The sequence below is a fragment of the Lepidochelys kempii genome, chromosome 6 (genome assembly GCF_965140265.1).
Source record: "Lepidochelys kempii isolate rLepKem1 chromosome 6, rLepKem1.hap2, whole genome shotgun sequence".
Classification (NCBI taxonomy): Eukaryota; Metazoa; Chordata; order Testudines; family Cheloniidae; genus Lepidochelys; species Lepidochelys kempii.
Window position 1 is genome coordinate 105,571,953 of NC_133261.1, and position 71,686 is coordinate 105,643,638.

Consider the following 71,686-nt stretch of genomic DNA (forward strand, 5'->3'; position numbering starts at 1 on the left):
TGTAACAAGTTTTCTTTAAGGGACACGTCTAATGAATAAATAAGGGGAAAAAGTTTGAGTTAGTTGGACTCTCCTTCCGGATACATCTTGCAGTCCCCACCAGCAGATGGAAGATTTGGCCACCCGAAGCCTGCCGCTGTGTCACTTGAGAGCCACCCTCAGCTTTGGTAATTATCAAGGGTTGGGGTGTTTTACTAACCTTTTGCAGATGTGTGTAAGTGCTTGAGACTAAGTAAGGTTTAGCTTTAAGTGAAAGCACTCCTGTGTTGTCCTGTTTGTGCCAGTCATCTATCGGTCGGATGGCCGTGTCTCCCCTGATTTATTTCCTGACACCACCTCTCACAGAGTGAAAGTTACCAAGGTCTTTGGGTTGAAAGAACCACAGGTAACAAGGCCATCTTCTGCTTCACTACTTCACAGTGCTACTCCCACAGTGGCTGACAGGGGAACCTGGGCCCACCCTCTACTCCAGGTTCCTGCTCAGGGATCCTCTACACAGTAGTCCGTTCTCTGCACCTTGCTGCCTTTCTCTGAGCTGCTTCCATACCTCCTGAACCTGCCCCACTCTTCTGGGTTTGCCATTCTCTTCACTCCCTCCTCCAAGAGGGTAACTTTAAGCAACTCATCTCTGTGGCTCCTCAAACACACCTCCCGTCTTCCAGGAAGTGACTGCAGCCTTTCTTCCCTGCAGTCCCCTCTGCTTTCAATTTCCTGTCTTTTGTAGACCCTGTCCAGTCCCTCACAGGTGATCTTCTCTCTGATTCGCTGCCTCCAGCCTAAAGCTGCCCCATTTGCAGTCTAATTAGCTGATTGGACCCACCTGGTCCATTTCAGTTCTTGTAGGGTCAGTGTGGAGAGCACACCCCATCAGAAGTGGTAACAGCTAATTTAGATCCCATCATTTTGTAAGTAGAATTGGGATTATGTTTTCCAGTGTGCATTATTTTGCACTTACCAATACTGAACTTCATCTGCCGTTTTGTTGTTCAGTCATCCAATTTTGTGAGATCCTTTTGTAACCCTTCGCAGTCTGCTTTGGACTTAACTACCTTTAGTAATTTTGTATCTCCTGTAAACTTTGCCATTTCACTGTTTACCCCTCTGTCTAGTTAATTTATGACTATGTTGAAGATCACAGGTCCTGGTACAGATCTTTTGGGGGACTCTGCTATTTACCTCACACTATTCTGAAAACTGACCATTTATTCCTACCCTTTGTTTCCTGCCTTTTAACCAGTTACCAGTCCATGAGAGGAGCTTCCCTCTTATTCACGATTGCTTACTTTGCTTAGAGCCTTTGGTGTGGGACCTGGTAAAAGGCTTTCTGAAAGTCCAAGTACACTATATCCACTGGATCACCCTTTTCCACATGTTTGTTGTCCCACTCAAAGAATTCTAAGAGGTTCGTGAGGCATGAGTTCCCTTTAGAAAAGCTCTGTTGACTCTTCCCCAACAAATTGGGTTAATCTATGTCCATACTGAGCTGTTCAAAGTTTAAAGAAAATTATCAGTGAGGATGTTTGATCCTTGTTTGCTGTACAAAATTTCTGGACTCACCTTACCAGCAGACTCTACAGTTCATTAATAGTAGTATTAATTTATTGCTTTAGAATAATAAGAACCTCAAAGAGGCTTTGACACTGAAAATTTTAATGTTGCCAATATCTTAAAATGGCATTAATTGATTAAAAGTTACTGAAAAATGATACAACACAAAAGCAAAAAAATTAGACTCAGGCAGGTTCCACACTCAAAATTTCAGGTCCTAATGTTTCTTTAGTCAGTAACAGTCGCAATAATGCTACATACCACCGTTAATAGAGCTACAATTTCATATTTGAGTTTCTTCAGAACTCTTGTGTGAACACCATCTGGTCCTGGTGACTGACTATTTGTATGTCTTTTCCATCGGAGAAGTAATACATCAGTATGTCTGAAGTTCTGAAGGATGGCTGGCTATCTATGGTATTCATGGGGATATTTTCATTGGCATCTGTGGGCTTTGGATCAAGCCCATAACGTCAAAGACTAGGCATCTGTCACTCATTGCTGGAACCCCCTGAGTTTTATTGCAAAACCATGAAGGACATAAATCCACACCATTTAGAGGTCAAGCACAGGAGTTTATTACGTATAGCGCTGACGGAGTGTCACCTTGCTTACTAGGCTCAGAGACACTGTCAATCAATTGATTACAATGGAATATATGGATTTTCCATGGGCAGGGGAAAGTGATGGGGTAGGCAGTCCCACACCCCCGGATAGGTTTAGCTGCAAAACATGATAGCACAATAGCCAATGGTCAAAGATTACATAATGTCTCCACCCATGGTCTCAAGTTAACAAATTAACATTTAACATTTAATTAGTACTTTAATAAATGTATTAGTATAAAATATATATGTTGAATTCAATTTGGGGTCCATAGGAAGGAAGTAGCTCCTTTGATTGTCCAACAGATACATATCTAGGGGTAAAAGCAAAGAAACAGTGAAAGTATATGGCAATAGAGATTGTCTTTCAAGTTGTTCATTTGTGTTTTAAGGCAGGCATTGGTCACTGGGAAAGGGAGGTGGGAGAAGGCCATATCTTATACTGACATGCTTGAACCTTTCATAAACTCAAGGTTGGATGTGTGGGAAGAACATCTCCCTGCAGAAGAAACTATCAGAACAGAAACAGGGCTTCTTTGTTCTATTTGCAACTTTGAATAAGACACAGTTATTGCTCCCAATATCTGGAGTTGTGCTGACCAGGCATATCTTAGCAAAAGCAAGGTTATCTTTGGTAATTCTGCTTTCTCTTACCTAATCCCTATTTGCTAGGCCTCTGACCTCTTGACCTGGACTTTGGGCTGTACACAAATACACATACCAGGTTATTACATCAGCAATGGATTTTAACGCTTCAAACCATAATATGTGATTATCTCACCTTTAGGAAACTGACAATGCGAGCAAAGGCATTTCCTTTGAATTTGTGCATGAATTTCCTGTAAAACAGTGTGGCTGGAGGTAAAAATAAATAAATAAATAAATAAATAAATCAAGGGATAATTCTAAATTAGAAAAATTGAAGGCCTGATTCTCTAGGAGAGCACTGAGAAACTGACAGCCTTTCTTCCCTCCTCTCCCCCCTTCACATTTCATTATCCTTTCCAATATTTAACTAATTACTCCCAAGGCCATTTAACAATAGTCTAGAACATTATTGTTCTGATAATGCCCTGTGGAGTGCAAGGACTACCTCCTACAGTATCTCTGAGATGAAATGTCAAACAGGTGTTCGGGTGGGCTTTGTTGTTCTCTCTAATGTTGGGCTTTGTCTAATCTGCGGAGAGCTCTATCTATCCTTGTGTCGCAAGCAGAAATGTATTCATGGTTGCATAAGTGGTTTGGAAATTACTCAGTGAAGCAAGTTATTAGCAGAGCCAATATAACGATATCAAGTGTCTATTATAACCGGTCAGTTATTCTACAAACCTAAAGTATCAAATATTTTTCTGGGCTTCACTCTCTCCCTAACATCAGGTATAGTGGACCTGGTAAGTCACAGCTGTGAGGCTGATGCTGCCTCTCGCTTAGTCAGCAAGGTTGCAACTATGGTTGAGTCTGCCAAAAGTTTTTCCCATTGTGCTGCACCTGGAACTTTGCCAGGCACAGGAATGGAACTTTTAATTCAGCTCAAATGGGAGGAAAAATGTAATGAGAGCTCTGCAACTGACCTCAGTGGACATAGGATCTGGCCCCATCTGAATTTCTATCCCCTGCTATGTTGATTTGTGAATGGAATGTTTTAGTTGATTTTCTGTGTTAAAATATGTGAAAAATTGACAAAAATAGAAGAAAATGTATCTTCTTTCCTGGCTGCTGAGAGTTCTGCTGTCTTTCAAGCTTTCTTTCCCACTGATTTGTTAAAATGGCATCAGACTGACAGAACATAATTGAGAAATAAGGGGACTTTACTCTAGCCCCAGTGACTTTAATGAGAATAGCTGTGTAAGGTGAGGACTCAAAGGGTTGAGATTTTCCAAAATGATCAGAGTCGGCCAAACTCTGCTCCCAGTGGAGTCAACAACAAAACGCTGATTGTACAACATGAGCCTCTGTCAGCAGCTGCCTCTCTGTTCCCAGAGCAATGAGTGGCTTACTTCCTGCTGTGACCATTTGGCCCTCCTCTCCCAGTGGTATGGCTTGAGCCTTCCCTCTCCCAGGCCAAGTGCTTTTTAGCCCCTGCTGTACTGTAATTTAGAGGGGAAAGAGGAAAATTGAAACGAAAAACAAAAAGAAAAATTGAAAATTGAAAAAAGGAGCAGGTTGACCCAGAGTCAGATGTAAGTACTGGCTTTTTTATTGCGATACTTGTTCCCCTGGACCCAATTGTCCAGTAAGCCCTGAATTAGCTACAGCACATTCTTTTTGTTTGTTAGTATGTACACGCCTACATCCATTACAACACCCCCAAGCCCCTTATTAAGTGATAAAAACACCCATTTTGTTAGTAAACCCACCCCATTTATTGTGCACAGCATTACACATATTACACAGGCATTTTACCTTGAAAATATATTTCTTTTCAACAATTGGTTGCCACAAATCTCCCTGGTCATCAATTCTCAGGGGAGGGAGGAAGGGGCCATAAGTCAGGGCTTGTTTATGTAGCTGGGAAAGGAAGGGAGGAGGAGATAACACTGCTTTACCCAAAAGGTATCCTTTAGATCCCCACATTTCTTACGCAGCTGCAACACATATCAATTCTTACAAGCAACAGGGAAGGGCAAAATATGGCAACTTATTTCTTAAATAAAGAACTACAGCCTTCTTACGCCTTTGTCCCCTAATGCCATGTCAGCTCATTAGGAGCTTCCCAGGTCTTTATTTAACCAATATATATCCCAACACCTCTGATATGTCATTTTGGATAAGTTGTCTCTGCCTTTTGTTTTGTTTGCTCCTGGCTGCACTTTCAGGGTTTATAGCCAACACATGCTCAGCCTTATTTAGTCTTTCTTGGAGGTAAAAAGAAAAGGAGTACTTGTGGCACCTTAGAGACTAACCAATTTATTTGAGAATGAGCTTTCGTGTAGCTCTAAGGTGCCACAAGTACTCCTTTTCTTTTTGCGAAGACAGACTAACACGGCTGTTACTCTGAAACCTTTCTTGGAGGTGTAGCTGGAATAGGCCTGACCCTCAGCTGGCATGAATCAGTACAGCCCAACTGACTTCTATAGCGGGACAACAGATTTATGCCAACTGAGAACCTGTCCCAGTATTTTTTTGAATGCCTAGCTGTAATTTAAAACCAACCCAACCCAACCCCCTCCACCTTGCCCATTCAGAGAATCTCCTCTATTAAACAAACAGTAATGGAAATACCTGTCATCTCTAAGCAGTTGTTGGATAAAAGCCCCAATCTTTTGTTCAATTAATTCTGAAAATGTTTCTTTAGATTCACTTCAAAGACCTTATTACAGGTGGCTCTGTGGTTGGATTTCATTCACTCCCCTGTATCTGGCTTAGGGACAAAAAGCTCTTCAAAGGATTACTTTGTGTTGTTCCTGGAAGAGAATGAAGCAGCAGGTAAATTCACCTCCTTCTCCAGATTCAAATAGCCTCTTTGATTCTTGACAATACTCCTTTGCATAGAAGAAGAGAGGGCTTGGAAAATACCCAAAATATATGCTAATTTATACTTGGTACATTTCTCTTTTTTTGTTATCTGGGTAGGTTAATAAGTCTTCCTGTGTCACAAAGGTGTACGTTGTCTTATTTGTTCCTGTGTGTGATTGGTCTCAGTTATTGCCTTCTGTGAACTGTAAGATGGCAGGGAGTGTTCAGTGATTCTGTTGCTGCTTCAGTCTTGAACGAGGTGCTTTAAACATATTCTTGGGGTTATATTTTTATTTTGATCTCCACTGGTTCTTTCACTAGTCTGGTTGAAGGAAAGCCATGTTGTTCTGGGGGTTTTAAATTTCTCTGTTCCCCCTTTGCTTCCCCTCCCCCAACAAAGGAGCTGTATTATCAACAAGAGACATGCAAGGGGAGTGCAAACTCTGACACCCTTACCATTCCCAAATAAAACATTGTCCTCTTTCAACTTCCTCCTGCAAGCTCACCTCTGCCATGGGGCTCGGAAGTTCCATCTAGTGGAATTCACAACTAGTGGAACTAGTGCCCTTCCATCGAGTCAAAAGAAAAGGAGTACTAGTGGCATCTTAGAGACTAACAAATTTATTTGAGCATAAGCTTTCATGAGCTACAGCCAATGAAGTGAGCTGTAGCTCATGAAAGCTCATGCTCAAATAAATTTGTTAGTCCCTAAGGTGCCACAAGTCCTCCTTTTCTTTTTGCGAATACAGACTAACACGGCTGCTACTCTGAAACCTTCCTTCTAGTGGAATTCAGAACCCTGAATTAGGCAACCAGGCTACCTCTGCAATGCCTGGGGAGAGTTAGGTACCTCAAAGAAAGGGGTCACAAAAATCAGCAAGCCAGTCAGAAATGCTGAGGTGACGGTGTAGCCTAAGACCCCCACCTCACGGGGAGTTAGGAGCCTAAATCCAAGCTGGAGGGAGGCACCTGTCTGATGGGGCTATAGAATTTAAACTTGGGTTTCCCATCTCCTAGGTAAATGCCCTAGCTGCTAGGCTATGTGGTATGCTGGTATGAAGCTTTCTCAGTCTCTCTTGTTGAAGCTGTGTATAAATAAATAGCCATTAAAGCAGGAAGACAGCTCATGATAGAACGACTCTGCAGGTCAGTGACTTGGATATTCTCTTGGGATGGGAGAGATTCAACTTCCACACCTTCCACACGAATCAGCTTCCACACCCCTGTGCTAATGGCTGTTTAATTTCTTTGCTGCCTTTTTTGTTTGTTTGTTTGTTTTCTTGGGAGGAAGGTGGTGTGGCCTTTTAAGGAAGTAAACTGGTGTTCTGGGGGCCTTACCTTAGCTTCAGTGTCCCTTACTTTCCTGTCCTCACTCCTTGTTGCAGCCTGGACTCACCCTAGCAGTTCTCTGTGGCCGTATCAGTTCCCATGATGCCAGACCATGTTTTTCCTTTGTTTGCAAACTGCCTTTCCCACTTCTTTAGTGCATGGTCCAGTATCACCACAGATGGTTGGGTACTGAGCATGATAGAAGTGGAATATGCCCTTTAGTTTATTTTTACTCCTCCTTCTCACCCTCCCTCCCCGTCCATCTTCAGGGATCTCTTTCACAAAGAACTTCTGGTCTGGGAGGTTCAATCTCTCCTTCTGGTGGAAGCCATGGAAGAGGTTCCACAGAATTTAAGAGGGAAGGGATTCTCTTTCCGTTATTTCCTAATCCCAAAAGTCAAAGGACGTCACAGACTGATTTTAGACCTATGTCAGCTCAAAAACTATCTCAAGAAAATAAAGTTCTGCATCCATTATTCCCTCCTTGGATCTTAGTGATTGGTATGCTGCCCTCGATTTAAGAGATGCCTATTTTCATATATCGATATACCAAGGTCACAGAAGGTTCCTCAGATTTGTAATAAACCATCTATACTACCAACTCACGATCCATCCCTTCGTCCTGTCTGCAGCTCCGTGGGTGTTCACAACATGTATGGCAGTAGTGGCAGCTTTCCTGAGGAGGTTAGGGGTGCAGGTCTACCCTTATTTAGATGACTGGCTAGTCAAGGTCCAGTCCAGGTTTTAAGTAGTGTCCAATGTTTGACTCATCCAGTTGAAGTTCAAGGCCCTAGGCCTTCTGATAAATGCAGAAAAGTCTACCATTGATCCAATGCAGACAATAGAGTTCATTGGGGCAGTGTTTGACTCAGGCCAGGGCCTACTTCCCAGAGGTACATTTCCAATCAATCAGATCCCTGACAACACACCTCAAAGGTCATCCAATCACAACAGCCCAAAATTGTGAGACTTTTAGGTCACATGACCTCATGCACATATGTGGTACAACACCCAAGGCTGCACTTCAGACCCCTCCAGATGTGGCTGGCCTCAGTGTACTCACCAAACCACCACCATCTAGACACTCAGGGTACCTCCACTGATTCTTGTCTCCCTCAATTGGTGGTTGGATCCTCTCATGGTTTGTGAGGGCATTCCCCTTTATATGCCCTCAACCATATGACACTGGTCTCAGATGTGTCAGCACTAGGGTGGGGAGCTCATCTGAGGCCCCTCAGAACTCAGGGTCTTTGATCTGTGGCAGAACTTTCACTCCACATCAACATCAGGGAACTCAGAGCAGTTTGCCTGGCCCGTCAGGCCTTCCTGTCCCACATTACAGGCAGAAACTTGTTTGCTCTCATGGACACTTCAGACATGTTTTACGTCAACAGGAAAGGAGAAGCTGTCTCTTCCCTCCTTTGTCAAGAAGCAATGCAGCTATGGGAGTTTTGCATAGCCCACTCCATCATCAAGGTCTCTTATCTTCTGGCAGCTGGCAGGTGACCTCAGCACGTCTTTCACCAGTCACCACAAGTAGTCCCTTTGCCCAGATGTGGCAAGAGATGTTTTCCAGCAGTTGGAAACTCCCCCAATAGACCTACTTGCAAAGAGGTACAACAGACAGTATCACCAGTTCTGCTCCCTAGGAGGCCACAATCTGGATTCTATCATGGACGCTTTTCTACTTCCCTTGGATGGGACATTTTTATTATGCCTTTGCCGCCTTCACAGTTGAGCACAGAGTGCTGCTAAAGATCATGCCAGACCAGGGCCAGATTATTCTGATAGCCCCAGTAAGAGAACCTGTTCCCGCCAGGACCTGAACTTGGTCTTTTCGAAGCATATGAGACCTCTGTATGAACCTTTGGCAGCTTGCTCCTTATTATACGTCTCCTGGAAAGTGGTTTTCTTAGTGGCCATCACTTCGGCCAGATGGGTCTCAGAACTGCATGCCCGCACATCAGAGCTGCTGTAGACAGTCTTCTTTAAAGATAAAGTGTATTTATGTCCTCGCCCAAGTTTTCTCCCGAAAGTGGTTTAGCAGTTTCATAACAATCAGGCAATCTACCTACCTCTCTTTTATCTGAAGCCGTGTGCAACTAGGAGTGAACAATGCCTTCACTCACTGGATGTTAGACAAGCCCTAGCTTTCTACATAGAAAGAACTAAACCTTTCCATAGGTCCACCCTACTGTTCGTAGCTGGGGCTGACAGGATGAAAGGTCTCCTAATCTCTTCACACAGTTTCCTCCTGGATCACATCATGTATTCACACTTGTTACAATCAGGCAGGTGTTTTGCTACCAGCTAATCTGACTGCTTATTCCACATAAGCATCCTCAGCAGCATTCTTAGCGCAGATCCCTATTCAGGACATTTGTAAAGCAGTGACCTGATCATATGTTCTTCTCCCAGTACACCATCACTCAGCATTCCAGAGATGATGTCAAATTTGGTCGCGCTGTTCTGCAGTCTGTGTGTCCATGAACTCTGATCCCTCTACCTTTTCAACTGCTTGGGAGTCACCTAGAGTGGAATGCATTCACTCCAAGAATAAAAATGGTTACTAACCTTCCGTAACTGTTGTTCTTTGAGATGTGTTGCATGTGTCCATTCCAGGACCCACCCTCCTGCTCCTCTACCTCGGAATTTTCCAGAAAAAAGGAACTGAGGGGTGCGGGATTGGCTGGATGCTTTATACCAGCGCTATTGGCAGGTGTCAGCAAAGGGTGTTTGAGCTGTGGGTACTACTGAGGGAAAAATTTCCGGCGACTGCTTGGGGCACGTACGCAGTGAGAGTGGAATGGACATGTGCAACACATCTCGAAGAACAGTTATGGAAGGCTAGTAACCATTTTATGCCTTGCACTGTTAATACAATAAGCTGGTGCTAGGCTTTTAATGCATAACAGAGACAAATTTTGAAAATATTACCTTTTTATGTGTGCATGAGCTCTGTGTATTATCATTGGGGTACAGATATGATAGAGTTTTTAAAAACAGAGCTTGCTTTTACTAAATTTTAACTTGATTGCCAAGAAGGCTAATGGCATTTTGGGATGTATAAGTAGGGGCATTGCCAGCAGATCGAGGGACGTGATCGTTCCCCTCTATTCAACATTGGTGAGGCCTCATCTGGAGTACTGTGTCCAGTTTTGGGCCCCACACTACAAGAAGGATGTGGAAAAATTGGAAAGAGTCCAGCGGAGGGCAACAAAAATGATTAGGGGACTGGAACACATGACTTATGAGGAGAGGCTGAGGGAACTGGAGATGTTTAGTTTTCAGAAGAGAAGAATGAGGGGGGATTTGATAGCTGCTTTCAACTACCTGAAAGGGGATTCCAAAGAGGATGGCTCTAGACTGTTCTCAGTGGTAGCACATGACAGAACAAGGAGTAATGGTCTCAAGTTGCAGTGGGGGAGATTTAGGTTGGATATTAGGAAAAACTTTTTCACTAGGAGGGTGGTGAAACACTGGAATGCGTTACCTAGGGTGGTGGTGGAATCCCCTTCCTTAGACGTTTTTAAGGTCAGGCTTGACAAAGCCCTGGCTGGGATGATTCAGTTGGGGTTTGGTCCTGCTCTGGGCAGGGGGTTGGACTAGATGACCTCCAGAGGTCCCTTCCAACTCTGATATTCTATGATTTCTTCTGATTATTGATTAACCAGGTGTGGGTTTTTCCAGAGTTTGCAGCCTTGAGGCCCCAATAGACATTCCTGGGGCACATCCTGTTCTTCTAAAATGCAGCCACTTCAACGCAATTCTTATCAGGAAGGATGTGGGGTTGGATATTAGGAAAAACTTTTTCACTAGGAGGGTGGTGAAACACTGGAATGTGTTACCTAGGGAGGTGGTGGAATCTCCTTCCCTAGAAGTTTTTAAGGTTAGGCTTGACAAAGCCCTGGCTGGGATGATTTAGTCGGGGATCGGTCCTGCTTTGAGCAGGGGGTTGGACTAGATGACCTCCTGAGGTCCCTTCCAACCCTGATATTCTATGATTCTATGATTTTCATTTCAAAATAGGGATTGCATATATGAATTCTATCACACACAAGAGAGGGGCCACTCCCATAGAAACCAATGTGAGTTCAACCATTGACTTCAATGGAAGAGGGTCTGGCCTCTTACATGTCAAAACTGTATGCACAAACTTATGCATGTACTAGTGGCAATTGTGGAAAAGCAGGTTTGAAAACTTGGCCCTTAATGAAAAGGAGTACTTGTGGCACCTTAGAGACTAACCAATTTATTTGAGCATGAGCTTTCGTGAGCTACAGCTCACTTCATTGGATGCATACTGTGGAAACTGCAGAAGACATTATATACACAGAGACAATGAAACAATACCTCCTCCCACCCCACTCTCCTGCTGGTAATAGCTTATCTAAAGTGATCATCAAGTTGGGCCATTTCCAGCACAAATCCAGGTTTTCTCACCCTCCGCCCCCTCCCCCCCTCACACACACACAAACACACTCTCCTGCTGGTAATAGCCCATCCAAAGTGACCACTCTCTTTAAAATGTGTATGATAATCAAGGTGGGCCATTTCCAGCAAAAATCCAGGTTTTCTCACCCCACCCCCACCCCTCTACAAAAACCACACACACAAATTCACTCTCCTGCTGGTAATAGCTTATCCAAAGTGACCACTTTCCTCACAATGTGTATGAAAATCAAGGTGGGCCATTTCCAGCACAAATCCAGGTTTTCTCACCCCCCCCCCACCCAAACTCACACACAAACTCACTCTCCTGCTGGCAATAGCTCATCCAAACTGACCACTCTCCCTACAATGTGCATGATAATCAAGGTGGGCCATTTCCAGCATAAATCCAAGTTTAACCAGAATGTCGGGGGGGAGGGGGTAGAAAAAAACAAGGGGAAATAGGCAACCTTGCATAATGATTTAGCCACTCCCAGTCTCTATTTAAGCCTAAATTAATAGTATCCAATTTGCAAATGAATTCCAATTCAGCAGTTTCTCGCTGGAGTCTGGATTTGAAGTTTTTTTGTTGTAAGATAGCGACCTTCATGTCTGTGATTGCGTGACCAGAGAGATTGAAGTGTTCTCTGACTGGTTTATGAATGTTATAATTCTTGACATCTGATTTGTGTCCATTTATTCTTTTACGTAGAGACTGTCCAGTTTGACCAATGTACATGGCAGAGGGGCATTGCTGGCACATGATGGCATATATCACATTGGTGGATGTGCAGATGAACGAGCCTCTGATAGTGTGGCTGATGTTATTAGACCCTTTGATGGTGTCCCCTGAATAGATATGTGGGCACAGTTGGCAACAGGCTTTGTTGCAAGGATAGGTTCCTGGGTTAGTGGTTCTGTTGTGTGGTATGTGGTTGCTGGTGAGTATTTGCTTCAGGTTGGGGGGCTGTCTGTAGGCAAGGACTGGCCTGTCTCCCAAGATTTGTGAGAGTGTTGGGTCATCCTTCAGGATAGGTTGTAGATCCTTAATAATGCGTTGGAGGGGTTTTAGTTGGGGGCTGAAGGTGACAGCTAGTGGCGTTCTGTTATTTTCTTTGTTAGGCCTGTCCTGTAGTAGGTGACTTCTGGGAACTCTTCTGGCTCTATCAATCTGTTTCTTCACTTCCGCAGGCGGGTATTGTAGTTGTAAGAATGCTTGATAGAGATCTTGTAGGTGTTTGTCTCTGTCTGAGGGGTTGGAGCAAATGCGGTTGTATCGCAGAGCTTGGCTGTAGACGATGGATCGTGTGGTGTGGTCAGGGTGAAAGCTGGAGGCATGTAGGTAGGAATAGCGGTCAGTAGGTTTCCGGTATAGGGTGGTGTTTATGTGACCATCGTTTATTAGCACTGTAGTGTCCAGGAAGTGGATCTGTTGTGTGGACTGGACCAGGCTGAGGTTGATGGTGGGATGGAAATTGTTGAAATCATGGTGGAATTCCTCAAGGGCTTCTTTTCCATGGGTCCAGATAATGAAGATGTCATCAATATAGCGCAAGTAGAGTAGGGGCGTTAGGGGACGAGAGCTGAGGAAGCATTGTTCTAAGTCAGCCATAAAAATGTTGGCATACTGTGGGGCCATTCGGGTACCCATAGCAGTGCCGCTGATCTGAAGGTATACATTGTCCCCAAATGTAAAATAGTTATGGGTAAGGACAAAGTCACAAAGTTCAGCCACCAGGTTAGCCGTGACATTATCGGGGATAGTGTTCTTGACGGCTTGTAGTCCATCTTTGTGTGGAATGTTGGTGTAGAGGGCTTCTACATCCATAGTGGCCAAGATGGTGTTATCAGGAAGATCACCGATGGATTGTAGTTTCCTCAGGAAGTCAGTGGTGTCTCGAAGGTAGCTGGAAGTGCTGGTAGCGTAGGGCCTGAAGAGGGAGTCTACATAGCCAGACAATCCTGCTGTCAGGGTGCCAATGCCTGAGATGATGGGGCACCCAGGATTTCCTGGTTTATGGATCTTGGGTAGTAGATAGAATATCCCAGGTCGGGGTTCCAGGGGTGTGTCTGTGCGGATTTGATCTTGTGCTTTTTCAGGAAGTTTCTTAAGCAAATGCTGTAGTTGCTTTTGATAACTCTCAGTGGGATCATAGGGTAATGGCTTGTAGAAAGTGGTGTTGGAGAGCTGCCGAGCAGCCTCTTGTTCATATTCCGACCTATTCATGATGACAACAGCTCCTCCTTTTGTCAGCCTTTTTGATTATGATGCCAGAGTTGTTTCTGAGGCTGTGGATGGCATTGTGTTCTGCATGGCTGAGGTCATGGGGGCAAGTGATGCCGCTTTTCCACAATTTCAGCCCGTGCACGTCGGCGGAAGCAGTCTATGTAGAAGTCCAGTCTGCTGTTTCGACCTTCAGGAGGAGTCCACCTAGAATCCTTCTTTTTGTAATGTTGGTAGGGAGGCCTCTGTGGATTAGTATGTTGTTCAGAGGTATTTTGGAAATATTCCTTGAGTCGGAGATGTCGAAAATAGGATTCTAGGTCACCACAGAACTGTATCATGTTCGTGGGGGTGGAGGGGCAGAAGGAGAGGCCCCGAGATAGGACAGCTGCTTCTGCTGGGCTGAGAGTATAGTTGGATAGGTTAACAATATTGCTGGGTGGGTTGAGGGAACCATTGCTGTGGCCCCTTGTAGCATGTAGTAGTTTAGAAAGTTTAGTGTCCTTTTTCTTTCGTAGAGAAGCAAAGTGTGCTTTGTAAATGGCTTGTCTAGTTTTAGTAAAATCCAGCCACGAGGAAGTTTGTGTGGAAGGTTGTTTTTTTATGAGAGTATCCATTTTTGAGAGCTCATTCTTAATCTTTCCCTGTTTGCTGTAGAGGATGTTGATCAGGTGATTCTGCAGTTTCTTTGAGAGCGTGTGGCACAAGCTGTCAGCATCGTCTGTGTTGTATGTAGATTGTAATGGATTTTTTACCTTCAGTCCTTTTGGTACAATGTCCATCTGTTTGCATTTGGAAAGGAAGATGATGTCTGTCTGTATCTGTACAAGTTTTTTCATGCAGTTGATAGATTTCCACTCCATACGGCTAAATGCAGTGCCTTGCATAATGACAGGTTTCAGAGTAACAGCCGTGTTAGTCTGTATTCGCAAAAAGAAAAGGAGTACTTGTGGCACCTTAGAGACTAACCAATTTATTTGAGCATGAGCTTTCGTGAGCTACAGCTCACTCCATCGGATGCATACTGTGGAAACTGCAGAAGACATTATATACACAGAGACCATGAAACAATACCTCCTCCCACCCCACTCTCCTGCTGGTAATAGCTTATCTAAAGTGATCATGAAGTTGGGCCACAACGTTCTGGTTAAACTTGGATTTATGCTGGAAATGGCCCACCTTGATTATCATACACATTTTAAAGACAGTGGCCACTTTGGATGGGCTATTACCAGCAGGAGAGTGAGTTTGTGTGTGGGGGGGCGGAGGGTGAGAAAACCTGGATTTGTGCTGGAAATGGCCCAACGTGATGATCACTTTAGATAAGCTATTACCAGCAGGAGAGTGGGGTGGGAGGAGGTATTGTTTCATGGTCTCTGTGTATATAATGTCTTCTGCAGTTTCCACAGTATGCATCCGATGAAGTGAGCTGTAGCTCACGAAAGCTCATGCTCAAATAAATTGGTTAGTCTCTAAGGTGCCACAAGTACTCCTTTTCTTTTTGCGAATACAGACTAACACGGCTGTTACTCTGAAACTTGGCCCTTAATGTCTTATCTCTGTGGAAATATACATTAATTGTAGTTAGTAGCATTGTCTTCTATATGTGAACATGCTTTACTTTGACTAATTGGACATACCAAAGAGTCTGATAAATTAAACTCAGACAAACAATTCTTAGCCCCTTCCCAGACCACTGCAGACTCTTCTCCACTTCCTGGACTCTGGAGGATCGTCCTCTTACTCTTGTGCAGAGTGACGCCTCATAGGGCTTTCTCCCTGGGGAGGCCTGACTCCAATCCCAATAGTTCTTCTCTCGCTTGGTCAGGGTGTTTCTACACCACCTTTTCTGGGAGACCAGTAGGGGAACCCAGGCCCTCCCACTCCACCACATTTGAGTCCAGGGACTCTAGGATAAGAGCCCAAGTCCACTCCATTACATCCCTTGTTGATGTCTCCCTGGCCTCCTTCCTAGCACAGGCTTTTCTTGAGGCCTTTCCCCCAGCCCCTTCTGGGGCTTTGTCCCCAACACGAGTCTTTCTGTTCTCCTCAGTCTTGCCACATTCTATTATCAACAGAGTGACTGCAAAGTTCTTTTCTCTCTCCCTGCAACTCTCTTCTTTTTCTTTCTTTCTTTTTTCCTCATGGTGAAGTAGACTTGACTGAATGGCCATCATCAACTGTACTTCCTAAATACTTAGCAGTTTATATTCTCTCACTCTGCCTTGTATCCTTCAGATAATATAAAAACACCTTTCTAATACTACCCCATTTCCTTGACATTTTTACTAAATAACATAATGTAACTTTTGTTACCTTAAGACATTTGAATCCCTCAGAAAGCTTTCCCCTTTCTTTATCAAGGCCCTTACATACTCATCAAAGATGCTCAATTTTTTCTTCCACCTTACAGAGTGGACATAGTCCACCTTTGTGTCCATTTATTTGAAAAAGATTTTTGTTCAAGCCACAATGGCCAGTTCGTACTCTAAACAAAATCACTTCATTTTTCCTACCAGTACCAACCCCTGAAGTACATCCTTATCCTCAGCTCTAGGGCACAATTCAAAAAAATATTCTTCCCCTTTTTTTGTTTATCCAATTTTTTTTTGCCATCTTTCTTTTTCTTCTGCTCTAGACTTGCTTTCTTTATAGCAACTACTCAGCTCCTCCCCAGCTGGGTCTCATTTGTTTTTAGGCCTGTCAGGTGTTACCTCGTATCTTAATGAAGCTCTCTAGCCCACATAAACACTTTCCTCACCTACGTGGACCTATATGGGCCTATCAGAGAGCACCAATAGAAATCTGTGCCTAGGAACAGCTACACTACCCAATGCGTCTCTTACAGAGACTAACAGTTGCAAAAACCCCTCAGGTTGACTGCTGTTTGGACCAGCACTAAGTCCGACCAGAGTGTGTGGACATGGTGGGGGAGCGAATGGCAGCACAGCACTGGAGTTGTCCACAGTGCCATAGGTGAAGAATGGGCCATGGACTCTTCAAAGAGAGACTCTTTATGTCTGATTGGAGATCCAGGAGGCTGAGGCTAGATTTCAGGCATGGATTTTGTGGTTTCTGCATATGGCCCTGTTCATGTTAGACCCAAGAGTCAATCTTTTGTTAGCATGGCTGGAAGGTGGATTACTGATTTCCTTTACACTCAACCTCTAACCCTGGACCTCTTGATTTTATATCAAAACAACCACATGCTGCCCAATTATCAAAGTCTCTATACTGTTCACAAGGGAGAAATCACATGGTGCCAATAGGAATATAATCTAAATAAATAAATTAAAAGCCTGATTTCCCTCCCTGCCCTTTAAGTAAGAATTTGCAGGCTTCAAAATCACGACTATAGACTAAGGGGCAACTGCATTGGAAATATTCTGACTGCATCTCATCACCTACCTGTGATAATGGGATTGCTTGGCTTTTGAATGACCAGATAACAGGTTATCCCATTAGATGGCATCTTTACTGTGTGTTGGACTTGGTCTACTTGATTGTGGAGACCCAGTAGATGGAGGAGGAGCAGCTAGCCAGCTACCAGGAGGAGTGGGCTGAGACACTGAGTGTGTATGGTTGGTTGGAACATCAGATCCAGAAGATACAATACATATGCCTCCCTCCCACCCCTCTAATCACAGCCTATCCTTAGTGACCATATACCAGTGTAAAGAGTCTAGTCCAGAACTACTCAAGTGAGACACTGCATCTTAAACAAAGATCTCACAGAAGCCTTTTGGAATCTTCTGTTCCAGGGGAGTTTGCGTGACTTATGAGTTGCCTGAATTACAACATTGAGAAAAAGTGAAAGTGACTCTGTCTGCCAGGGGTGGCAGGACATAAATGGCTAAAGGAGCTAAACTCCACTAATGATGCCACAGTTGTGAGCTATATTGTGTTGTATGGCTGAAGTACTGCAGGAAGCAGTAACACTTCTTGTCACAGGGATTTCTATGAGGCTGGATTTCACCTAGCAGCCTTAGGATCTAGGTTCCAGTTCATCTAGCTGCTCTCTGCAATGCTTCTTGCAAACTCCAGCTTCTAGAGATCCTGCGTGTAGCTCATGGGCTACAAGCAATAGAGGGAGAGGACAGAAGAGGATTTCCAGGCTTCTGTGAAGTTTATTCAGAGTAAAGGGTTCCCTACAGCCACAGTCCCTCCCTGCTGCCTCTGCTCCTGTTTTTCTGTATCCAGCAACAAGAGTGAGTTGAGGGCGGAGGTTCTGGGCATGGAGGTGGGAGTTAGAGTTGTGGAGAAAAGGGGATTGTGAGCCTGGTGGTGGCTGTCAGGTTGGAGGGGGAAGGACTATGACCTCTGGGAAAGGTCTCCAAGGGTTTTTTATATTTTTGTGTTTTGACCCAGGTGGTGTTAGTTGGGAGAGGGTTTCAGAGCAGAAAGGGGTTGCTGTGAGCTTGGGAGGGGTTGTAGGAGGAAGGGACAGGTGGGTACAGTGGGTGTTCCTGCGCTGGGGCTGGGTTAGAGGGAGCTGAGCAGATCCCATGAGTGGGATGGCCTAGGCAGGCAAGGTTGAGTGTAAGGGACAATGGAATCAGTTGGTGAATTGGTGGGGTTGGTGGGCATGATGTAGTGGGGAAGACTAAATTGGAGGTAGAGAGTTTGGGACTAGGAGAGAACCAGAAGGGGTCACAGAGAGAGAAATTCAGTCTTCTTCCATTCTGCTGTTTAGCTGTGAAATGCCCCAGTTTTTATTCTGAAAAGGGGAAGGGGTAGGACAGCAGAGAGGACTGAGCAGCTTTTTTTACTTCTGACATCTCCACCAACCTCCCTTATGCTTACAAACCAGCTCCCTGTGACCTCCCACTTCCACACCTCAGTGTCCCTTTTGTCAGTTAGAAAATATGATTAACGCACAGGGGCACGGAATGGAGGAAGCTAGGCTAGACTGTACTCTGCAGCCCCCACTCGTTATCAGCATCGCCTACAAGTAGTGTGACCAGATGTTCCGATTTTATAGGAACCGTCCCAATTTTGGGGTCTTTTTCTTATTTAGGTGCCGATTCCCCGCACCCCCATTCTGATTTTTCACATTTACTATCTGGTCACCTAGTTATAAAGGCTTTCTCTCCCATTTACCTGAGATGTTTACGAATACATGCCCAATTCATAGAAATACCAGGCTGTTTGTTTGCAGGCAAAGAGTTACCCCACACTCATGTTTTATTTGCTTGGAATTTAGGTCAACTGCAATTTAGTTACAATCACTGGCACCAAGTGGTCTGTGGTACGTGCACATACTCCTGGGAATTTAAAAACAACTCCTTTGAAGCACTGGGACATGTACAGTGAGAGTACAATTATTTTTTAGTAGGATTTACAATTTTCCCCATGAAGAGGATGCTCTGGGTATTTTTATCAACAATTATCATCAGGAAAGGCCGGTTAAACTTAATGGTAAGAGGTTGAGGGAAGGGAAGAGACGTGTATGCAATTTCCACGATAGTGACTGCTGCAGCCTCAGTACCATTCTCATGGACATCCACCACGGCCTTGTGAACAGCCTATAAGGAAATGAAGTAGAGATCACAGTGTGAGCATAAAACAGGGAGCAACAGCTGGAGATGAACTTGCTCCTATTTAAACCACAGCTATTAAGAAAGAAGAACAGAATGAGTACAGGACTGACAGCACAAAACATAACCCAACCCTACATTCCCAATCCAGGCAAAACTATCGTTGATTTCGATAGGAGTTTTGCCTATGAATCTTCGGAAGGGTCAGGCACAACAATATGAATAGATTAAATTGCATGTGTCAAATCCCTTGTTCACTCATCCACAAAGAGGGGGACTCCCTTAATTAATTGTTTAACATTACTGAAGAATTGTCTCATCATCACAAACAACTCTAGTGCCTTTATGCATCAGAGAGTTACTTTGCAGCAGAAAATAGAAGACAATTCAAGATAAATGGTGACAAGCAACATAGGAGGGAAAGAAGCTAGGTAGCTGACCTTCCTGGTGTACCGTTGCCTAATACATTTCTCTCTTGGGTACAGTGAATTGGTATTTTACAGTGCAAATGTGAACCTCTCTCTTTTACTCTTTGGAGCTACACTAAGAACTAACTCTCACTTTGTTCTCCTTAATGCAACTCAAATTAGTATTTCCTTACATTGTTTGCAGTTTGCAGTTGTAGCTGTGTTCCTCCCAGGGTATGAGAGAGACAAAGCAGGTGAGAGGTTTCAGAGTGGTAGCTGTGTTAGTCTGTATCAGCAAAAACAACAAGGAGTCCTTGTGGCACCTTAGAGACTAACAAATGTATTTGGGCATAAGCTTTCATGGGCTAAAACCCACTTCATCAGATGCATATAGTGAAAAATACAGTAAGCAGTATATATATTACAGCACATGAAAAGATGGGAGTCTTTACGGACAGTCTCTATGCATAAGAACATAAGAATGGCCACACTGGGTCAGACCAAAAATCCAGGCAGGCCAGTATCCTGTCTGCCGACAATGGCCAATGCCAGGTGCCCCAGAGGGAGTAAATCTAACAGGTAATGATCAAGTGATCTCTCTCCTGCCATCCATCTGCACCCTCTGACAAACACAGGCTAGGGGCACCACTAGGGACACTATGCAAAAGAATAAATGGACACAAATCAGACATCGAGAATTGTAACATTCAAAAACCAGTAGGAGAGCACTTCAATCTCTCTGGTCACTCAATAATAGACTTAAAAGTGGCAATTCTTCAACAAAAAATCTTCAAAAACAGACTTCAATGAGAAACTGCAGAACTGGAATTAATTTGCAAACTGGACTCTATCAAATTAGGCCTGAATAAAGACTGGGAGTGGTTGGGTTACTACAAAAAGTAATTTTCCCTCTATTGATACTCACATGTTCTTGTCAACTGTTGGGAATGGGCGATGTCCACAGTGATTGAATTGGCCTCATTAGCACTACAAAAAGTAATTTTCCCTCTGTTGATATTCACCCCTTCTTGTCAACTGTTGAGAATAGGCCACTTCCACCTTGATTGAATTGGCCTTGTTAGCACTGAGCCCCCACTTGGTAAGGCAACTCCCATATTTTCATGTGCTGTAATCTATATACTGCTTATTGAATTTTTCACCCTATGCATCTGATGAAGTGGGTTTTAGCCCAAAAAAGCTTATGCCCAAATAAATTTGTTAGTCTCTAAGGTGCCACAAGGACTCCTCATTGTTAAGGCAGGTGAGGTAATAGCTTTTATTGGACCAACTTCTGCTGGTAGAAGGGACGAGCTTTTGAACTCCACCGAGCTCTTTGTCAGATCTGGAGAAGGTAACCAGAGTGTCACAGCCAAATACAAGGTAGGAGAGATTGTTAAGCATAAAGGGTTCACACATGCTCTAGCAGACCACTTAGAATGAAGTGGGCAATTAAGGGGAAGCAAGCAGCAGGGTATGTTCAAAGTGTTACATTGATTTTATTGCTCAATTCATCTGTAAGTCCATAGTTCTTTGTATCCAGCAAAGTTATGAATTTAGTTTACCAGGCTTGTCTTTTAAAGGTGTTGTACAGGTTTCCTTTGAGCATGAGGGCTGAGAGATCAGATATGGAGTGATCCCTTTGTGTTTGCCCACAGGTGAAAAGGTGTTTTTGTAATTTTTTTTTATAATTTCAAGATCCATGTCTATCGCAATATGTAGTATTGTCTCATTACAATGATTTCTAACACACCCTGTTCCTTGCTAACCCTTAATTACTCGCTTCATTTTAAGTAGTCTCCTACAGCATGTGTATATCCTTATGCTTAATTTATCCCACCCTGAATTTGTCCAACCTTGTCTGGACCTTATCCAGACCTGAGGCAGAGCTGCATCAAACCTGAAAACTTTCCTCCTTTACCAGCAGAAGTTGGTTCAATAAAAGACATTACCTCATCAACCTTCTCTCTCTTATTTCCTTCTACTGATTCATGGCAAAATTCTGATACTTACTCTGTGACATCATAGTCCATGGTCAATCTGCCAACTTATTGTATAAGGCACTACTCAGTAAGTGTAAAAGTATTGGGAAGGATGGTGCCATAGACCTCCTGTGTGCCCTGGAGCAAGTCACTGAGCCTTCCTGTACTTCATTTCTCATCTGTAAATCCCTACTTCACAGGGATATTGTGGGGATAAATAATTAAAATTTATGAGATGCTTAGCTACTACAGTAAGGAGGGGTCATATAAATACTTATCATAGAATAAGATTCCGTATTTGCAAACTCTTGCCATACCATTTTACATATTAATTATTTTATGTTAACAATAGTTACAATTGCATTTTTCCCTGTCCTTTTCCCTCCCTGATGGTACTGACTTTACAGGACATTCCAGAAGGTCAAGTAAGCTCACAGAGCCTGTGTATTCATTATAATAAGCAAATTAATGCTTAATTTGAGGAAAGACTAAGTGCTAATCTGTGGGTCTGTCCTCCTTATGCTACAGCTCTGTCTCGCCTGTCCTTGCTGGCTAAGCATTTTACCAGTGACCTGACTGGATGCTGGAATTGGTCATTTCAAAAGAAAACAAGAGACAATTCCATTTAGCACCATCTGTATTTTACAAACTTACTTTTGACACCTTCAGGTTAGAGTGCCCAGTGATTCCAGACAGATCAGCTTTGTCAGTGAACACATCGACCACACCCATTTTCTCAAACAGCTCTTTGACATCATAGGTACCAGATACAGAGAATGCTGGAATGTATAGGTTGATTTCTCTGTTCAAAAAGAAACACAAAACTCTGGTGAATTATTGTCAAATGGCTGGATACTTAAATATTTACAGCTGGATAATGTAGAGCACTCAAGGATCTCAGCTGCCAATGAATTTGCCTCACAATGCCCCAATCTGGGAAGTAAATATTATTGTCCCATTTTACAGCAAATGGACAGCAAAATTACAATCCCATGAGTTTTATTTTTGTTTAACTACATGTGACTACTGTGCTGGTTTTAGAAAACTATCGTTTGGATTATTTGATCCGATATAGAGACTAGTAAAGTGCATTACCTTATATAGGGCTGGTTTGTCCCTACCTATAATACAGCTGCTCAAGTGAATGCAGGAGAAGTAGGGATGTCCCCACCTTGTGTGGCATAACCGGGGTACACCCATAAGAGTTCCCAGGGGATTGCATGGGCTACACTGGATTCTTTCACTGGCTCCCTGAAACAATTGGACTGGGAGAGTAACACATTCCAGGGTGCAATTCAGACCAGTGAGGGGCTCTGTTACCACCTGCCCTGCAATCTTGGATGCCTCACAGTGCTCTGTTGTTGTAGCTTCCATCCTGGGTCTCTCACAGTCAGTCTGGCAGCATGAGTGTCTGTGTAGAGCCACAGCCCTGGTCCAGCTGGTCCAACTCCAGCAGCCTGTCAGCAGCACAGCAGACACACTCTGGCTTCCAGCAGCCTTGCTTACTACTTGCAGAGTGACCTTCACACACTTCTAGTCCTCAATTTTCCACCAAAAATGTGTGTTCTGCACTGCCCACCCTGCTCCTGGACAGTTCAGATATATTAGGTCTGTTGCTGCTGTAAGGAAATAATCTCCAACAATTTGCTACTCTAAATGGAGTTACCCAAATAATTCAGTTTGAATGCAACACTGGGTTAGTTTTTATTAAAGAATGAAACCACTTTATTTAACTACAAAGAGAGATTTTAAGTGAGTACAAGAATAAGGCCTTAAAGTCGGAAATGGTTACAAGAGAAATAAAGAGAAAACTCTTTCTAGTAACTAAACTTAACAAACATGGTTCCAGGTAAAATTCTTGCCACATTTTCCCAGCAACATCGCTGACCAAATACTTAAGTCAGGATCTGCCCCCAAAGTCCAAACAGCTGGTTTCTTTTGTCTTCTTAGGTGAAAGAGTGAGAGATGAAAAGGGAGAGAGAAAGAATCCCTGGTTTTTGCCCCCCACTTCTATAGTCTAGTCTCTCTTTGAAGTAGATTCTTCTGAGGCTTACCCCTCACAGCAAAGTTTATTTAAACAGTAAAGAAAGCCATGGGAGTTTGGGGGTGTGAGTGAAGGTGTCCCCATACTCTTTTTACTCCCCTGTGTATGTTGAAATGCAGGTTTGCCTTGTCTCTCTCTTGCTGTCTCAAGGACCTTATGTACTAGTTATATGTAAATTGAGGTAAACCCACATTCCTTTATTTAAGATAGACTTGCTTAGCCACTCCTGCCTCATAGGGCTATGCGGGTATGAACATGTGATACCAACGTCATTCAGGGGAAATTCATAACTTTACATAGAATCTTGTATGTAGATTTAACAGTGATATAACTTACAGAAAGTCATTCGTTTTCAAATGATACTTCACAAGGCATGTTTTGTACAAAGATTATTACAATAGTGTGTAAGGTGTGAACACTGGTGCATTCCGTCATAGAGGGGTGCTGAAAGGGCAGAGGGATGGCTTTGTGCCCATGTTCCAGCCAGCTCTCTAGCCAAAAGAGCTGAAGCAAGAGGGGCAATCTGGGAGGCATTATACTTCAGAGGTGTCTGTCTGAGGCACTAGTTCTTCCAGTGCTCTCCCTTAGGGCAGTATGCAATGCATTGCCCAGTCTTAGGGCTGTATCTACAGCCACAGCCTAGCCCTGAATGGAATGTTTTCTCTTCATTTCCAATTCTAGCCGATTTTACAGCAAATATACCTAGGCGTAGTAGCAGTTAAACGGTTACCTTTGTTGCAGTGATTTTGTCCATTTAGTCACAGTTTTTTTCAACAGCGCCTCCTCCACCTGCTCCATTTTCCCTTCATCGGGCAGAATAAATACTGCAGCAGCATTTCCTTTGTATGGGATTTCAACCACCCAGCAAGACAGCTCCTCATCATGGTATGTGTTATACCTTTTGTTACTGTTCATCATGTTAACTTTGACAGATGTTTCTGCATCCACAAAAAAGTCATCTTCCTTGGTGAACAAACTATTGAAAGGATTTTCCCAACGAGCTGATGAGAAAAAGAAAGAATGCCGTTGAAAATACTGGGAAAGAGAAATTTCAAACACATATCAGACTAATTTAAATGTAACAAGTCTATATTTGAAGTTTAAGTCAACTGCATGCTCGTTTGAAAAACGGGACATTTGCCCTGCGGCCAGCTAGCCAGACAATTTCAATAGCAAGTAGTCCTGATGAAAGCCAAACAAGTGAAATGAACTAATACTGTGGTTTTCTTTAAATCTGTAGCTTTGAGAAAAGAATAGTGACCAAGTATTATAACTTTCTGTGCTGTTAAACTGAGGCCCCTCAATCTGATAGAGCTCCAGATTAATTAATAAATTTAACTGCTTTTTCATTTTACCTAAATTTCTTCTACTCACGCCTCGCAGTATAAATCTCGAGACATGGGTCTGTAAGAGGGAGCTAAATTGAAATTTTGTTTATATTTAATTTCCTTTCCTTCTCCTTGGGGAGGATGGATAGCTCAGTGGTTTGAGCATTGGCCTGCTAAACCCAGGGTTGTGAGTTCAATCCTTGAGGGGGGGCCATTTAGGGACCCAGGGCAAAAATTGGGGATTGGCCCTGCTTTGAGTATGGGGTTGGACTAGATGACCTCCTGAGGCCCCCTCCAACCCAGATATTCTATGATTCTCTGTTTCTTGTAAAATGTTAGCACAGATGATGCAGCTTACTAGCCACAAATGGGAAAGCACATGCTTTCCAAGCTGCTGAAAAGGATGTGTTTTTATAGAGTTGACTGAAATTAACCAAAGTTTAAAATGTTACCGTAGGACCTACCCCACAATTCTGCTAGTTCCAGCCTGCTCCTATGCATTATAAGCCTGACCTGCACCACTCTAGTCAGTGGTATGGCACCCACTGACTTCTATGGCACAGGATCAGTGCCTATTGCCTTTCTTATACACTGCCTCACCAGAGTACCACATGACCACTTTCTCCTCAGTTAAATAGCTATCCATTTTGGCAAGAAATTTTCCTGGTCTCAAATACACCCTTTCATGGCTCCTGGGTACCACTGGTAGAATATATTGCCTTCAGTTATAATACTTAAATGAGTATCAGGCAAATAAATGTGCAAAGATCAACCATTGTCCATTCTGGGAACATCCCAGGGACAACAAAACATCAGTGAAAAAAATAGAATTCTGGATTCTTTCCTTTTTTATCTCTGTATTTAGGTAGTACGATTAAACTGGCCTGCATTACAGGGGTGAGGAGAACCTGTAACTCCCATTCACTTCCAAGCAATAGTTGCTTGGCATGCCTAATAACATAGTTATAATCTTGTTCGGGTGACTAAATATGGATTTAGGTGAACTGGGGGGACATGGAGCCTGTCCACCCAACTTTTGAAAGTGGGAGAGCCATGCCCCTCACTTTTTAATGTGGGCATAGTTTGGGGGGAAGCAGTGCCGGTAGGGGCTGTGTTTTGTCAGGGGAGCTGATCACGGTGCTGTAGGTGCCAGACAGTAGCTGGTGGAAAGGACAGAAGGAGCATGGGCTGTGCGACTGGTTCCCATTGACCTACATGCAGCCACAGGAGGTAGGAGATTGGCAGGATCAAGTGCTAGAGGCCCTGGGGGTGCTATGTGAGGAGGGGACTAGGGCCATGAGGGAGTGCAGGATTAGGGGAGAAGGGCCACAGGAATCCATTTTGGCTTTTGCTCCCCTCCCCCTTCTACAAAGATTCCAGTGCCCTTGATTTAGGTGCCTAATTATAACCAAAATTTCCAATTAGGATGACTATAAGTTTCCTGGAAATGCTTAAAAAAGTTGACAAGGCATGAGTCTCAAGTTGGGTAATCTCATAGACATAATAAGCAGTTGACAAAAAAGCAGTTTATTTGTCTTAGACCACTATTGGAATTCCATAGCTTGTATGTGCAACATGTACTGATCTGTAGAACATCTTACCTTTAAAGAAAATATAGTTGATAAGAATCATTACAGTGAGTGGATCAAGATCCTTGATTAAATTGGCAATTTTCCCATGGGTTTTATTCTCTATGTAATCATTGATCTGTTTCTCAGCCTCGGCACAATTTTGGAAGTTAATAGGAAAAGTTTCAGACTCATACAGAGTTTTGACATCTTCCAAAAACTTCTCTAGTAGTTTCAGTTGATCATCTATAAAAAGGGCATTTCCCATATTCAGCTGGATCTCACTGTCAGGATGGTTTAACATCTGGAGGAGGTGATGAAAACCTTCATGTATCTCCCTCTCCTCAATCTCTGTCAGATTAAAGGAGAGTCCTTGGAGAATTTGACTTAGAGTGGTTGACTTGGCACCTAACGTCAGCATTGCAAAGGCAGTGGAGATGCTCAGAGGAGAGAAGAAAATGTTCTTGTCAGCTGCTTCTGATTTAATCTGCTTGTAGAATCTAAATGCGAAGTCAGCATTGCTAGGAGTTACTTGGAGAAAGGTCATATTTTCAGTTACACCATTGCTTCCAACTGAGCTAAGCTGCTGTGGGGGATTAATATCTGTCTGACTATCCTGGTCATTGTGGTGGTCAGGTACATGATGAGACAAGACAACAGCATGAAGCCCAGCAAGTAACACACACAGACAGAGGATGGACTTCATTTTCCTTTGGAACTATTCCTTTAAAAACAAAAGAATGGAATAGTCATTAGTCATGGAAATGTTCCCCCCTTCCCTGTGCTATTTGTGATCCAACGGTTATTTTTCTCTCTCCCCTCATGGCAAGTCCTCCTCCCTCCAGTCAATTGGGAGATTATGGGGGGAAAGAGAGTGGGGTTGACGGTAGAGTCTCTGAGGTTGGGAGTGCAGGCCAGGTTGGGAATCAGAGAAAGGGAAAAGGGAGGTGTGGTAGGAGGAGACTCTGGGCTGGATTCTTCAGTTAGCATCATCCACTTTGTGCCACTCAGACATCCTAGAGTAGCGGTGTTTTGTAGTGTGAGAGTGTATGAAAGGGACTCAGGTGAGTGTAGGCTGGGAGAGACTTTAGCAGAATGGAGCTCCACTGTGATGATCGTCCACTGCATCCCTAGGATAAATTAGGGACCTTGTGCCAGTGGCACAAATTGGAGCTGGACTTTTGCAGCTCTAACTTCTGCTAGCACCCCACCACCACCACCACCACCACCCACATTTCCCTGTATGGCAGTATAATCTGGATTCAACTGAGAATCGGGTCCACTGTTAAAGCTGAACAAACATTATAGGGAAGTGCCCTATCTGGAATGTCAAAACTAAGTCACCTATCCCTGACTTTAAGTACTGTAATTTTGATGAACTTTAGCAAAAGGGAATAACAAATGGTGCTGAGCTTTCTGTAGCATCATAACTACAGGAATAAATCAAATAAAGAAATCTAAAGGCTCTTTACATGTCAGTAACTGATAGACTTGCCCTTTTTGTTTTTTATGCTTATCTGTCTCTTTCTATCTATTAGGCTACAACTCTACCAGCTTGTATGTACTAAAGAATAACCTGCTTTGTTAAGGCTAGAGTTTTAAAACATGTAAGAATGTGTTTGCTAAAGTTGCTCAGCTGGAACACTTTTCTGCCACAAACTGCTGATTCAGCAAAATAGAAAAATTCCAAAGGATTATGTCAACTCTAATGAAGTTTTATTTAGAAAAAAATCAAGTGATTTTATATTTCTTTTCTCTTTTGCTCTTAAAGTTATTTTGTATATTTATATGTTCATATTTTATAAAATATGAATATAAAAACAATATAAAATAAACTAATACCAAAAAGTCAAAACAGAAACATGATCTTTTAATGTTATCAAAATTAAACACTTCAGTTTACTGAAAAGAATTTTTGGGGGAGAAGGAGAATTTTGTTTCAAAGGAAAATTCAAACTTAATTTTTTGTTCTGATTCAGAATGATTTCTTTAAATGTCAGAATATTCCACAGAATGGAAAGTCCTACTTTCAAACTAGAGACTAACCAATTTATTTGAGCATAAGTTTCGTGAGCTACAGCTCACTTCATCGGATGCATAAAGTGGGAAGTACAGTGAGGAGATTTTATATACAGACAGACCATGAAAAAATACACATTGTAAGGAGAGTGATCACTTAAGATGAGCTATCACCAGCAGGAGAGTGGGGTGGGGGGAGAGAAAACCTTTTCAAGTGATAATCAAGGTGGGCCATTTCCAGCACATTTCCAGGAATTAACAAGAAAGTCTGAGGAACGGAGGTGGGGGGGGGGGGGGAAGGAGAGGAATAAACAAGGGGAAATAGTTTTACTTAGTATAATGACTCAACCACTCCCAGTCTCTATTCAAGCCTAAGTTAATTGTGTCCAATTTGCAAATGAATTCCAATTCAGCAGTCTCTCATTGGAGTCTGTTTTCGAAGTTTTTTTGTTGAAGGATAGTCACTTTGAGGTCAGAAATCGAGTGACCAGAGATATTGAAGTGTTCTCCGACTGGTTTATGAATGTTATAATTCTTGACATCTGATTTGTGTCCATTTATTCTTTTACGTAGAGACAGTCCAGTTTGCCCAATGTACATGGCAGAGGGCACTGCTGGCACATGATGGCATATATCACATTGGTAGATGTGCAGGTGAATGAGCCTCTGATAGTGTGGCTGATGTGATTAGGCCCTATGATGGTGTCCCCTGAATAGATATGTGGGCACAGCTGGCAACAGGCTTTGTTGCAAGGATAGGTTCCTGGGTCAGTGGTTCTGTTGTGTGGTGTGTGGTTGCTGGTGAGTATTTGTTTCAGGTTGGGGGACTATCTGTAGGCAAGGACTGGCCTGTCTCCCAAGATTTGTGAGAGTGATGGGTTGTCCTTCAGGATAGGTTGTAGATCCTTGATAATGCGATGGAGAGGTTTTAGTTGGGGGCTGAAGGTGACGGCTAGTGGCGTTCTGTTATTTTCTCTGTTGGGCCTGTCCTGTAGTAGGTGACTTCTGGGTACTCTTCTGGCTCTGTCAATCTGTTTTTTCACTTCAGCAGACGGGTATTGTAGTTGTAAGAATGCTTGATAGAGATCTTGTAGGTGTTTGTCTCTGTCTGAGAGGTTGGAGCAAATGTGGTTGTATCGTAGAGCTTGGCTGTAGACAATGGATTGTGTGGTGTGGTCTGGGTGAGGTTATGGGGCAAGTCTTGCGCTATATTGATGACATCTTCATCATCTGGACCCATGGAAAAGAAGCCCTTGAGGAATTCCACCATGATTTCAACAAATTTCCATCCGACCATCAACCTCAGCCTCGACCAGTCCACACAAGAGATCCACTTCCTGGACACTACAGTGCTAATAAGCGACGGTCATATAAACACCACCCTATACTGGAAACTTACTGACCGCTATTCCTACCTACATGCCTCCAGCTTTCACCCAGACCACACCACACGATCCACAAGATCCAGCCAAGCTCTACGATACAGCCCCCAACTAAAACCTCTCCATCGCATTATCAAGGATCTACAACCTATCCTGAAGGACGACCCATCGCTCTCACAAATCTTGGGAGACACGCCAGTCCTTGCCTACAGACAGTCCCCCAACCTGAAACAAATACTCACCAGCAACCACACACCACACAACAGAACCACTGACCCAGGAACCTATCCTTGCAACAAAGCCTGTTGCCAGCTGTGCCCACATATCTATTCAGGGGACACCATCATAGGTCCTAATCACATCAGCTACACTATCAGAGGCTCATTCACCTGCACATCTACCAATGTGATATATGCCACAAAAATTGGGGATTGGTCCTGCTTTGAGCAGGGGGTTGGACTAGATGACCTCCTGAGGTCCCTTCCAACCCTGATCTTCTATGATTCTATGTGCCAGCAATGCCCCTCTGCCATGTACATTGGGCAAACTGGACTGTCTCTACGTAAAAGAATAAATGGACACAAATCAGATGTCAAGAATTATAACATTCATAAACCAGTCGGAGAACACTTCAATCTCTATGGTCACTTGATTTCTGACCTCAAAGTGACTATCCTTTAACAAAAAAACTTCGAAAACAGACTCCAATGAGAGACTGCTGAATTGGAATTCATTTGCAAATTGGTACAATTAACTTAGGCTTGAATAGAGACTGGGAGTGGTTGAGTCATTATACTAAGTAAAACTATTTCCCCTTGTTTATTCCCCTCCCCCCCACCCCCCCACTGTTACTCAGAAGTTCTTGTTAATTCCTGGAAATGTGCTGGAAATGGCCCACCTTGATTATCACTTCAAAAGGTTTTCTCTCCCCCCACCCCACTCTCCTGCTGGTGATAGCTCATCTTAAGTGATCACTCTCCTTACAATGTGTATTTTTTCATGGTCTGTGTGTATATAAAATCTCCTCACTGTACTTCCCACTTTATGCATCCGATGAAGTGAGCTGTAGCTCACGAAAGCTTATGCTCAAATAAATTGGTTAGTCTCTAAGGTGCCACAAGTACTTCTTTTCTTTCTACTTTCAACCAGCTCCAACACTGGCTAACACATTCTAAGAAATCCCACATATTTTGGTGTAGCCAGGCCATATCTTAAAATCACTAGATTAATCTAGCCCCTAGGTTTCCCAATAATTTTTTTAAAAATGCCTTCATTCAAAGCACATTTTCACTAGAACATCAATGTCTGCTGGATCATTGCGGTCTTCAGAAAGGCTGCACAGACAGGATAAATTGTAACAGGTATAGTGAACAGTTATCCATACTTGAGTGAAATCCCATAAAAGAAATTGCATATCAGTTGGCTGAAGTGAGTTTCATAGATTCATAGATACTAAGGTCAGAAGGGACCATTATGATCATCTAGTCCGACCTCCTGCACAATGCAGGCCACAGAATCTCTCCCACCCGCTCCTGCGAAAAACCTCTCACCTATGTCTGAGCTATTGAAGTCCTCAAATCGTGGTTTAAAGACTTCAAGGAGCAGAGAATCCTCCAGCAAGTGACCCGTGCCTCTTTGGATAAAATATGGCCGTACTTACAGTACAGTCAGAAGGATCCTGCTGGGTGCATCTAATCTGCACAACTCCTTGCCTGTTATTTATATTGCGTTAATATTGTTACGCAGAGTTTTCACTATTAAACATTAAACAGAGCAAATAGAAGTTATCTGAAAGGATGCAGAGCAAACAGAGATGAAACTGCTTTTCTGGCATGGAGGGTCAAATGCCCACTGTTTATAGTTAAAGAGAATTTAGAGATGTTGTATTACGCCACCATGTGTTTGGCTCTGGTTGCTACAGTTTCAAGATCAACAGAGTGAAATTTCCTCTGGCACTTCTCTCAGATTTGTAGGCTCTAGGAACACACAAAGGCCAAGGATAATGACAACAGACACAATCACAAGTACAAAGTCTTATCTGTACTACAAATTTTATTAAAGCAGTAAGTAAAATTACAATTATCCATGATATAGAAATCCTACGCAATAATTATAACTGTAGTCAGACTCACATCCTGAAAGATGTTCCAGGATCCAATGGACCTCTCACCAGATGATCATCAGTAGAGGGATAGTTTCTGCTGGGGTTTTCCCAAGGGTATTCCCACTTTTACCCAACTGGGAAACCCTTTATATATTGTAATTCTAACTATGTGTAACACATAATGCATATGCATAAAGTCAGCCCGCTTTCCCTTATCTGTATTTCTATCCCCATTAATGTTAGGGTGCTGCATTTTTCATAGGTTGGTCATAGTTCCTCTTATTCTTATTAGCATTTATGCACAACATGAACCCTGCGGTCAGAAGAGTTATTTAAAGATGTTACAATAAGGTATCTCGTGGTCTTGGACAATACATTGCAGTCTATTGCAATCACCTATTGGCACATCTTCACAGTAATCTTGTGAGCTTTGGGACAAAGGATTATTCCTAGGTCACCCACTCATGTCAAGTATTTTTAAGCCTATGGCCTTGTCTGGCTACGCTATAGTCTTAGGGGTCTCAGCCTGTAGGCCTTGCATTTCAGCTAGGCTTTACTTATATACCTAACACACTCATCACTCCTAAATACTTATCAGTCCTATACATCTATTATCCTACAATTTACATCTAATTAGTAAAAAGAAAAGGAGTACTTGTGGCACCTTAGAGACTAACAAATTTATTAGAGCATAAGCTTTCGTGGGCTACAGCCCACTTCATCGGATGCATAGAATGGAACATATAGTAAGAAGATATATATATACACATACAGAGAAGGTGGAAGGTGCCATACAAACTGTAAGAGGCTAGTTAATTAAGATGGTGTGTGGTTGCTGGAGAGTATTTGCTTCAGGTTGTGGGGTTATCTGTAAGTGAGGACTGGTCTGTCTCCCGCATTTGCTCCAATCCTTCAGACTGACACAAACACCTACAAGATCTCTATCAAGCATTCTTAAAACTACAGTACCCACCTCCTGACGTGAAAAAACAGATTGACAGAGCCAGAAGAGTACCCAGAAGTCACCTACTACAGGACAGACCCAACAAAGAAAATAACAGAACGCCACTAGCTGTCACCTTCAGCCCCCAACTAATACCTCTCCAGCGCATCATCAAAGATTTACAATCTATCCTGAAAAATGATCCCCGACTCTCACAGATCTTGGGAGACAGACCAGTCCTCGCTTACAGACAGCCCCCCAACCTGAAGCAAATACTCTCCAGCAACCACACACCACACAATAAAAGCACTAACCCAGGAACCTATCCTTGCAACAAAGCCTGATGCCAACTCTGTCCATGTATTTATTCAAGTGATACCATCATGGGACCTAATCACATTAGCCACGCCACCAGGGGCTCGTTCACCTGCACATCTACCAACGTGATATGTGGCATCATGTGCCAGCAATGCCCCTCTGCCATGTATATTGGCCAAACCAGACAGTGTATACACAAAAGAATAAACGGACACAAATCTGACATCAGGAATCATAACATTCAAAAACCACAAGAAGAAAAGGAGGACTTGTGGCACCTTAGAGACTAACAAATTTATTTGAGCATAAGCTTTCGTGCATCTGATGAAGTGAGCTGTAGCCCACGAAAGCTTATGCTCAAATAAATTTGTTAGTCTCTAAGGTGCCACAAGTCCTCCTGTTCTTTTTGAGAATACAGACTAACACGGCTGCTACTGTGAAACCATTCAAAAACTGGTAGGAGAACACTTCAACCTCTCTGGCCACTCAGTAAAAGATTTAAAGGTGGCAATTTTGCAAGAGAAAAGCTTCAAAAACAGACTCCAACGAGAAACCGCTGAGCTTGAATTAAATGCAAACTAGATACCATTAACTTGGGTTTGAATAGAGACTGGGAGTGGCTGGGTCATTACACATATTGAATCTATTTCCCTATGTTAAATATCCTCACACCTTCTTGTCAACTGTCTAAATGGGCCATCTTGATCATCTACAAAAGTTTTTTTCTCCTGCCGATAATAGCTCATCTTAATTAATTAGCCTCTCACGGTTTGTATGGCAACTTCCACCTTCTCTGTATGCATATATATATCTTCTTACTATATGTTCCATTCTATGCATCCGATGAAGTGAGCTGTAGCCCACGAAAACTTATGATCAAATAAATTTGTTAGTCTCTAAGGTGCCACAAGTCCTCCTGTTCTTTTTGAGGATATAGATTAACACGGCTGCTACTCTGAAATCTATTTAATATACATTGATTGTATATGAAATAGCATATACATTGACCATTGAACTAATTGGTTATAATGCATCCCTTGGAGTGAGACTAACAGTCAGTAGGAAACCCCCACAATTTTATTGCTAGAAGGACCAGCATTAATGTCCGGTAGAGGGGATCAGAATGCACAGTCATCGTGGGGCACCAAGGGCAGCACAGCACTGGAGAGGTCTATGATTCTAGATGAAAAAAAGGGCTATGGAATCCACAGAAAGAGACGCCTTTATGGCTGGTGGGTGCCAGATTTCTGTGTCCGTGATTTTGTGGTTCGTGCATGTCCTGCATGTGACCTTGTTCATGTTAGACAAAGGAGTCAATGTTTTATTGATGTGATTTATTGTTTTCTATTACTCTCAACTGCTAACACTGGACCTCTTAAACTTGTGTCAAAACAATCATATGGTGCCCAGTTATCAAAATCTTCTATAGTATTAACAAAGGAAATATCATATGGGGCCAACAGGAATATAAACTAACTAAATACATTTAATTTTTTTCTTAATTAATATGAATTTTCAGAGTTGGAAATGTTGACTGTGATTGTTAGGGTGACTGTCTTCCAACTTTCCCTCGAGGAGAGAACCAGGCATGAGGGCACAAAGCCAGGGACATCAGGTGTATGTTTAAAATTTGAAATATAATGAAGACTTACATTAAAATCTTGTAGAGATTTTTGAGTTCATGTGGCTTTTCTTTAATGGAAATTTTAATTCCCGTATTCAATGGAAGCTGATTTCTGATGAAGGAAAGGAAATCAAATTAACCATGGACAAGGGGAAGCTGATAATAATGAATATAAATTAGAAGCTAAGAACTGTAAAAAATGTACAAGAGAAGCAAAAGGTTAGAAGGAGAAATGTATAGCCAGCAGAGTTAAGGGCAATCAGAAAGTGTTTATTAAGCATATTAGGAACAAAAAGAAATTTGGCAATGAAACTGGTCCATTTGTAGATGGAAACTGTAGAATTTATCAATAGTAATGCAAAAAAGGCAGAAGCATTGAATAAATATTTCTTTTCTATTATTTGGGGGGAAGCAGATAATGTAGTCACCTCATATGATGATAATAACACTCTTTCCACTTCACTAGTATTTGAGGAGCATGTTGAACAGCAACCACTAAAATTAGAAAAATTTAAATCAGTAGGTCCAGTACCTGGCATCCAAGAATTTTAAAAGAGTTGGCTGAGGAGATCACTGGACCATAAATGTTTATTGTCAATAAACCCTGGAACACTGGGGAAGTTCCAGAAGAGTAGAAGAAAGCTAATGTTGAGCCAGTATTTAAAAAGCTTAAATGGGATGACCTGGTTAATAATAGGCCTTTCAATTTGACATAATTCCTGGGCAAGACAATGGAAGGCTGCCATAAGGCTTGATTAATAAAGAACTAAAGGAAGGTAATATAATTAATGCCAGTTAACATAGACCCTATCAAACTAATTTAACTTTTTTTGGATGGGATGTTGATTACAAGTTTGGTTGATAAAGGTAATAGTGTTGATGCAATATACTTAGAGTCCTCTAAGGTGTTTGACTTGGTACTGCATGATATTTTGATTAAAAAGCTAGAACAATTTAAAATTAACATGGCGGACATTATGTGGATTATAAACTGGCTAACTGGCAGGTATCAAAATGTAATTTTATATGGGGATTCATCATAGCGCAGGTGTGTTCCAAATGGGATGCCGCAGCAGTAGGTTCTCGGCCCTATGCTATTTAACATTTTTATTTATGACCTGGAAGAAAATCAGCACTGATAAAGTTTGCAGATGACACAAAATTGGACGAATGGTGAATAATGAAAAGATAGAGAGTAATTGTGATCACTAGGTAAGCTTGGGGCAAGCAAACAATATACATTTGAATACTGCTAAATGTAAATGTGTACATATAGGAACAAAAGGTGTAGGCCATACTTAAAGGATAGAGGACTCATTCCTGGGAAGCCATGACTCTGAAAAAGATCTGGGGGTCCTGGTGGATAATCAGCTGAACAGGAACTCCCAGTGTGACACTGTGACCGAATGGGTTAATGTCATCCTGGGATACATAAAAAGGGGAACCTCCAGTAGGACCAGAGAGGTAATTTTATCTTTGTATTTGGCACTGGTGTGACTGCTGCTGGACTACTGTATCCAGTAGTGGTCTCCACAAATTCAAGAAGGATATTGAATTAGAGGATTAGAAAGGATTAAAAAACATACCTTATAATGATGGAAACAAAAACCTCAATGTATTTAGCTTAACAAAGAGAAGGTTAAGGAGTGATTTGATCATAATTTATGAAGTACCTACAAGGGGAACAAATATTTGAGAATGAGCTCTTTAGCCTTGCAAAGAAAAGTATGACACAAGACAATGGCTGGAACTTGAAGCTAGACAAATTCAGACTGGAAATAAGCCATACATTTTTAACAGTGAGAGTAAGTAACCATTGGAGCAATTTACCAGGGGCTGTAATGGATTCTCCATCATTGGCAATTTTAAAATCAAGATTGGATGCTTTTCTAAAAGATCTGCTCTAGGAATTATTTTGGGAAAGGTCTCTGGTCTATGTTCTAAAGTGAAGCATTATTAGTATGTACTGGACTTGCAAATCTTCCATTATTTGTGTTTCTGCTGCAAGGGCAGAGCTGCTGAATTTACAGGCATGGCTTAGGACAGTGTTTCTCAACCTTTCCAGACTACGGTACCACTTTCAGGAGCCTGATTTGTCTTGCAGACCCTAAGTTTCACCTCACTTATAAACTACTTGCATACCAAATCAGACATAAAAATACAAAAGCACACTATTACTGAAAAACTGTTTACTGTCTCATTTTTACCATATAATTATAAATTGATTTGAATATAAATATTGTTCTTACATTTCAGTGTAGAGTATATAGAGCAGTATAAACAAGTTGTATGCAATTTTAGTCTGTACTGACTGCTAGTGCTTTTTATGAAACCTTTTGTAAAACTAGGCAAATATCTAGATGAGTTGATGTACTCCCTGGAAGACCTTTGCAGACTGTACCCCAGATTGAAACCACTGGCTTAGGAGACCAGTTTGGGTGGTAAAATTAGATAGTCCATTAGCTGTTATTGGAGGAAGAGATCTGTTACCTTCCCCATCAATCAGAGATGTCAGTGGAGTGGAGAATTGTAAGTCCAGTGTTCATTCCTCATTTGGAGGTAGGTAATTTGGAGATGCAGTAAGACAATGATCTCCTAGTATGGTTGCTGGAGAGAGATTGTCTCAATTAACTAACCCTGTGTTTGTGAAGCCTTTGGGGGATCTTCAGGAAGCAGACAGTGGCTGTGGATGAGAGCAAGTAAGAAAGTTCTCAGGAAAGGCAGACAATGAAGGACAACCAGGAAGAAGCCACAGCTGGCCAGTGAGAAAGCTGGGTTTCAAAAGGGAAGCTGCAGGAGTGGGCTAAGACAGTGAGTTTGTGTGGCTGGCTGGAACATCAGCTTCAGAAGATACAACATCTATGCCTCCCTCCCTCCCCTCTAGACACAACCTATGTAAAGAGTCTAGGTCAGAACAACGCAAATGAGACACTTTGCATCTTAAGCAAAGATCTCACAGAAGCCTTTTGGAATGTTCTGTTCCAGGAGAGTTTGGGTGATTTATGAGTTGACTGAATTACAACATTGAGATAAAATGCAAGTGGACATGTGTGGCTAAAGGAGCCAGACTCCACCAATAATGGCACAGCTGTGAGCTACTTTGTGTTGTATGGCTGATGCACTGTAGGAACCAGTATCATTTGCAGTCCCAGGGATTCCCGGTGCGGCTGAAACTGCTCAAAATCTGTGAGGATGGACTCACATAGCTGCCCCTAGTGTCTAGGCTGCTGTTTATCTAGGTGCTCTCTGCAATGCTTCTCGCAGTCTCCAGCTCCTAGAGTTCCTGCAGCACCTGGACTACAAGCAATAAAGAGAGGAGAACAGAGGAGGATTTCCAGGCTTCTATGACATTTTATCAGAGTGTAGGGCTCCCTACAGCCACAGTCCCTTCCTGCTGCCTTTGCTCCTTCTTTTCTGTATCCAGAAACAAGTGTGAGTTGAGGATGGAGGTTCTGGGTATGGGAGTGGAAGTTAGAGTTGTGGAGAAAAGGGGATTGTGAGCCTGGCGGTCAGGGCCAGATTAACGCAGGGGCTTTAGGGGCTGGATTATAAACTGGCTAACTAACAGGTCTCAAAATGTAATTTGTAAATGGGGAATCATCACAGAGCAAGTGTGTTCCTAGGGGGGTCCAGTAGGGAATTGGTTCTTGGCCTCAAGCTAGATAACATTTTTATCAATGATCTGGAAGAAAACATAAAATCATCACAAATAAAGTTTGGAGATGACACAAAAATTGCGGGAATGGTGAATAATGAAGAGGAGAGTTCAGAGATAGAGAGTAATCTTGATCAGTAGGTAAGATGGGTTGAAGCAAACAATATTCATTTTAATACAGCTAAATGTAAATATGTAGGAACAAGGAGTGTAGGCCAAACCTAGAGGATGCAGGATTCTGCCCTTGGAGACAGTGACTATGAAAAAGATTGGGGGGCATGGTGGACAATCAGCTGAACCTGAGCTCCCACTGGGATGCTGTGAACAAAAGGGCTACATACATATGTAAAAAGATGGATTCATAAAAATAAACTCAAGTAGAACTAGAGAGGTCATTTAATTTTTGTATTAGGTACTGGTGTGACTGCAGCTGGAATGCTGTATCCAGTCTTGGTGTCCATAATTCAAGGATATTGAATTAGAGGATTAGACAGAATTAGAAGACGTGCCTTATAGTGATGGACTCAAAAGAGCTAAATCTATTTTGCTTAACAAGGAGAAGGTTAAGGAGTGATTTGATTCCAATTTAGAAGTAGCTTCAAGGGCAACAATATTTGATAATGGGCTCTTTAGTCTAGCAAAGAAAAGTATGACACAATCCAATGGCTGGAAGTTGAAGCTAGACAGGTTCAGACTGGAAATAAGGCATAATTTTTAATGGTGAGAGTAGTTAACTGTTGGAACAATTTACCAAGGATCATTGTGAATTCTCTATCATTGGCAATATTAAAATCAAGATTGGATGCTTTTCTAAAAGATCTGTGCTAGGAATTATTTTGGAGAGGGTCTCTGACCTGTGTTATACAGGAGGTCAGATTAGCTGATCACAGTGGTCCTTTCTGCCTTGGAATCAATGGACCTTATTATAAGCAAGGCCATAAGGAATAAGGAGAGAACACACATCTCTCTCACATAAAAGAGTGAAAAAACTTTGGTAATCAATGAATGAAAAGCACTATATAAAAGCCAAGCATTATTAGTATGTAGTATGCTTGGAAATCTTCCAGTATTTCCATTTTTTCTGCAAGGGCAGAGTTTCTGAATTTACAAGCCTGGCTTAGGAGACAAATCTGGGTGGGAAAATGGGATATTCCATTAGTCACTATTGGAGGAAGAGATCAGTCACCTTCCCCATCAATCAGTGGTGTCAGTGGAGTAGAGAATTGTAGATCCAGTGTTTGCTGCACATTTGGAGGTTGGTAATTTGGAGATGCAGTAAGACTGTGATCTCCTAGTATGGTTTGCTGAGAATGAGACTGTCTTTACAAACTAAGCCTGTGTTTATGAAGTCTTCAGGTGAATCTGCAGGAAGCAGACGGTGGCTTTGGATGGGACCAAGGAAGACAGTTCCCGGGAAAGCAGACAATAAAAAAGTATCAGGAAGAAGCCAACAATGGGTTTCAAAAGAGAAGCTGCAATGCAAATAATCCACAGCATTCAAATGTCTACTTTGAGTTAATTGTCATGTTTTTATAACTGGTAAGACTTGACATCCTGTTTAAACCATTCCAGCTGTTTTCATTACAGACTAAGGGAGAACTGCACTGGAAATATTCTGACTGCATCTCATCACCTGCCTGTGATACTGGGATCGCTTGACTTTTGTATTACTAGGTAACAGGTTACCTCATTAGATGGCTTCTTCACTGTGTGTCAGACTTTGTCCACTTGATGGTGGAGGCCCAGTGGATGAAGTGGCTGACATATTGCAGGAAGCAGTATCACTTGCAGTCACAGGGACTCCTGGTGGGTCTGAATCTGCCCCGAATCATGAGGCTTTAGTTCACTTAGCTGCCTGCCCCTAGAGTCTCCTGGCCCGGTCAGCAAGTGGCAAAGAGAGGGGCAAAGCTCAAGCAGTGTAGTCTGTTTAAGGTCTATTTTACATTAGTGTCTATGGGACTCTGCTGTGCTCCCCACAATCTCCAAGCCTGTGGATTTCCTGCAGCACATGAGCTGCTTGCTGTGAGGAAGGAGAACAGATCAGGGATTCCAGGCTTCTGGGAGGCTTATTCAGAGTATAGGACACATTGAAGTCTCTGCTCCTGCTTCCCTAGGTCCAGCAAGAAGGGGAAGTTGATGCGGGCGGGGATATATGAGCTGTGGGGGAAAGGAGATTCTAAGCCTGCTGGTGGCTGTCAGGTTGGAAGGGGAAGAGTTACAACCCCCAGGAAAAGTTATCCCAGGGTTTGCATACATTTGTGTTCCGAGCCCTGGAGCATGCGGGGGGAAAGGGTTTCAGAGTTGAGAGGTGCTGCTGCGAGGGGGGTTGGGAGGGGTTTGGTAGGGAGAAGAGGTGTTCTCAGCCTGAAAGGGACAGGTGTGTACGGTGGGTGTTCCTGAGCTGGGAGCTGGGTGAGAGGGAGCTGCGGAGATCCCAGGAGTGGGATGGCCTAGGTTGGCATGGTTGAGTGTAAGAGAGAATGGAATGAATTGTTGAATTGTTTTGGGGGGAGGATGGCATGATATAGTGGGAGATAATGGGAGGAAATCTGGATTGGAGGTGGAGAGTTTGGGACTAGGAGAGAACCATGTAGGGGCCAGAGAAGGATACAGTCAATCTTCTCCCATCCTGTGAAGTGCCCCAGTTCTTTATTCTGTAAACGGGGATGGAGTGGAAGAGGGGATCAAGCAGCACTTTTCCCTCTGATGTCTCCACCACGCTTTTTTATCCCTTTCAAACCACTTTCCTGTGACCCACTCCCCCGCTCTTACCTCACTGTCCCATTTCCCCCCACTTATAATACATGCCCAGTACACAGTACCAGACTGTCTGCTTGCAGACATGAAGACACCACAGCCCTGTTTGATTTGTATGGAATTTATGTCAATTGCAATTCAGTTACAGTCACTAGGACCAAGTTGTCTGTTGCACATGCTCATGAGAATTTGCGCACCACTCATTTAAATCACTGGGGCATGAAGAGTGGCTGGGCAGTTATTTTTCAATAGGGTTTATGATTTTGCCCATAAAGAGGATGCTTCGGGTGGGATTATCAAGAATCATCATTAGGAAGGGCCTGTTGAATTTAATGGTAGGAGGAGGAGGAAATACAGCAGAAAAGAATGCAATCTCCACCACAGTGACTGCTGCAGCCTCAGTGCCATTCTCATGAACATCCACCAGGGCCTTGTGAACAGCCTACAAGAAAATGAAGCAAAGATTACAATGTGAGTATAGAACATGGAGCAACATCTGGAGATGAACTTTTAAACCAAAGCTCAAGAAAATAGACAATTGAAACAAACTCAGAATAACGACAAGACTGAGTTCAATGGGTGTTTTGTCTATGTATATTTGGAAGGGTTAGGTCCAACTATTTTTTACAGATGGAGCTGAATGAATCTCATCTCTTGTTCTCTGACCTCATGAAGTGGGGCTCCCTTAGCCTCTGTGGAGCACAACAGAAGAGTTATCTCATCCTCACAAACAGAGCTGGGTGAAGAATAGACAAGTTCATGGAGGATAGGTCCACCAATGACTGCTAGACAAAATGGTCAGGGATGCAATCCTATGCTCTGGGCATCCCTAGCGTCTGACTGCCAGAAGCTGGGAGTGGATGACAGGGGATGGATTACTTGATGATTGCCTTTCTGTTCATTCCCTCTGAAGTACCTGGTACTGGCCACTGTTGGAAGACAGGATACTAAATGGACCATTGGTCTGATCTAGTATGGGTGTGATTATGTTCTTATGTTTTGTTTTTTTGACAAATTCAAAATGTTGAAAGAGTTTAATTTTGGATTGGACTAAAAAGAAATATTCAAACATTTTTGGCAAAATCAAAATGTTGAAAATAATTATTTTTTGTTGAACAAATCATTTTGTTTAGGAAAATCAAAATGTTTCTTTTCTGATTTGGCCATTTTAAAAATGATTCTGAATATTTTGTAAGCTAAAAGTAAAGGAAATTTTGAAACAAAAACTTGTTACAAACAAATCCCCAAACCAAAGGGTTTGGTTTAGAAAAAAAGTTAACAAAATGTTTTTATTTTTATAAGAATTCCCTCCCCCAAAATGAATAGTTTGGCAAAATTAACACAAATTTCCAAAATGTTCCAGTGTTTCCAAATCTATAGTTTTGCCAAAAGTTTCTGTTGAAAATGTTTATCTAGCCCTACTCAAAAATAATGAATAGTATTATGCAGCAGAGAATTAGTTTTCAGAAGAAACCTGAAGACAGTTCAAGATGAATGGTGACTAATGATATAGGAGGCAAAGGAGCCAGGTAATTGACCCCTCTTGTGTGGTTTTGCCTTATATGTTTTTTGTATTGGGTAGTATGAATGTATATTTCATAGTCCAAATATTAATTTGTTCCTTTTACTTGAGACTTTTGAAATACACTAAGAACTCTTTCTTCCTTGTTCCTAATGAAACACAAAGGAATTTTTCCTTATACTGACTCAGCGTGAGATTTTGCTACTCTTACTTACTGTGAGTGGCACCACAATCCGGGGTCCATGTGGCTACTCATGGAGTAAAGTATTACTCAATGGGAGGAAAGGTATCAGGAAGGTTGCTGAGGAAGGATTGTGCCACAAACCTCCTCTGTGACCTTGGGTGACTCACTTGGGGCTTCTCTACACTGTCCCGCAGGTCAAATTACTGTGGTATGAATAGCAGTCTGCACCAAAGTGCTGTACTGTAACTCCCCTGTGTGGAGGCTACAGACAGGAGCTAAAAGGTTCCTAGTTCACCGTAATGCAGTCCTGTTTCTAGTCCCTGTTTGCAAACCACTGTCATATATCTTTACTCATGAATTATTTTATGTTAGCAATAGTTGACATTGCACTTGTGTATGTGGCATGCTTTTCTCTGTACACCTCCTGGATGGTATTTAGTTCTACATCAATATCCTAGAAGATGAAGTGTGCTCAGAGTACCTCTGTATTAACTGTAATAGGCAAACAAATACTTAATTCTAGAAAATACACTAATTTGTGGCCCTGTCCTCTCTATGTTGCTGGCAGTGAGTCTCTTTGCAATTACCTCTTTGGAAGCAGGAATGGGTCATTTACAAAGATAAAATATAAGTCATAGGAGTAGACAAGCCAGTTTAGCACCAGCTCTATTTTACAAACTTACTTTCGACACCTTCAGTTCAGCTTTCTCCGTGATTCCGGACAGATCAGCTTCGTCAGTGAACACATCGATCACACCCATTTTCTGAAACAGCTCTTTCACATCATAAGTACCAGATACAGAGAATGCTGGAATGTATAGGTTGATTTCTCTGTTCAAAAAGAAACACAAAACTCTGGTAAAATGTTGTCAAATCGCTGGACACTTAAAGATTTGCAGTTTTATCACATATTAGAATATCGGGGTTGGAAGGGACCTCAGGAGGTCATCTAGTCCAACCCCCTGGTCAAAGCAGGACCAATCCCCAACTAAATCATCCCAGCCAGGACTTTGTCAAGCCTGACCTTAAAAATATCTAAGGAAGGAGATTCCACCACCTCCCTAGGTAACGCATTCCAGTGTTTCACCACCCTCCTAGTGAAAAAGTTTTTCCTAATATCCAACCTAAACCTCCCCCACTGTAACTTGAGCATTCTATTTGAGCATCTCAAATGTCAGTGAATTTGCTTCACAATGCCACCATCTGCAAAGTAAATATTATTGTCCCATTTTACAGGTGGAATATCAGAGGCACAAAGAAATTACAATCCCATGGTTTTTTGTTTGTTTGTTTAGCTACATATGGGCTCTCTGTGAGTTTTGGAAAACAATAGGATGGATTATTGACTCCAGTATAGAGAAAAGTAAACCATGTTATTTAATATAGGCTGGATTGTCCCTACGTCTAACATGGCTGCATGGGGGAATCCAGGAGAAGCAAGGGTTCCCGCACCTTGTGTGGCATATTAGGGGTACTCTAGGGTGACCAGACATCCTGTTTTTAAAGGGACAGTTCCCTATTTAAGCCCTCCTGCAAGTGCCCAGACTTTTTCTTAAAAACAGGCAAATTGTCCTGTATTTTCTGTCTCCCTCCCATCGGTACTGGTGAGTCCTGCTGCTGGCTAGATCCCTGCTCGCCAGCCGTCCGCCAACCAGCAGTGAGTGGGAGGGGGGTCCAGTGGCCTACGATGGGGTGGGTGTGCAAGTCTGGGGGTGGGTGTGCAAGGCTAGTGGTGGGGCAAAGCTGAAGCATGCGGGACCAGCTGCTCCCCCTGCTGGTCCATCGGCGCAGCCCCCAGCCAACAGGGCCCCACCCCCTATCCCGTTTCCAGCCAGCACTGGCTGCGTGCTGCGAGCTGCAGTGGCTGGTGTGTGCAGGCAGGCGCCAGGCGGTGGCCGGTTATGTGTCGCCTCTGCTACCCACCCATCGCCCCTTTACGTGCTCCCCTCTCACTGTCCTCTCTCTGCTTTGCCTTGCTGCTCCTCCATATCCACCCCGGAGGAGTGCGTCCTGCTCCCAGCGCTGTGTGGAGAACCAGCGCCTGGTCGGAGCCCTTAGCTCACCAACAGCCTGGCCAGCAGGCTCCTTCCTTCTCCCACTGCCTCTGGCTGGGCTGGCACCCCGGGAAAGCCCAAGACCCTCTGGCCCGGGGCACTGGTCAGGAGGAGCCAAGCTCTGCATGTGCCAAAGCCCCACACAGCGCTTTCACTGGGAAGCCTCTCTGGCCCTTGGCTAAGCTCTGGAGTGGCAGGGGGAAGCGATTTCCAGCCTGTTCATGCCCCGACCCTGCAGGCTTCACAGCACCCTCTTCACCTGCCCTCCCACCCCGGGTCCTGGCCCCAGGGAGCGTGGGGCTGCTCCATCCCCTAGGCACCCTCCCTTCCTGAGCCACCTCTCTGGCTGGGTTCGCTGAAGCCCCAGCAGTCAGGTTCCCTGGGCCCTGGTGCACAATGAAGCTGTAAGGCTTAACCCCTTCCTGTCAGAGGCTGCTGGGTTATGTTGTTGGCCAGCAGAAGCCTGTAGGTGTTAGCTGCCTTTCAACACTATGCAGGCAGGAAGGGATGGGAGCTGCTTCCAGCTACAGGGAACGGCGGGGATAGTGGAAGAGATCAGCTCTACAAAGACACGGGCCAGGTCATACCTTCCGCATCTCCTCCTGCCCTGCGGCTGGAAGCAGCTCCCGTCCTTTCCTTCCTGCACAGTGCCAAAAGGCTGCTGCTGGCCACATTTGATGTGAACCCTGGCAGAAATCTGGGGAGGGGGGACATGTGACTCTGGGTGCCCCCCCATGTGTTGCCCCAGGAAGACAGGGTTCCAGGTACCAGGAGAGGTGGGTCTGTCCCGGGGGCCCAGCCAGGCATGGATGGCAGAGAGCGCTGGGCAGGGAGGGTTGGGTCGGTCGGTCAACCTTCCTATGTGAAAGAGTTGTACCGGAGTGTGTGTGTGTCACCCTTCCTGTGTGAACCCTAAAACCTTAAAGATAAGAAAGTAAATAAAAAAGTTTCCAACGACGCAATATTTCTTTTTGATAGGGGCTCAGACAACTTGATGTTAATTTGAATGTTTGTACTGCATAGTTCTGACTGATTGCCATTGAACTCGCTTGAATACAAGTAATTTTATCAGGTGTCCCATATTCAGCATAGGGAAATATTGTCTCCCTAGGGTACCACCATCAGAGCTCCCAGGCACTGCAGTGGCTACATTGGAGATGCTTTCCCTGATTCCCCGAAGCAGTTGGACTGGAAGTGGTGGTGAAAAGGCAGTGCTCTGCCAAAATAGGTTCCAGATAAACTAGGTGGTGTAGCAAGTTACTTCCACATGTAAGATGGGTTCTCTGGGAGGCATTGTGCTGCGTGGGTGGGGGGTGTCTGAGGCAACAAGCCTTTCAATCTCCATCTTAAGATAGTGAGCTATGCACTGCCCCTTTCTGAGGGCTGGACAATCCAACCTTTAATGTGATGTTTTGTCTTGATGAGGGATCCTACCCTATTCTACAGTAAGACATATACGCATATAGCAGCAGTTACAAGGCTACCTTTCTTGAAGTGATGTTGTCCATTTAGACACAGTTTCTTTCAACAGAGCCTCCTCCACCTGCTTCATTTTTCCTTCATCAGGCAGAATAAATAATGCAGTAGCATTTCCTTTGTATGGGATTTCAACCACCCAGCAAGACAGCTCCTCATCACGGTGAGTGCGATAATCTTTGTCACGGTTCATCATATTAACTTTAACAGATGTCTTGGCATCCACAAAAAAGTCATCTTCCCGGGTATTCAAATTACTGAAAGGATTTTCCCAATGAGCTTATGACAAATACAAAGAAAATGCCATTGAATATACTGGAAAAGAGGAATTACTAATGTGTGTCAGACTAATTTAAATGTGGCAAGTTCATTTTTGAGGATTAGGTCATCTACAAACTCATTTGAGCAATGATATGTTTGAACTGTGACATGCTAGCCAGACCATTTGAAAAGCATGCAGCCTCTCCGGTGCACTGAAATGTCGTTTAACTCTTAATAGCCCTTGGCATTTTCTGACCCTGAAGCTGGTCTGACCTTTGCAGGGCATCTAAAGGCAAAGTGTCTGCTCCCCCTAACAGTATTGACACATGCCAGAAGTTTGGCCTCTGTGCTTCTCAGCCTCTGAGAGGCGTGGGTGGGCCTGGTCCACATGCATGGGTTCTGTGTTGAAGGTGCACATTTCAGGGGTCAGAGGCCAGGGCATCATCAGGGCTCAAGGGGCAGCAAATAAATAAATGGATATTGAAATCAGATGTCAAGAATTATAACATTCATAAACCAGTCGGAGAACACTTCAATCTGTCTGGTCACGCAATCACAGACATGAAGGTCGCTATCTTACAACAAAAAAACTTCAAATCCAGACTCCAGCGAGAAACTGCTGAATTGGAATTCATTTGCAAATTGGATACTATTAATTTAGGCTTAAATAGAGACTGGGAGTGGCTAAGTCATTATGCAAGGTAGCCTATTTCCCCTTGTTTTTTTCCTAACCCCTCTCCCCCCCCCCCGGAACGTTCTGGTTAAACTTGGATTTAAACTTGGAGAGTGGTCAGTTTGGATGAGCTATTGCCAGCAGGAGAGTGAGTTTGTGTGTGTATGGGGGTGGGGGGGTGAGAAAACCTGGATTTGTGCTGGAAATGGCCCACCTTGATTATCATGCACATTGTAGGGAGAGTGGTCACTTTGGATGGGCTATTACCAGCAGGAGAGTGAGTTTGTGTGTGTGTTTTTTGGAGGGGGGTGAGGGGGTGAGAGAACCTGGATTTGTGCAGGAAATGGCCCACCTTGATTATCATGCACATTGTGTAGAGAGTTGTCACTTTGGATGGGCTATTACCAGCAGGAGAGTGAGTTTGTGTGTGGGGGGGTGGAGGGTGAGAAAACCTGGATTTGTGCTGGAAATGGCCCAACTTGATGATCACTTTAGATAAGCTATTACCAGCAGGACAGTGGGGTGGGAGGAGATATTGTTTTATGATCTCTGTGTGTATATAAAGTCTGCTGCAGTTTCCACGGTATGCATCCGATGAAGTGAGCTGTAGCTCACGAAAGCTCATGCTCAAATAAATTGGTTAGTCTCTAAGGTGCCACAAGTACTCCTTTTCTCTTTAAATCTGTATCTTTAAAGAAAGTAAAGTAACCAAGTTCTTGCAGTTTGTTTGTGCTGTTTAACTAAAACCCCTGTTTCTGTTTAAGTTCCAGAGCAGATTGTTGCTTCTTGAAAATTTATGCTAAATTAATAAATCCAGTATTTTCCTCACGCAACTTAAGTTTCTCCTGCTCAATATCTGCAGCGTAAGGCTCGCTACATGTGTCAGTCAGCCTACTCCTCTGCATTATAGGCTTGATCCAGCTTCCATTGAAGGAAATTGTAAATCTCCCATTGACTTCTATGGTTCTGGAATAAAACCTATTCCTTCTGTGTAAGCTACTTCATCAGTGTCCCACAGGACAACTTCCTGCTCAGTTCATCAGCTTAATATTGATTCAAGATAATTTCCAGGTCTGAAATAGACCGTTTCAGAGTTCCTGGGTACCATTTATAGAGCATTCAGTTGGAAGACTTGAATGAGTATCTGACAACTAAATGTGCAAAGCAGATCAGCTATTATCCATTAACTGAGTGTCTCAGGTACTGCAAAATGTCAGAGAAAAGAGTCTGTACTCCAGAGACTATGCACAGAATTGGGGAATACGCTGTCCTTCTTTAACTTCATATTTAGATGGTAAAATTAAAGTGACCTGCATTAGAGAGGTAGTGAGCACTCACAGCTCCTAGTGACTATGTAGAAATAAGCAAGTGCTCAGCTTGCCTGCTAACGAGGCCACTTTTATTCAAGTGACTAAATATGGTGCCTAACTTTAACTACACAGATTGGACATTTTGGCTATAAACTTTCATGGAAAGGTTTAACATAGTTAAAAAGGGACCAGTATCAACCTGGGTGATCTCATAGAGCTAACAACCTTGACAGTGCCCCTTAATTTAAAAAAAGCAGGTTTCTTGTCTTGGATCCCAGTCAGCATTCCATAGCCTGTATGTGCGTCATGAACCCATCTGTAGAACATCTTACCTTTAAAAAAAATATAGTTGACAAGAACCATTACAGTGAGTGGATCAAGACCCTTGACCAAGTTGGCAATTTTCCCATGGGTTTTCTTCTCGATGCAATCATTGATCTGTTTCTCAGCCTCGGCAGAATTCTGGAAGTTACTAGGAAAAGTTTCTGACTCATACAGACTTTTGACGTCAGCCAAAAACTTCTCTAGTAGTTTCAGTCGATCATCTACAAAAAGGGCATTTCCCATATTCAGCTGGATCTCACTGTCAGAATGGTTTAACATGCGGATGAGATGATGAAAACCTTCATGTATCTCCCTCTCCTTAATCTCTGCCAGGTTAAAGGAGAGTCCTTTGTGGATTTGACTCAAAGTGGCTGACTTGGCACCTAACGTCAGCATTGCAAAGGCAGTGGAGATGCTCAGAGGAGAGAAGAAAATGTTCTTGTCAGCTGCTTCTGATTTAATCTGCTTGTAGAATCTAAATGCAAAGTCAGTATTGCTAGCAACAACTTTCATAAAGGTCATGTGTTCAGTTGCGACTTTGCCTCCAACTGGGCTAAGCTGCGGTGGGGGATTATTATCTGTTTGACCATCCTGGTCATTGTGGTGGTCAGGTACATGATGAGACAAGACAACAGCATGAAGCCCAGCAAGTAACACACACAGACAGAGGATGGATTTCATTTTCCTTTGGAACTATTCCCTTGAAAAACAAAAGAATGGAATAGTCATTAGTCATCGAAATGTTCCCTCCTTCACTGTGCTACTTGTGATCCATTGGTTATTTTTCTCTCTCCTGTATGGCAACTGGGAGATTCTGAGGGGAAAGGGAGTGGGGCTGACCAGAGAGTCACAGGGCTTGGGAGCCCAGGCCAGGTTGGGAATCAGAGAAAGGAAAAAGGGAAGGGTGGTAGAAGAAGACTCTGGGCTGGATTCTTCACTTAGCACCATCCTCTTTGTGCCACTCAGACATCTCCCACCCTAGAGTAGAGGTGTTTTGTTGATGGGGGAAGTTATGAAAGAGGGTGAGATGAGAGGAGGCTGTGAGAGATTTTAGCAGAATGGAGATCCACTATGATATTCCTCTGCTGCTGTAAGATGAATTAGGGACCTTATGCCTGTGGCGCAAATTGGTGCTGCACTTTTGCAGGTGTAACTTCTGCTAGGGCTTGACAGCAGCAATCAGGGAACTGGAACCGGTTCCTTGATAGTCCCCCCTACTCCACCACACACACACACACTTCAATGTGTTGCAGTAGAATCTGGATCCAAATGACAATATGGCCTGCTATCTAAAGCTTGAAAAAGTTTATAGGGAAGGACCCTGTCTGGAACATCAAAACTAAGTCACCCACCCCTGACTTTGAGTACTGTAATTTGGTGAGTTTTACCAAAAGGGGATATCAAATGGTCCCGAGCTTTCTGTAGCATCATAATAACAGGAATACATCAGCTCTACAGGTTCTTCACATGTCAAAAATGTATAGATTTGCCCTTTTTTGTTTTTTATGCTGTCCCCTCTTTTTTCTCTCTCTATCTGTCCTGAGGAAATGGGTTTCCCATTAGGCTTCAACTCAGCCAGCTAGTATGTGCTAAAGACCAACTTGCTTCGTTAATGCGAGAGTTTTAAACCATGTTAAAATGTGTTTGCTAGAGCTGGTTGAAATTTTTGAATGGAATGTTTTTCCACTACAAAATGCTGATTCATCAAAATAGAAGCGTTCCAAAGGGTTATGTCAACTCTAATGAAGTTTCATTTAGAAAAGAAATAAAAAATGTTTTTAAAATTTCTATTCTAGTCTATATTTATATTTTTGCATTGTTTTCTTTTCTTTTATGCTTTTAAAATGGTTTTGTATTTTATTTTATGTTCATATTATTTTATAAAACCATATAAGGTAAAATAAAAACAATATAAAAGAAACTAATACCAAAAAGTCAAAATTAAAACAAAATCTTTTAATTTTATCAAAATTAAACAGTTCAGATGACCAAAAAGAATTTTTTTTGGGGGTAGGGGAACTTTGTTTCATGGGAAAATTCAAACTTTTGACTTTTTCTGATTCAGAATGATTTTTTTTTTTGAATGTCAGAATTTTCTGCAGAAGGGAAAATCCCAGGTTCCACTGCTCTAATGCTGGCTAACACATTCTAGGAAATCCCACATATTTTTGGTGTAGTCAGGCCATATCTTAAAGCACTAGATTAATCTCGTCCCAGATTTTCCCCATAATTCGTTTTTAAAAATGCCTTCATTCAAAGACCGTTTCCACTAGCGCACCAATTTCTGCTGGCTCATTGGGGTCTTAAGGAAGGCTCCACTCACAGGATAAATTGTAACAGGTATAGTGAATACAGTCACCCATACTTGAATGAAATCCCATAAAATCAACTGCATTTCACACAGCTAATAGGAGTTCCAAGCCTCTTTGAAAAAATATGGCCATACTTACAGTACAATCAGAAGGGTCCTGCTGGATGCATCTAATCTGCACTGCTCCTTGCCTTTTATTTATATTGCATTAACATTATTAAGCTGAGTGTTCTCCATTAAACATTAAACAGAGCAAATAGAAGTTATTAGGAAGGATGCAGAGCAAACAGTGATGAAACCGCTTTTCTGGCATGGAGGGTCAAATGCCCACTGTCCACCTACATGGTGGAGAATAGAGCCAATATTTATGGAAGGAGGTAGCAGGGGGCCACTGGTGACTGTGCTGTTTGCTTGCCTCACACCTCCAAACTTGTGGAAATCTCTGTATGGAAAGACTTCATGATTAGAGCACCAATAGAAAGAGGGGCATGTGTGCCTAGGAAGAGCTGATCTTTTCAATGTGTCTCTTGTGACAGAAGCCAAATGCCAGAGCAAGAGCCAGAGGCAAAGCTGCGAATTGAAGCTAGATATCTGAGACTGGAGAGGAACAGCGGCTAGAACAGAGCAAGAGCAGGGGTTGGAAGCAAACTGGAGCAAGGCTGCAAGATGCATGGTATATATTGAGCACCTCCCGCTTGACTTGGGGGCCAAGAGTATAAGCAAGTCTGCTAAAGCAGCAGCCATTCAGGGACTGTGGCTACTCCATCCATTCTAAGACAGTGCAGCTGGGCTCATTAGTTGCCTAACAGTGAGGCTGGTCTGGGTGCAGGCCAGCACCTGTTCCAAGAAGGTCTGGACCCTGACAGCAAATAAATAAATGGATATTGAGGTTTTCTTTAAATCTGTATCTTTAAATAAAGTAACGTAATCAAGTTCTTGCAGTTTGTGCTGTTTAACTAAAACCCCTGTATCTGTTAAAGTTCCAGAGCAGATTATTGCTTCTTGACAATTTACACTTAATTAATAAATCCAGTATTTTCCTCATGCAACTTAAGTTGGCTGCAGTGTAGGGAGGTTGCTGTTGCTGGGAAAAACTGCAGGGAGAAAGGCTGCAGTCAGTCCCTGAGTGGAAGGAGTTGAAGGGCAACCCAGAGAGGGGGGAAGCCATATATATAGGAAGAAACCCAGGTAAACAGCAGCAGAGATGTAGGACTGTACAAGGACTGTGGCTGCTTATTACAGGGTCCCTGGGCTAGAACTTGGTATAACGGGCAGGTCTGGATTCCCTACCAGCCCCTGGGGAGTGGCACAGAGCATTGGAGAGGTCAGCCAGACAGCTGATCTGGAAAGACTGTGAATTCCCTGGAAAGGGAGGACTTCAGTGACCTGGCCAGAGGGCCAAGCCATGAAGAGGAGACTGCAGATCCTGGAGGGCTGCATAGCAAGAAAAGGCAGGAGAAGACACTGCTGAAGGGGGAGCACAAGCTGGATAATCCCCAGGATAGCCAGCAGGAGGCGTCACCAGTGGTGAGTGAACCTTGTGACAGATCATAATATATTTGTTCTCAGAATATACTATGATACAATTATTACTACAGTGTTAGGTTTATGCAGACTCTGAAATAACATGATTTTCATGCAGAGAGCACAGATGAGGCAGTACATTCCACTTATATGGAGAATGAAAAGATTGGAACTGTTAACCTTAGAAAGGAGACGAATAAGAGGGGGGCTGGTAAACATATACAAAATGATGAATGTTCTAGAAAGGGTAGATTGTGAGCTTTTGTTTTCACTGTCTCAGAACCCAAGGACATGGGGAGATTGATTGACAATGAAAGATACAAAATTCAAAACTAATAAAAGAAAATATTTTTGTCACACAGTGTGTGATTAGAATGTGGAACTCACTGCCACAAGGAGTAGTTGAGGCCAAGAACTTAACAAGATTCAAAATGGCATTGCACAGTTATAGAGATAACAAGAATAGCTAGCATTATAACAGTAAATGTTTCCAAAAATTTGGAAGGGATATTAAATCTAATGCTTCAGGGTTTAAGTCACTCTCTAGTTGCTAGAGATCAGGATGAGTCCTAATGTTGGGGGCAGATTACCCCATATCTACCCACTGCAGTGTTCTTATACCTTCCTCTGAAGCATCTGGTGCTGGCCACTGTCTGAGACAGGATATTGGACTACACGAATCATAGAATCATGGAATCATAGAATATCAGGGTTGGAAGGGACCCCAGAAGGTCATCTAGTCCAACCCCTGCTCGAAGCAGGACCAATTCCCAGTTAAATCGTCCCAGCCAGGGCTTTGTCAAGCCTGACCTTAAAAACCTCTAAGGAAGGAGATTCTACCACCTCCCTAGGTAACGCATTCCAGTGTTTCACCACCCTCATAGTGAAAAAGTTTTTCCTAATATCCAATCTAAACCTCCCCCACTGCAACTTGAGACCATTACTCCTCGTTCTGTCATCTGCTACCATTGAGAACAGTCTAGAGCCATCCTCTTTGGAACCCCCTTTCAGGTAGTTGAAAGCAGCTATCAAATCCCCCCTCATTCTTCTCTTCTGAAGACTAAACAATCCCAGTTCCCTCAGAATCTCCTCATAAGTCATGTGGTCCAGACCCCTAATCATTTTTGTTGCCCTTCGCTGGACTCTCTCCAATTTATCCACATCCTTCTTGTAGTGTGGGGCCCAAAACTAGACACAGTACTCCAGATGAGGCCTCACCAATGTCGAATAGAGGGGAACGATCACGTCCCTCGATCTGCTCGCTATGCCCCTACTTATACATCCCAAAATGCCATTGGCCTTCTTGGCAACAAGGGCACACTGCTGACTCATATCCAGCTTCTCATCCACTGTCACCCCTAGGTCCTTTTCCGCAGAACTGCTGCCTAGCCATTCGGCCCCTAGTCTGTAGCGGTGCATTGGATTCTTCCGTCCTAAGTGCAGGACCCTGCACTTATCCTTATTGAACCTCATCAGATTTCTTTTGGCCCAATCCTCCAATTTGTCTAGGTCCTTCTGTATCCTATCCCTCCCCTCCAGCGTATCTACCACTCCTCCCAGTTTAGTATCATCTGCAAATTTGCTGAGAGTGCAATCTACACCATCCTCCAGATCATTTATGAAGATATTGAACAAAACCGGCCCCAGGACCGACCCCTGGGGCACTCCACTTGACACCGGCTGCCAACTAGACATGGAGCCATTGATCACTACCCATTGAGCCCGACAATCTAGCCAGCTTTCTACCCACCTTATAGTGCATTCATCCAGCCCATACTTCCTTAACTTGCTGACAAGAATACTGTGGGAGACCGTGTCAAAAGCTTTGCTAAAGTCAAAGAATAATACATCCACGGCTTTCCCTTCATCCACAGAACCAGTAATCTCATCATAGAAGGCGATTAGATTAGTCAGGCATGACCTTCCCTTGGTGAATCCATGCTGGCTGTTCCTGATCACTTTCCTCTCATGCAAGTGCTTCAGGATTGATTCTTTGAGGACCTGCTCCATGATTTTTCCTGGGACTGAGGTGAGGCTGACTGGCCTGTAGTTCCCAGGATCCTCCTTCTTCCGTTTTTTAAAGATTGGCACTACATTAGCCTTTTTCCAGTCATCCGGGACTTCCCCCGTTCGCCACGAGTTTTCAAAGATAATGGCCAATGGCGGCAATCACAGCCGCCAATTCCTTCAGAACCCCAGGTCTGATCCAGTCTGGCAGTTCCTATGTTCCTACATTTCGGCTTCTACCAGGTTTTGAATGCAGAGCAGGGAGGGTTGAAGTGCCTTCAGAGGAGAACCTGAGCCATGGCTCCCTTCCCATCAGCAGGTCCTTCTCCTTCCTCCACAGTGGTGGGAGCAGAAGATACAGGAACTCAGGGAGACACTTTGGCAGGATGAAGCCTCAGGAGGGGATGATTGGAGCCAGACTTGTGGAGACATTGGTCAAAGGGAATATGGGTGAGACAGAGCCACAGGGAGGTCTTGGGTGGGGAGGATCTTGTTGGGGACTGGGGAACTGGGAAACTTTGGGAGACATTCCAGGAGGGGGTACAGGCTCAGGGAAGGACCTGGTGAAGGACAGTTTCACAGGGGGAGATTTGGGGAGCAGAGCTGCAAGGACTCCAAAGTGAGGGAATAAGCCAGAGTAAAGGTGTGTCAGCATGTGGGGCGTAGAGAAAGAAGACTGTGAGAATAAGAGTAAACCTCATGGTAACACTAGAGCTACAGTAGAGGAAAGTGTTATTGCCGTGGCAGATCCTTGGCCACATTCTCTGGCCCATTGTACTCCATTTGGGTGACCAGAGAGGTGAGACCCGGGATGGTCCATAACTCCCCTCCAGGGCACACTGCCGGGGAGGCACAGAAAGATTACCATGACATGCCTGCATTAGCAGCGGCTGACTATCCCCAGTTGAAAGCGGAGTTCCTGGCCCATTCAGGGGTGACAGCAGTGGTGTGGGTCCAAAGGTATCATGAGTGGAGGTCCCAACTGAGCAAGCCTCTGAGGTCCCAACTATTCGACCTCACCCACCTTGCATGGAAGTGGCTGCGACCTGAGGCCCGTATTCCAGAGGAAATTCTGGAGATTCTGGTCATAGACCGGTACATGAAGGGACTGCCATCGGACCTCTCTGTGCATGAGTAGGCCAGAATGACCCCTCCTCCTACAATGAGGTGGTTGCACTGCTGGAGAGACAGATGATGGCCAGGGAACTTTCCCGATCACCCAGAGGTTCCAAATCAAATGATCAGCCCCGATCCCAGGAGTTCGGACAACCTGGATTGAGATCCAGGGAAGCATCACTGGGGTAACAATGGGAGTGGTCCCTAAACTCCCATACCCCGTACTCATAGGGAAAGATTTCCTTGGGTTTGGAAGCTTGCTCCCACCAGAGGCGTTGGAGGCAGGAGAGGATTCTGAAGTTAATGAGTTGTCCAAAGCAGAATGCCACCTGCCAATTTTCTCTGAGGTGTCTAAAGATCTGTTCCCCGTTCCTGGGAGGGTCAGAAAAACCAAGGAGGAAATGAGGGCAGCTAAGGCCCTGGGAATCCAGATCCTGACTCAGGGCCAAAAGGCTGCCCTAGTAGGCATACAGACATGGGCAGCAGATAGGGAGGCTGCTCCAGCAGAAGAGGGACCCGAGGCTGGTACCAACCACGATGCCACCGAACTGGCAGAGCCTATGTATCCTAGTTTGATGCATACCCTATACCCCTCATAGACAAGTTAGTTGACTGACTGGGCAATACCTGGTTCCCTATCCACCCTGGATTTGACAAAGGGGTAATTGGCAGATCCCCCAGCCAAACAAGCAAAAGAAAAGACAGCTTTTTTCCACACTAGAGGGGCTATTTCTGTACACTGTTCTCCCCTTTGGGGTGCATGGGTCCCCAGCCACCTTCCAGCATGGTGGAAAAGCTGTTGTTCCCCCATGCCAGTTACACCACCACATACTTGGATGATGTGATCATCCATAGCCCAGACTGGGAGACCCACCTGGGAAAGGTGGAAGCAGTGCTGAACACCCTAAGGCAGGCCAGCCTCAGAGCCAATCTGGCCAAGTGTGTCATAGGGCTAGCAGAAGCCAAATACCTTGGATACATCATAGGAAGAGGCATAGTAAAGCCCCAACTAAATAAGATGGAGGCTATCCAAAACTGACCCCGACTGAACCGGAAAAAACAAGTCTGCGTGTTCCTAGGTGTAGAGGGGTACTACCGGTGATTTATCCCTCACTTCGCCACCAGAGCTAGTCCCCTGATGGACCTGGTAAAGGCCCAGGTCCCTAATGTGGTGAAATGGACCGACATGGCGGAGGGGGTGTTCACAGACCTGCAGATAGCCCTCTGCGGTAACCCCATGCTCATAGTCCCAGACTTTAATAAAGAATTCATTTTACAGACGAATGCATCCGAAGTGGTTTTGGGGGCTGTCCTGTCACAGATGGTCAGAGAGGACAAACGTCCAATCCTTTATCTTAGCAGAAAACTCCTTCCAAGGGATCAGAAATATGCAGTAGTAGAGGAGTGTCTTGCTGTAAAGTGGGCCATGGAAAGTTTACGATATTACATGCTAAGCCAGCGATTTGTCCTTGTGACCGACCATGCCCCCTTCCAATGGATGCAGTGGAACAAAGAGAAGAATGCAATGGCCACAGGTGGTTCTTGTCCCTCCAATTGTTCCACTTCCGCATTCCACACAGGGCTGGAAGCCACCACAGCAATGCGAATGGCCTGTCACGGGTACACTGTCTGATGACCCAAGTTGCCCAACCTCATGGTGTTGAGCAGGGGGGAGGGATATGTGATGGGGTCAGGCCAGACGACTACAGCAGAATGCGGAAGGCAGATATATTAGCCCCAGGATAAGAAGGTCCTTTTCCCTTTGGTAACTGAACAGGGGTTACTCGAGGTTAATTAGGACACCTGGGGCCAATCAAGGGTCTGCCAGAACCTGTTAAAAGCCTCCCCTCCAGCAAGAGAAGGCCCCCTATTAGGAGCTGAGGGAGGAAAGTGAGCTACTGGAGAGCTGGGCAGTGCAGATGCTGACAAGCATTTGGAGAGAAGCCACACAGGTGCAGAGGTGAAGGCCAGAAGGAACCCTGCCCAACAGGATGGAGGGGCCTTCTGGGCCCCAGAGGTCTGAGGGAAGAGAGCCTGCCAGAGGGGAGAAACCGAAGCGGGTGTCTGGTCTGTTGCCACTACACCCCAGGCTCCCAGAGACTGAGAGGTTTCCCTGCCCCTCCACCCAGGTGTGTGGGGAAAAGAGGAGTACCCAGCCCACCTCTAAAAGGAAGTGTGGGACCCACCGAGGCGGAGAGGAAGCTCTGTCACACTTAGTTTTAATCTGAAGTTGCCTAGCTTCAGTTTCAAGTCATTAGAACTAATTATACCTTGTGCACTAGATTAAAAGCACTCACCTATCAGAAATCATCTTTCCATGTAAGTAAATGAGTGAAATGAGGAAGGCCAAATCACACATGGAGTTGCAGCTAGCAAGAGATATTAAGAGTAACAAGAAGGGTTTCTTCAGGTATGTTAGCAACAAGAAGAAAGTCAAGGAAAGTGTGGGGCCCTTACTGAATGAGGGAGGCAACCTAGTGACAGAGGATGTGGAAAAAGCTAATGTACTCAATGCTTTTTTTGCCTCTGTCTCCATGAACAAGGTCAGCTCCCAGACTACTGCACTGGGCAGCACAGCATGGGGAGGAGGTGACCGGCCCTCTGTGAAGAAAGAAGTGGTTCGGGACTATTTAGAAAAGCTGGACAAGCACAAGTCCATGGGGCCGGACGCATTGCATCCGAGAGTGCTAAAGGAGCTGGCGGATGTGATTGCAGAGCCATTGGCCATTATATTTGAAAACTCCTGGCGATTGGGTGAGATCCTGGATGGCTGGAAAAAGGCTAATGTAGTGCCCATCTTTAAAAAAGGGAAGAAGGAGGATCCTGAGAACTACAGGCCAGTCAGCCTCACCTCAGTCCCTGGAAAAATCATGGAGCAGGTCCTCAAGGAATCAATTCTGAAGGACTTAGAGGAGAGGGAAGTGATCAGGAACAGTCAGCATGGATTCACCAAGGGAAAGTCATGCCTGACTAATCTAATTGCCTTCTATGACGAGATAACTGGCTCTGTGGATGAGGCAAAAGCAGTGGATGTATTATTCTTTGACTTTAGCAAAGCTTTTGATACGGTCTCCCACAATATTCTTGCCAGCAAGTTAAAGAAGAATGGGCTCGATGAATGGACTATAAGGTGCATAGAAAGCTGGCTAGATCGTCGGGCTCAGTGGGTAGTGATCAACGGCTCCATGTATAGCTGGCAGCTGGTATCAAGCGGAGTGCTCCAAGGGTTGGTCCTGGGGCCGGTTTTGTTCAATACCTTCATTAATGATCTGGAGGATGGCGTGGACTGCACCCTGAGCAAGTTTGCAGATGACACTAAACTGGGAGGAGAGGTAGATATGCTGGAGGGTAGGGATAGGATACAGAGCGACCTAGACAAATTAGAGGATTGGGCCAAAAGAAATCTGATGAGGTTCAACAAGGACAAGTGCAGAGTCCTGCACTTAGGACGGAAGAATCCCATGTACCGCTCCAGACTAGGGACCGAATGGCTAGGCAGCAGTTCTGCAGAAAAGGACCTATGGGTTATAGTGGATGAGAAGATGGATATGAGTCAACAGTGTGCCCTTGTTGCCAAGAATGCTAACGGCATTTTGGGCTGTATAAGTAGGGGCATTGCCAGCAGATAGAGGGATGTGATCGTTCCCCTCTATTCGACACTGGTGAGGCCTCATCTGGAGTACTGTGTCCAGTTTTGGGCCCCACACTACAAGAAGGATGCGGAAAAATTGGAGAGAGTCCAGCGAAGGGCATCAAAATGATTAGGGGTCTGGAACACATGACTTATGAGGAGAGGCTGAGGGAACTGGGGATGTTTAGTCTTCAGAAGAGAAGAATGAGGGGGGATTTGATAGCTGCTTTCAACTACCTGAAAGGGGATTCCGAAGAGGATGGCTCTAGACAGTTTTTTTACTTTCTTTTCCCACAATAAGATATCAACCCCTTTCTGCAGGAGTGACATCTGTGTACATTTTCCTAAAGAGATTTCAAAAGTGTGCTTATTAGGACACCCCAGATGTACAGGTTAAGCTCCAAGTGTCTGCTCTGCAAGTGTGTGCATGCCTGCACTAGTCAAGTATGGCTGGGAAGACAGATGGGGTAATTTGCACTGCACACCTGTTTGGAAGTTACTATTATTTTTAAACTGCAAAATCTTGCAATCAAGAGGCTGGGATATAGCCACTGTATTCCAAGTGCCACTTCAGCAAAATATGTAAGAGTCTGTCTGGGACATGCATTAAAGTACTTATGCTTTTTTTTTAAGTTATGGTTAAACTTGGATGTATGTTACTTTCCAAAAAGTACACAGTGGACAACAGAAATCTTGCTAGCATGTTTTAGCAATGCAAGAAAAGGTCTTTATTCTGGTGCTAGAGTTCTGCATGCTAAGACCATGTGATCTATATATCATATATAGTCATAGATCTATGTTGAGCTGAATATGAACTCATATAATGATTAGTTGTGTCTTTGCCAAGCATTTGTGACCTCCAGAGACATATTGTAACTGATCATTAAGTGCAACTGACTCTCAACGACAGTTTACTTTTCTGGAATGGAAAGCCAGTGGAAATATAATTTGCTGGAGGCTACTTCCATCCTCCAGAGCTATACGCTGTTTCATTATCTCAGCACAGAGTTGTCAAAGCCAGGGAGCTGTACTGACCAACAGAGAAGGTGCAGGGAACCAGTGAGAGAAATGGAGTTGGGCAGCAGAGAAGTGGGTGTGTGGATGGCATAGTGGGTAGCCAGTTTGGGGCTCCTGCCTCAGCTCAGAGCAGATGGTAGTGCTATGGTGCGCGAAGTATGTGTGCCTCTGTGGGGCACTCCTAAGAAGGGAAGGAAGAAGACATTGAGAGTAAGAAAGCCAGAGGGGAGGATATCTGGGGGATGAACACCTATGTGGGGAGCAGGCGCCATGGCCATCTCTGTCCCAAACATTCATGGCCCCATTATTGTTACTACCTGCAACTTCTAGTAACACTCTATTGGCTCCAGCTCATATACTGAGCTTCTGGCCATCAGCCTGCAAGTCCCAGTATGAAGAACAAGCTATGATTCATTGACCTCAAAAGATTTATAGGTTGAGGCAGCTGCCAGAGGAGCTGACTTGGCAGCTGGACTTCTGCCACTGCTGCAAGCTCCCAGTCTCCCCCTCCCTTTGCCCTCTCCAAATATAAGGAGGGATCCTGGATGGACATTGGAGGCGGAAGTTTCTTATAATAAAATATGTTTTCCAGATCTCAAATCATTCTTGTAGCTTTTTTTCTGAGCCCTCTCCAGCTTTTCAGTATCTCTTCTAAAGCGTGGACACCAAAACAGGTCACAGTTCCAGAAGTGGTCTCAACAATGACATATTCAGAGGTAATATCACCTCCCTGCGCCTGCTTCATATACCCCTCCTAACACACCCAAAGATCACATTAGCCATTTTAGTCACAGCGTCACAATGGGAGCTCATATTCACTTGGTTATCCATGACCCCCAAAGTCCTTTCCAGAGTCATTGCTAGCGAGAGTACACCTTGTCAGTGTAGCGGGGCAGTTACCCCACTCCTAGAAAAAAGGCTAGGCTGATTGGGGAAGGAGCCACTGCTGGGGCCACTTCCCAATCAGGCCACACTTGGCCCTGTTATAAGGGCTCAGGGAGGAGCTGGGTCAGTCTCTCTCTAGCTGTGGAGAGAGAAGGACCTAGCTGCCAGGGAGAAAAGGGTACCTGCAGTGGAGCAGGGCTGGGGAAAGGCCAGAGGAGCTGGGGAGCTCCGGCCTGGCAACTCCCCAGGTTGAGGCCTTGGTAAAGGCCTCTGCAGGGACTGGGGCTGGGAGGTGCAGCCCAGAGATAGGCAGAGGCAGCTGGTCCAACCCCCTTGCCAATGATGAGTGGCCATGACAGACTGCAGTCTGCCCCGGCGAGCGGGGGCTAGATGATGACTGGCAGTAGCCACTAAGGTGAGGTGGGGATAGAGGGTTGGAGGTTCCCCTGGGAGTGGAGACCCAGACTGTGGGTTACTGCTGGGGGGAAGAACCCTGAGGTAAAGGGCCACCTGGGTCTGGGAGGGACATGGGGGCCTGAGGCAGGTGAGACACCGGCCAGTAGGAGGCGCTCTGTACACTGGAGAGCTAATTCCTGAGATGACCAACAGGAGGCACCACACCAGTGAGTCTCGCTTGTCTACAGTCAGAATGAATTATGTTCTTAGCTCTCCTGCTTAGAGTCAAACCTCAGGTGGTCTATGGAATTCATTTGTGTAAAGTATTAAAATATGGTTCCCTCAACTGGACGTTTACCTTGTTTTTCCAGGATGTGGGTGGGCTTAGCACTTTAAAAAAAAAACCACTTAATCCTAAACCAACAAAGACTTTGGGGTGGGTAACAGTGTAACTCTTTGCACAAATCGCTTTCTAGTGGATGAAGAGATCCCAGGCTGCTTGTAGGTAAGGAGTTATCACATTCCTGCTTTATTTGTTTGGAAATATATGTTAATCAACATTTTTATATAGTTACTAGTGTCAGCTGATGTACATGAGCACATCAGAATTTACCAGCCGTAAGTACAAGGGGTATGACATGTACAGCAGTGACGGATTATTTTTCAGTAGGGTTGACAATTTTCCCCAGGAAGAGCAAGCTATCGGTGCTTCGATCAATAATCATCATCAGGAAGAGCCTGTCGAATTGAATGACCGGAGGAAGAGATGTAGGAACCATTTCTATGACAGTGACTGCTGCTGCTTCAGTGCCATTCTCATGAACATTCAGCAGGGCCTTGTGAACAGCCTGCAAGGAAACGAAGCAAACATTACAGTCTAAGCACAGAAAAGTGGGCAGTGGTTGAAAATGAACACGCTCACTTTTAAACCAGAGCTCTTTGGAAAATCAGCTGTTAAGACATGGGCCCAATAAGAGCAGGACTGATGGAGCACAATGGAAGAAATACAGACAGCATTCCCAATGCGTTCATTAGGAGCTTTGTCTGTGTAAGTAAGTACTGCAGGGTTAGGTGCATCAATATTAAAAGACTGAGCTGGAAGAATCAAATCACTACAAAGGGTATCTCCTATTCACTACTCCTCAGCACAGACGAATAGTCTCTCAGAATCTGAAATAGATGTCTAGTGAAGAATTAATTTACAGCAGAAAATTGGATTAGATTCAGGAGAAATGATGACCTCAGAGAGAAAGGAACCAGCTAGCTGAGCTCCAGGTATCCATTCATATGTCTAAGTTCAAATAGTGATTGATTTCTTTGTAAAAAGTTCTGTATTTGGAACTCTCTGTATTGTGCCTAATGTGATCTAAAGTATATTCTTTGCCAATGTTGGTTTAAATTGGAGATTATTGTGGGTTATTATATTTTAGTTGTCAGTAATAGTTAAACTCTTTTTCTGTGTGCACTCATGTGTCTTCATAGTGTCTGGAAATATTAAAAATTTACCACAGTGTTAGATGTAATGAACAAACGTTATCTGTGATGAGCAAGTTATTGCGTCTTTCTAGGAAAGATAGCTTTTCTCAGGTCCACTCCTGCCTACATTAATAGCACTGGGAGTCTTGCCAGTGATCTCTACGGGAGCAGGATTAGGTCATTTATAGTTATAAAATATACACATTTTAAAACAATGGGCCAAATCCTCAGCAACTGATGACATCATAACCAGCTGATGAATGAATCTCAGGATAGTCTTCCCAGCCTGTGTCCTAAGACGCAAGTCTTGGGGATAAGCGGCATGGCTAAAGTTCCTCTATGCCCAGTGAGCCCTTGACATTGGAAGGCCCCTTGGGGGCCTCTCAATAGACAGCCTGAGTTTGAATAACCATCAGGCTGCTCTAGTTTATGACTAAGAATGTGATTATGTCACTCTGGTCACCACTGTCAAGAAATCTGAGTTTTGCCATTTTATTTCAACTTTTCCAGGACAGTGATGACGTTTTGTGGTCCCTTGAATTTTAACATTTATATGGACCCTGCTGCCAAGCATTACAGTTTATTAGTTCAGTTTGATCTAGTCCTCTTTGAAATGGGAATAGATAAAAGTGAACTAATGAACTGTTAATGTTACAGTTGCTGACAAAAGTAATTTAGCCAACTGTCAATGCCCAGCAGCAGGGTCCACACAAACAGGTGGTTAATTCACTTTGATCAACTGCTTTGGGTTAACAGTTTGTTAGTTTGCTTCGACTTCGTCCCATTTCAAAGATGAACGAACAACTGTTATTGTGCATCAGCAGGGTCCACACTGTTGCTCTGACCATTGTGCAAAATTACCTATTTTTTACCATGACTGTGCTGTGAATGATGCATAATTTTACTGTGACAAAATTGTATCCATATTTATGACCTATCTACCAGCTCCATAGTTATCAGTGTTTAAAAATAGCATGAGGGTAATGATGACCATATGCCAAGCTGTACTGAACATAGCTTAGACACTGCCCAGGGTGAGGGTGATTTAGGTGCAGACAAATCCATTTACACCACCTCTGTTTACAAACTTACTTTTGAAACCTTCAGCCTGGGATTCTCAGTGATTCCAGACAGATTAGCATGGTCCTCCAATACATCGATCACACCCAATCTCTTGAATATCTCTTTGATGTCATAGGAGCCCAAAATCGAAAATTTTGGAATGTACAGTTCTATTCTTCTGTTGAAGGCAATATAAGATAACCCTGTGGAGTACCTGCTAGATAGCGATGCCTGAAATAGTTCTTGGGAATGCCAAGAAGTCCACTGGCATTTTTTACGTTCTTTTGGGAGCAAATCCAGTCCCCAGTGCTCTGGCTGTAGAGAAACCCTTGTCAACATAACTGACACCATTCTTCCGTGAAGCGTGAGGCTGAATTGGGAGGGCCATGTAGGGATGTGGTACCTCTATATAGTAAACAACCCCGTTCAGTGCAAATTCCTTTTACAGCAGTACAGAGGATTGGGTTCCTCCTGAGGTGCAGCATCTGGGATGGAGGGACTTGCCACTGCATGGATTCTCCTATTTCTCACCCTTTGGGGGGGGCACCCAAGAGCTTACTGAGCATGAGTCTGAAAGGTGTTTTTATGGAGCAGCTCTGCAGCTATTCTACAGCCCAATGGGACAGAGGGGGGATGTTCTAACCACCTGCCGCCTTCCTATCGGCTCAGCCTCTAAACCCGTTACACAGCCTGATACTAGTCTCTGGTTTTCCCTCTTTGGAATAGTACATGAGGATCGTGAATCTATTGAAGAGATGAGACTTCTCATAATCCCTCTGATCATTCTTCTGGGCAGTGAGGAACACTTGAGAAATTGCTTCCTTTCCAAAACATCCATTCCATAAGGTTGCATCAATATCTTTATTCAACAGACTATTACTGTTCATGGCAAGGAATCAAAGAAGTTGGAGATGGAAAACACCCATTTTGGCCATCTTGTCTATTCCCCCTGCCCTGCTCCCTGACAATGAAGGTTTCGACCTTACAATATACATTTGAGTTCTTTATCCTGTCCAGTTCTAATTCTTTTTTAAAATTCTGTCATGTCCTTAGGGCAGTGTTTCCCAAACTTGGGACACCGCTTGTTCAGGGAAAGCCCCTGGCGGGCTGGGCCGGTTTGTTTACCTGCTGCGTATGCAGGTTCAGCCAATCGTGGCTCCCACTGGCCGCGGTTTGCCGCTGCAGGCCAATGGCGGCTATGGGAAGCGGCGGCCTGTACGTCCCTCAGCCCGCGCCGCTTCCCGCAGCCCCCATTGGCCTGTAGCGGCGAACCGCGGCCAGTGGGAGCCACGATCGGCTGAACCTGCGGACGCGGCAGGTAAACAAACCGGCCCAGCCCACCAGGGGCTTTCCCTGAAAAAGCGGCGTCCCAAGCTTGGGAAACACTGCCTTAGGGAGACCCTTCCTCAGGCCTCTTTGTTAAGTAATGTTTCATGATATTTGGATTACATTTTCTTTTCCTTGATTTCACGCCTAATTATTTTCCTTTGCTTACCACTCCTACTACTTGCTGCTGCAGGCACTGAATCAACAGCAGAAATCCCATTGATTTTAAGGATGCTGGACCAGAGCCTGTATCACTAAGCAATTCCTGTCTCTGCTTGATGTTTGCTATTTCTCTGTGTGCCCAGAGCAATGAAATTTGGGGTGTGCAAGTAAAATATCAACACCTGCATCATGATAAATGGTGAACAAGTAGAATTTGTATTGGGCCCAATAAATTCCCATGGGTATTTACAATGCTGTCATCAGCCTTAGTCATCATTTGCCTGCATTGTGCATATTTATGCATTTCCTCTTAAAATTCTTCTCTCCAATCACTGTTTATTTTTTCTGACTTCTCTGATTTCCCAAGACTCATTGACATAGTTCTGGAATTAAGGTGCCCAGCACTGAATTATGTTTCACTGTACACGCAATCTCAGCAGTGCTCTGTAGCCCCTGGAATCTCTGCATATGCAGCTCAATATTACATTGGTTTACTTTTGCTGTCACCTCACATTGCAAATTTATTTCTCATTTCTTTCTGCTCTCACCTACATTGTCTTCAGCAATACTGATTTCCAGCTACCTCCCTCCCTTTGAACATCTGTATCTTGGATTATTTTTTCCTGCTGAATTAGCGTACATTTTTCCAGATCAAGTCTTTGTGTGGAATAGCCTGCTGAACTCCAGGCAGACATTATAGCCACATTCCCTGGACCTGATTCTGCTCTCACTTACATCAGTGAGAATCAGGAATAACTCACTGAAGTCAATGGAGTGACACCACTGTAAAATAGGTGTGAGATCAGAATCAGGCCTACCCTGTTTTTTTTATCTTGTCATTTGATACAAAAGCGTGAGTCCCAGCCAAGGTGTCAAAGTGTTTTACAAATATCAGTGAGTTAAGTCTTACAATGGCAGCTAGATGTCATCCTCCACCTTTTTAAGGATGGTGTAACTGTGGCAGTGTAAAGGTAAGGGCTCAAGAATAAGTAGAAAGTCTCTGGCAGAAATGGGAATAGCCCCTAGATCTCCTGACTCTCAGTCCTGTCCCTTAACCACAAGACCATCCTGATTTCTATGGCAGTGCCTACTTGTTGAAAGTAAAAAGCATCACAGCTTTATTTTTGTTTTGTTCTTTATGGCCATTGCATCCCTGAAACCTCCAATGAGCCAATATAATGATACTGTGGCACCTAGTTTAATTTTGTCTACAATTTGGATTCTATTCTATATCTACAGTAAAACATCCAAGCAGAAAATAAGCATTACCTTTGTTTAAGTGACAGGTTTCAGAGTAGCAGCCGTGTTAGTCTGTATTCGCAGAAAGAAAAGGAGTACTTGTGGCACCTTAGAGACTAACCAATTTATTTGAGCATAAGCTTTCGTGAGCTACAGCTAGCTCACTTATGCATCCGATGAAGTGAGCTGTAACTCACGAAAGCTTATGCTCAAATAAATTGGTTAGTCTCTAAGGTGCCACAAGTACTCCTTTTCTTTGTTCAAGTGATTTTACCCATTTAAACGCAGTTTCTTTCAACAGAGCATCCTCCACTTGCTTCATTTTTCCTTTATCAGGCAGATAAATAATGCTGTAGCATTTCCATTATAAGGTATTTCCACCAGCTGACAAGACAACTCCTTATCATAGTGACTGTTATAATATCCATCTCGGGTCATCGTATTTACTTTAAATGATGTTTTCCTATCCACAAAAAAGTCTGCTTTATGGGTGAGCGAATCGCTGAAAGGATTTTTCCAGTAGGCTGTGAAAGAATGCAATTGACTATAGTGTGAAAGAGGATTTATTAGTATAAACCACACTAAATCAAATATAATGAATCTATATTTATAGATTCAAGGTAACTCAAAGTCAATTTTCCTAAGGGGATTTTTGTTTCCCATCATGTTAGTAAGACTCTTTCAATAGTATAATGAGCACCTCTAATGTGTTGAGACTTTGTATGGGCTGTTAAAAGTTCTGAAGAAAACCATGAAATGAAATTAAGTAATCCTGTTATTTTCTTCTGAGTTGTATTTTTGAGGCAGTTCCACATGAGGCTGCTTTCTGACAATTTACAGGTAATTAATGTTTTTTTTTCTATGAGTTTTAAACTTTTAGAGCAAGATTCACATGGGGAATTTAGGTGTTGCAATGCATCGTTATTTAGGTTCTTGAAGAGAAAAAGGGAGAATATTTTTCCTTTGATAGCTTATGTGTCTCCATAAATAGAGCAGCTGTTAACATGATTTCTCTCTTGTGATTTCTAGAACAAGTAGTTTTGGACTAAATCTCACAAATTAAATACAAAATTATTTGCATTTCCATAGCTTAAAGCCTCTGAAAGAGCTATAAAAATATTAAGGAGCTAAGCTTCAGAACACCCCTGCAAAGGAGGTATTACTATCTTCACAGTACAGATGGAGAAACCAAGGTACAGTGAGCTTATGTGACATACCCAAGGTTGCACAGCGAGTCTGTGACAGAGGTGGAATCAGAACTCATATTTTAGCCATAGCACCATCCTTTCCCTCCACTACACATTACCAGGGCAATGCTTGAGACACCCACTCAAGTCTGGTCTTGCATAGAAGATAATGGTTACGCTGTTTTCTAATTTACTTTTAAATCATCATGACTCAGTCATTGCTATATTGAGAACAGAATCACCCCACCCTTGATAGGATTAACTAAAATACCAGGATTTTTTTTCCCACAACTTTAACAAGATTTAGGAGGTAGTTACTGTTCAGCTGAATACCATTCCATTTTAAGAGGTTGATTTCCAGGCCTTAAAATCACCTTTTCATGTGTTCTGTGTACATTTGCTCAACATATCTGACAAATCACTAAGTAAAGTTGTTTATCAAATACACATTCAATTTGGATTCCAGATACTGCAAGATTTTAAAGAAAATGTCCCTACTCTTTTTTGCAAAGAATGGATAGGTGCTGTTTTCTCTCCTTATATAACAGCGCAAGAAGTCCCCATAATCTGATAGGTGTACGGCCACCATCTCCTACCAAAATGAGAACGTGCATGTGATTACAACAATTCACGAAGAGACTTAGCCGTTAATTTTTCTGCATATTTCATATTGGATCATGAAATGAATGGCAGAACAAATTTTTCAAACATGAATACATAAAGCCAGTCACAACTGACCTGGTCTTCAGATATCCTGAGCACTGTAGCCCCCATTGACTTCAAAGAGAGTCTAGTAGTTCTAATAATGTCACCACTTACATTTAGGTGCCTAATTATGACTTAAGGGGCCTAATGGCAGATACCAAGTTTTGACATTTTTTCATATAATCCTCCTGGAAAAGCTTTCCAGACATAATTATTTTCAATAGGCCTAACAATCTGTTAAATACATTTTAAAATGATTGGGGATTTTTGTGTTTTGTTTCAGATTACAAATCAGACACTGAAAGTTTATATTGTCAATAAGTAGTCATTGGTATAACATGTCTCGCCTTTAAAGTAAACATAGTTGACAAGAACTATTAGAGTGAGTGGATCAAGACCCTGGACTAAGTTTGCAATTTTCCCATGGGTTTTCTTCTCTATACGATCATTGATCTCTTTCTCAGCCTCTGGAGAATTCTGGAAATTACTGGGAAAAGCTTCTGCGTCATATAAGCTTTTGATGTCATCCAAAAACTTCTGTAGCAGTATCAGTTTCTCATCAACAAAAAGGGCATTTCCCCAGATTCAGCTGGACCTCACTGTCAGGACGGTTTAGCAAGTGAATGAGATCATGAAAACCTTCATGTATCTCCTTCTCCTCAATCTCTGTCAGGTTAAAGGCGAGTCCTTCCAGAATCTGAGTCAGTGTGGTTGATTTAGCACCTAGAGCCACCATGGCTAAAACAGTGGAGATGCTCAAAGGAGAGAAGAAAATATTCTTCTCAACTGAATCTGATGTAACCTGCTTGTAGAATCTAAGTGCAAAGTCAGCATTGCTGGGAGCTATTTTGGAACAAGCTGGTGGTTTGCTTTTAGGATTTCCTTCAACACTGGGATGATGTTCCTGGGCCTTTGTGTCATCATGGTGGTCAGGGTCATCATGACAATGGACAACTGCAAGAAGTCCAACAAGTAACAAACACAGATAAAGGGTTGGCTTCATTTTCCTTTGGAACAACTCTATGAAGAAAGAATGAAAGTCATTATATCTATGGACTAGTGTAATGAAATTGTTCTTTTTCCATGTAAAATTAGACCTAGTGATTATTTTCCAGATATTATTTTTCCTGTTGTCTCACTCTGCTATTACTGATGCATTTAGAGAGGGTCCTTCCCCTTGCTTTTCTTGCAATTCTCAGATATTTCTCCCCACCTCCCTTCAAGTCAGTAAGCCTTCAAGAAACTGGAGGCTTATGGAAAGGAAAGGGGATTGGCCTTATTAGACAGTCAGATGTGAGACAGCTATGTCCATCTTTGAAGTCAGAGAAAGGGAACAAGTGAGGTAGGCATGACATTTTTAATCTGAATCTGAATAGAGTGGACAGAGAGGGACCATGTCTGGAACAGTTTATTTCCTCTGAAACAGTTCACCCACCCTTGTCTTTAAGAACCATCATGTTTGTTAGTATTAATAGGTTTGTAAAAAGGTGCATATCAAATTATGTTTGTCTTTCTATAACAGCACAGCTATATCAAAACCTTTCTAATGATTCTGTAACAATAAAAACCATACTGGGCTCAGTTCTCCCCTATTCCTGAGCCCCACTTGTGACATATGAAGCAAACAGTCATGGGGAGCTAGTTACAGCTCCCTGAATCAGAACCAACTTGGGCCACATATGGGTTAGAGTAGCAGCTGGGCTACTCTATCTCATACAAGTGTCACATTGGAATAGTGGAGATCCATGACCCCAGCAACTGGATCTGCATAAACAACAGATTTTTTGTGTGTGTGTGCTTCACTGGCAATTCAAACCAAAAATAATTTTTTTAAAAAATTTTCAGCAAGTCAAAATTGTAAAAAATGGCTCCCGGTCAAGATGTTCTTGTCTGATTTTGAGCATTTTAAATATTTTAATAATAAAATTAAAGTACATTTTGAAACAAAGCTGTTGTAAACTGAAAAATCTAAATGTTTTGCTTAGAAAACATTGAAACAAGATGTTTTGATTTTTTTTCTCATTTCCTTTTTTTTTTCTGACTGAAACAGGGAGGCAAAACTGACATGAATTCTCAATGTTTTTCTCTGCAAACCAAAGCACAGTAACTGTGGGCATATGCAGCAGTTTCACACAGACTCTTTGAAATGTTTTTGGAAACAAGCCCACAACTTCTAGGTTTCTTTCAAGGGGGAAAAAAGGCCCGAGTTCTAAAATTCACAGGCATTAGTTGCAAAGGCCTATCCACCTGCCTTAATCTATAGGGCTACATCTACCATGCAAGCACACAAACTGGTAACTAGGACTGGGGAGCTCTGTGAAAAGAATGGTAAAGGAATCCTCCCGCACAGGGGGCAGAGTCACTCCAGGGCCACTCTCACAGCTCAGCAATTACATTACCTGTTGAAGCAGTTACCCCTTCCCACTCCTGAACCTCAATAACCTGACCAGTTATCAGACGGTGTGGCTACTGGAACTCCAAGATGTACAAGGAGAGTAACTCACAGCTGTGTCCCTCCTTGGGCTTCAGAACGTACTTTATCTGTGCAGCAACATCCTTCCCAAACCTCCCTCCCCAATC

The 71,686-nt window shown here is 43.5% G+C and overlaps 3 protein-coding genes across 3 annotated transcripts; all 3 read right to left on the reverse strand.

The window, feature by feature from the left end:
* Nucleotides 1-18,914: 18,914 nt before the first annotated feature.
* On the reverse strand, nucleotides 18,915-31,492 carry LOC140913902 (alpha-1-antitrypsin-like). The gene is made up of 5 exons (XM_073350709.1): nucleotides 31,408-31,492; nucleotides 26,490-27,180; nucleotides 24,291-24,561; nucleotides 22,171-22,318; nucleotides 18,915-19,118 (listed from the first exon to the last, which is right to left on the reverse strand). The coding sequence occupies exons 2-5, from the start codon at nucleotides 27,160-27,162 to the stop codon at nucleotides 18,915-18,917; spliced, it is 1,296 nt and encodes a 431-aa protein (XP_073206810.1). The 5' UTR covers nucleotides 27,163-27,180; nucleotides 31,408-31,492.
* A 10,004-nt stretch (nucleotides 31,493-41,496) lies between these two features.
* LOC140913903 (alpha-1-antitrypsin-like) lies at nucleotides 41,497-49,743 on the reverse strand. Its single transcript, XM_073350710.1, has 4 exons — nucleotides 49,071-49,743; nucleotides 46,503-46,773; nucleotides 43,648-43,795; nucleotides 41,497-41,700 (listed from the first exon to the last, which is right to left on the reverse strand). Exons 1-4 carry the CDS (start codon nucleotides 49,741-49,743, stop codon nucleotides 41,497-41,499), a joined length of 1,296 nt encoding a protein of 431 aa, XP_073206811.1.
* A 12,862-nt stretch (nucleotides 49,744-62,605) lies between these two features.
* Nucleotides 62,606-70,109, reverse strand: LOC140913904 (alpha-1-antiproteinase-like). Its single transcript, XM_073350712.1, is given in 6 exon segments — nucleotides 62,606-62,797; nucleotides 64,518-64,667; nucleotides 67,471-67,556; nucleotides 67,559-67,738; nucleotides 69,454-69,685; nucleotides 69,687-70,109. Coding segments are annotated over 6 exon segments (1,263 nt in total).
* Nucleotides 70,110-71,686: the final 1,577 nt, after the last annotated feature.

What these genes read in the sequence shown, in the direction of transcription:
- LOC140913902 (XM_073350709.1), bottom strand. Translation starts at nt 27,162, where the DNA reads ATGAAGTCCATCCTCTGTCTGTGTGTGTTACTTGCTGGGCTTCATGCT. An exon ending in CAACTATATTTTCTTTAAAG is followed by an intron (nt 24,562 to 26,489) that starts GTAAGATGTTCT and finishes TTTTCTCATCAG; the next exon opens with CTCGTTGGGAAAATCCTTTC. An exon ending in CTAACCTGAAGGTGTCAAAA is followed by an intron (nt 19,119 to 22,170) that starts GTAAGTTTGTAA and finishes ATTTCCTTATAG; the next exon opens with GCTGTTCACAAGGCCGTGGT.
- LOC140913903 (XM_073350710.1), bottom strand. Translation starts at nt 49,743, where the DNA reads ATGAAATCCATCCTCTGTCTGTGTGTGTTACTTGCTGGGCTTCATGCT. An exon ending in CAACTATATTTTTTTTAAAG is followed by an intron (nt 46,774 to 49,070) that starts GTAAGATGTTCT and finishes ATTTGTCATAAG; the next exon opens with CTCATTGGGAAAATCCTTTC. An exon ending in ACAACATCACTTCAAGAAAG is followed by an intron (nt 43,796 to 46,502) that starts GTAGCCTTGTAA and finishes CTTTTTGAACAG; the next exon opens with AGAAATCAACCTATACATTC.